This window comes from Plectropomus leopardus, chromosome 4 (genome assembly GCF_026936395.1).
Source record: "Plectropomus leopardus strain MGB_pleo_1.0 chromosome 4, ASM2693639v1, whole genome shotgun sequence".
Taxonomy (NCBI): domain Eukaryota; kingdom Metazoa; phylum Chordata; class Actinopteri; order Perciformes; family Serranidae; genus Plectropomus; species Plectropomus leopardus.
The window spans coordinates 35859967-35930781 of NC_142179.1; the positions used below are offsets into that span (position 1 = coordinate 35859967).

At 38.9% G+C, this 70815-nt stretch overlaps 6 protein-coding genes and 1 long non-coding RNA gene across 10 annotated transcripts; 4 read left to right on the forward strand and 3 right to left on the reverse strand.

Annotated features, from left to right (window-relative positions):
• Positions 1 to 534: 534 nt before the first annotated feature.
• dhfr (dihydrofolate reductase) lies at positions 535 to 6268 on the forward strand. Its single transcript, XM_042488808.2, has 6 exons — positions 535 to 720; positions 826 to 875; positions 2068 to 2173; positions 2960 to 3083; positions 4344 to 4459; positions 6160 to 6268. Exons 1-6 carry the CDS (start codon positions 629 to 631, stop codon positions 6239 to 6241), a joined length of 570 nt encoding a protein of 189 aa, XP_042344742.1. The 5' UTR covers positions 535 to 628; the 3' UTR covers positions 6242 to 6268.
• A 1417-nt stretch (positions 6269 to 7685) lies between these two features.
• ankrd34bb (ankyrin repeat domain 34Bb) lies at positions 7686 to 16406 on the forward strand. Of its 4 annotated transcripts, none has more exons than XM_042488946.2 (3): positions 7686 to 7868; positions 13991 to 14281; positions 14402 to 16406. In XM_042488946.2, exons 2-3 carry the CDS (start codon positions 14079 to 14081, stop codon positions 15891 to 15893), a joined length of 1695 nt encoding a protein of 564 aa, XP_042344880.1. In that variant the 5' UTR covers positions 7686 to 7868; positions 13991 to 14078; the 3' UTR covers positions 15894 to 16406. The 4 variants fall into 4 exon arrangements, with proteins under 4 accessions (XP_042344880.1, XP_087933325.1, XP_087933324.1 ...); XM_088077199.1 differs by having other exon boundaries at positions 13991 to 14060; XM_088077198.1 differs by lacking the exon at positions 7686 to 7868 and adding an exon at positions 13168 to 13495 and having other exon boundaries at positions 13991 to 14060.
• A 2470-nt stretch (positions 16407 to 18876) lies between these two features.
• fam151b (family with sequence similarity 151 member B) lies at positions 18877 to 25553 on the reverse strand. Its single transcript, XM_042488664.2, has 5 exons — positions 25060 to 25553; positions 21736 to 21895; positions 21440 to 21657; positions 20299 to 20434; positions 18877 to 19569 (listed from the first exon to the last, which is right to left on the reverse strand). The coding sequence occupies exons 1-5, from the start codon at positions 25178 to 25180 to the stop codon at positions 19428 to 19430; spliced, it is 777 nt and encodes a 258-aa protein (XP_042344598.1). The 5' UTR covers positions 25181 to 25553; the 3' UTR covers positions 18877 to 19427.
• Positions 25554 to 26693: 1140 nt separating this feature from the next.
• On the reverse strand, positions 26694 to 28903 carry LOC121966808 (perforin-1-like). Its single transcript, XM_088077200.1, has 2 exons — positions 28795 to 28903; positions 26694 to 27354 (listed from the first exon to the last, which is right to left on the reverse strand). The coding sequence occupies exon 2, from the start codon at positions 27338 to 27340 to the stop codon at positions 26951 to 26953; it is 390 nt and encodes a 129-aa protein (XP_087933326.1). The 5' UTR covers positions 27341 to 27354; positions 28795 to 28903; the 3' UTR covers positions 26694 to 26950.
• A 130-nt stretch (positions 28904 to 29033) lies between these two features.
• LOC148189824 (uncharacterized) lies at positions 29034 to 32780 on the reverse strand. Its single transcript, XR_015776503.1, has 3 exons — positions 32695 to 32780; positions 31295 to 31491; positions 29034 to 31203 (listed from the first exon to the last, which is right to left on the reverse strand). It is a non-coding gene; the product is annotated as an uncharacterized LOC148189824 (long non-coding RNA).
• Positions 32781 to 35306: 2526 nt separating this feature from the next.
• On the forward strand, positions 35307 to 49858 carry hmgcra (3-hydroxy-3-methylglutaryl-CoA reductase a). Its single transcript, XM_042488801.2, has 20 exons — positions 35307 to 35460; positions 37405 to 37581; positions 39045 to 39156; positions 39277 to 39364; positions 39448 to 39532; positions 39623 to 39728; positions 40428 to 40534; positions 40623 to 40742; positions 40823 to 40983; positions 41795 to 42048; positions 42128 to 42294; positions 43602 to 43796; positions 43940 to 44098; positions 44231 to 44388; positions 44493 to 44598; positions 44690 to 44860; positions 45425 to 45565; positions 45666 to 45824; positions 45935 to 46089; positions 48109 to 49858. The coding sequence occupies exons 2-20, from the start codon at positions 37417 to 37419 to the stop codon at positions 48161 to 48163; spliced, it is 2664 nt and encodes an 887-aa protein (XP_042344735.1). The 5' UTR covers positions 35307 to 35460; positions 37405 to 37416; the 3' UTR covers positions 48164 to 49858.
• A 3814-nt stretch (positions 49859 to 53672) lies between these two features.
• Positions 53673 to 63916, forward strand: fxn (frataxin). The gene is made up of 6 exons (XM_042488486.2): positions 53673 to 53859; positions 54023 to 54103; positions 55067 to 55158; positions 56410 to 56530; positions 63129 to 63226; positions 63527 to 63916. The coding sequence occupies exons 1-6, from the start codon at positions 53752 to 53754 to the stop codon at positions 63663 to 63665; spliced, it is 639 nt and encodes a 212-aa protein (XP_042344420.1). The 5' UTR covers positions 53673 to 53751; the 3' UTR covers positions 63666 to 63916.
• Positions 63917 to 70815: the final 6899 nt, after the last annotated feature.

Sequence of the window (70815 nt, forward strand, 5' to 3'; positions counted from 1 at the left end):
GAAATCTGAGCAATTTTGGATTAAATTATTTTTTTAAATATATGGGAAGAGGGCAAGGAGCAACTTAACAAGAAATTGCCAAAATTTTGAAAGAAATTGGTAAAAAAAAAAAAAAAGAAAAAGAAATAATAATAATAATGATAAATAAAAATAAAGAAAGAAATAAAGAGAAAATTACCTGACCTCAAGGAAGTTTTTTCTTTTTTGTGTAATTTTAAAAACATGAGAGTTATAAATAAAGTTTTCTATACATTTTTCTTTAAAAAATAAAAAATAAAATAAAATCTAACAATACTCCCCAGAATAATTCTTTCCCTCTCACCGTTTACTAATTTCTTGCCGATTTTACAAGAAATCAAATGAATATTCTCAGGTTTCAGAGATTGAAACGCCCGTGAAAGGCGTCTGAATGCAGCACAAGAAAACTGATGTTTATCTGGATGTTCAAGAGTTACATCGACATTGGTGAAGTTAGAGTTCATTCCGCTAGATGGCGGTAATGTAACGACCTGAATGTCAGCGGCCCTAAAACCAGAAGAAGAAGAAGAGCGCGTCATTTTGGCTGCTTTTCTAACCTCTGCAGGCGGGAAGCTGCGGTACCGACATCACAACGTAGTGTTCACTCACAATGTCCCGCATTCTGAACAGTATCGTGGCGGTGTGTCCTGACCTGGGCATCGGGCACAAAGGAAACCTGCCCTGGCACCCCGTCAGACTCAGGTAAGTCCCCGTCATGGTCGCTGGACACAACGAAGAGCACGAGACCGAGGCTCGCGCGCAGTGCTAATCTATAAACGTGTTTGAATTGTTTTTCTTCTTTTGTAGTAATGAATTCAAACATTTCCGAAAGATGACATCCACGCCGTCTGAGGAAGGTAACGAAAGTGCATGTTGTTTTGGGGTTAAGTAAAGTGGAAAAACAGGAACTTGGCAAGAAACGTCCAGTTAACTGTAAAAATTTAATAAAGGGTGACAAGAGGATGATCTGAAGATGAGTTGGGGGGGGGATTATAAGATATTATTTTAAAAAAACAAGGCAAAAAATGTCCAGAAAACTGTATGTGTGGTTCTCTTTTATATATATATTATACATTTAGAATTATGTTACAAATAAAATTCTTTGCTCTTTTGGAGGTTAATATTATCATTATTGTTAGTTATTTATTGTTATTGTAACTTTTGGGATAGTTGTCAATTTGCTGGTCATGTTCTCCCCATTTTTTCTTTAATTTAATTTAATTTAAATTATTTTTTAAAGAAATTTGCCAAATTGTTCAGGTTGCAAAGAGTTAATGTTAGTTACAGTGTAACTCCAGATCTGTGATGCTCCTCCTCACCCTGAGACAGATCTTTGCACTCAGTGCTCATTCAGGAGGAAGTGTTCACACTATAAACACCAGCACACACACTGATCTTTGGCCTTGAAAACTCAGTAACAGATTTGGAACAGGGGCCAGCTGGGCCTGTAGGCAGAGGGCTCCACACCATGTACCCATGTCTTTAATTTACTTCATACGTGCAAGGCCTTGAAACAGGCTTTGTTTTGGTAAGCACATGAGGGGAAGGCCATGCTCTGGTAGATCGCAGCCTGAGACCCACACTTGTATTTATTTGTGACAGCCCACCACAATTAAAACAATTGCAGCCAAAAAATAGATGTTCTATTGCCTATTCATTAGGAGCGCTCTTGGAATATATGAGGGGAGGATGACAGGGATGAAGCCAATTTTTGACAGCTCTCTTCATCCATGAACACATTTTCCAGTCTTATGCAGATGTTTAGAGGAGTTTCTCCCTCTGCAACGAGGATTTCTATGGTAATCAGAGCGAATAGGTTCTTCTTCATGTCACTTCATGCTTTTTGAACTGTGGACATTATAAAACAAGCAGCATGAAACTGGTGAGAAAATGTATTCAGGGTTCACTAAAATGAAAGGATCTTTATCTTCATTTATTGGGTGATTAATTCTCAAAAGTTTGAAAATCCATTTAAGCACAGCCTGTAAGAGAACTGAGTTTTAATTCCTAATAAATAAATTAATGAATTCCAACCTGGCTGTCGTGCAGGGAAGCAGAACGTGGTGATCATGGGCAGGAAGACATGGTTTTCCATCCCAGAGAAGAACAGACCGCTGAACAACAGGATCAACATCGTCCTCAGCAGGGAGCTCAAGTACGTATCACACACCGTCACTGTGGCGAAGCACACAATGATGCAGTCATTTTCCAAAATGTGACAATGCCTTAAAATGTTCTAAAATTTGCACTTAACCCAGTCGAAATGTAATTAAACCCAATAAATGTATTACATTTACCAGTAGTCTTGAAATGTCCTGAATGATATTGTAAGGTTTTTAACAGCAATGTAAACCTTTCAGGTGGGTCATACATTCTTTCCAACACTGATGATGTAATAATTTTAACAGATAATGTAAAAAATAATTATTAGTCAGAAATATAAATCCAGCAAGTAAACAAAATTTATAACACTGTCAGTTTCATGTTAGCGCACTGAAAACACATTTGACACTGGTTTAATTTTTGGAAATGTGAACTTATCACACAAACCTGCATTTAACTAAAATCCTATCAATGGGAAATAAATCCACTCACATTCATGCAAATCAGTTGTTGTGTAAGGACTGTCCATAAGTCCAGTGTGGCTCTTAGATTGGACATCATCAGAAGATAAAAAATAGCTGCAAAAAATGGCTAACTTCAAGTGGGTGATGACGGCAAAATAGAGCCATTTGGGTTCTCACTTTTTTGTGATAAAACAAATGAAATATCTTTGTTGATTGGGTCGAAGTGACCCTTTAAATCACTAAGTAACGTGATAGTATGACATCATACAGCTCAGCTACCTAAACACAGGGCCAAAGGTGCTAAAGTGAAATGTTACTCTGCATGAACTGTTGTTAACTTAAGTGACCTGATATATGTGCTCCTTTTCCTACAGAGCGCCCCCTGCAGGGGCACACTACCTAGCACCAGACTTCAGCTCGGCTCTCAGGCTGGTGGACACAGAGCTGGCAGAACAGGCTGACCAGGTCTGGGTTATAGGAGGCAGCTCTCTATACAAGGTAGGAACGATTGAACTTCATGTCATACAGCAGCACCTTTAATGCACAGAATGTTGCACTAAGTGCTTCACAATTCAGCAGCAAAAACAAAAACACAAGTTTGAAACCATGAGTCATGAAAGTCATGAGATAAAAAAGTTAAATTAGACCATAAAGATTAAAGCAGACAGCCGCTCAGTATGGGCTGTATCAGAAAGATATGTTTTTAGTTGTCATTTAAAACTGTCCAGTGAGTCAGCGGATCTAATACTTAAAGGCAGAAAGCTCATATTTTTGGGGGCTTAGTAGCTAACAGAAGCAAATTCCCCAAAAGGTCGATTACAATTATTTCGAGTCTCGGTGGGAAAACTGCTAAAGAAATGGACTATCTTTAACCCTAAAGGACTGTTTGTCACATTGTCTGCACTTTTCATTCTTCATTCATTGATCATTTTGGCTGTGTTCATGCATATAGCATACATTTTGGCAAAAGTGTGTATTTTTGTTTAATCTTGGAATTTCCTGATCAGCTCCTACAATAAGTCTAAAAGCACTGTGGAAACTAAATTGTTACATTCAGACTGTTAAGTGCAAAAAACTTAAACCAATTCAAGCTGAAATGTTCAATCCCACAGCCATCAGAGGATATAAACATGCATTGTGTTATTTCTGGGTGTCCTTCTAGGCTTTTGACTTGGAATTTGTCATTTTTTACAATTTTACACCTGATGTCCACTAGGAGCACTGTCACAGTCAGTGTTGCTGCAAATCATTGACATATTCCAGACTGTGATAGTAAAGCAAATCTAATTTGCATGTAGTATATGGAAAATAATTCATTTTTTTATTTGTTTGGTTTTTTTTTTTATCTAAAAACATAGTGGCATCATGACAAAACCTGGCATTTAAAGGGTTAAAATTCTGAAAATTACTAAATATTTGATTTTTATGAATAGGACTGATGTTGGTTCATAAAATAAACTCATTGAAAGTAGAAAATCATATAAATGTCTAATGTTTTATTTAGCTTAATTTTGAAAAGTGTTCTGATCAACAAGGGAAATGATGGCTAAATAATTATCCAGGGTTGAATTTTACTGTCAGACTGGTTGCAGATTTCAGTGTTGGTCATGGTGAACCACTGCAGTATTTGTTGGTATCAAACACTCTTGCACACGCGCGCGTGCACACACACACACACACACACACACACACACACACACACACACACAGAGCCCTCTTCTTTCTGTAATTATGTTCTGTTTGCTTTGGGCTACCCAGGAAATGATGGAGAGCCCGGGGACCAGGAGACTGTTCGTCACACAGATCCTGAAGCAGTTTGAGTGTGACACGTACCTCCCTGAAATCAGTCCGGACAAATATCGTCTGCTGCCAGAGTAAGATCAGCACACATGTTGAGGAAAATTCAGGTTTACTACAACTTGAGACTTAATAGGTAGTTCTGGTTGTCCTTTCTTTCAGTTATAACCGTGTAGTCACCAAGGAGATGTAGGAGAAAGTAAACATCAGATGGGTAAAGAAACTCAAATGGTCAGATGATGAAATAGGATTGAAACAAACCAACAGTTCATCCCAGAAGTCTTTGTCTGGCCAAAGACTTCTAAGCTGAGAGAGATGGAGCAGGAACTCCTTACTACATTGTATAAAACTGAGCTGCCTAATAACCGGGGCTACAATAATGTGTAGGGTGGCCTAGAGTGCTGTGTGAAGACCGTTTCCAACTTTGTACAGCACATTTCGCACAGCAGGGCAATTTAAAGTGCTTTACAAAGCAATAGAATATAAAAAACTTAATAAAAGATAGAGATTCACAATAAAGATTAAAGAGATAAGATATAAAGGTAAAATCAATTGCTAAATGATTAAAAAATAATAATACTAATCACCATCAAAAATAGTAAAAGTGCAGACAAGAGGTACAAAGATAGTAGCATGATTTAAAATGATGTAAAATATAAGTTTTCAGTCATTACCAGGTGGAGTAGGCAGTGTAAAAATGGAACCATTTAATCTTTTGTTTGAAAGTGTTGAGAGTCGGGGCTGTCTAACATCATCTGGGAGGTTATTCAGGTCTGTGCTGCATGATAACAAAACGCTGCTGCACCATGTTTTACAGTGTATGTGAATGATCAGCTGACGGGAAGAAAACAGACCCGAGCTGTTAAGCCTGGCATTGCATTTCCAGTGAGACAGTCTATAAACATAACCTTATATGGTGCATGCAAAACTAAGCCATCAAAATCATTATTATTGTCAGGTTCACATATTTATAAGTTCCATTTTCTGCTTGAAAAGTTGCAAAACAATCCATTGTGGCTCACAAGAATGCCCGTACACTTGAAATAATAAAATGGCTAATTGGCCAATATGTTGTAGTTTAAGTTATTATTATTATTTTGTTATTATAGGGCAAGTTATCTTTGTTAAAAATATGTTAGAGTTTAATGTTCAGTTTAATGTGTATTTTCAGGCATTTAAAAAAAAAAAGTTTAGTTAAATTACAAAATATGTAATTGGTTGCTAATATTTGCACAGTTGTGACTCGACTGTGACGGTCGCCAAACCAGTTAACTGTGTGACATTGTGGTGTACTAATATCCTGTAAAATGATAAATTCATGTACAAAAACCTGGTTCTGAATATGATGTGTAAACTCCCTCTGTGGTGCCCGTTTTTAGCACGAGGTAATTGGTATGCATTGCTCCTTGGTTGTGAACCAGCTCGATCAAAATGAAAGCAAGATTTTAAATGTTGCTGATAATCCTTCATTTAATAAGAAACCCGGAGAAAATTAGAGCCATGCTGCAGTAGACTGAAATTGTTCCTTAAAGTTGATTCAAGTAGAAAACACTGTTTGCTCATCAGATTTTCAAAGGTAAATCTAAATGTATTTAAAAATCATTAAACCAAATGTTGTTTTTATTAACGTCCCTTTAGGTGTGTCTGTGTAATACAACTGTTGGCTGCTGAAATTGGGAACTTCTGACTTTTGAGTGGTGCAGACTGCTGTCAGACCTTAAACATCTGTGTGTAAAGCAGATGAAACACACAGTGAGGCTTGTTTCTCCTCCCGCAGGTTTCCAGGAGTGCCGCAGGAGCTGCAGGAGGAGAACGGGATCCAGTACAGATTTGAGGTCTATGAGAGCATCCAGCAGTGAAGAGAAATAAAACCACAACAATGTAAATTCTGGACTTTTAGCAGTTTATTTTGGAGTTAAATACAGGTGGGTGAGGGTTTATCATTAACATGATCATATACTGTACTCTGTCTGCATTTTACAGCAAAACCAGCTGAGTAGGTCAGCCTCTGTAAGTAAATCACCAGAAAATAAATAATAATAACAAAAAAGTGAAAAACACACACACAAATGATGCTGCTGAGAAAAACATTTATTTTTATATTATATTATATTTTGTTCTGCAACAAAATTTTCAATCTAAAATTATTATAATCATAAATATAGTTAGGATTAGGATAGTCAGGATATTGTTAACAATCCCTCTCCCCTCCCTCTTTTTTAAAACTTATTTTTAGGTTATTTTATTTTTCAAATATCTTTCAATTTGAGAGACATTTCTTGCCCAGTTGGTCATTGCCTTTCCTGCCCAATTTTTTCAAAAGAAATTGGTGTGATTTCTTCAAAAACATGTAGAGAAGGTCACAAGCAACTTAACAAGACATGGCCCAAACATTAGTAAAAAATGACAAGAAAATCATCTAAAAATAACAAGCCAACAAATAAAACCCCAAAAATGACTGAGAAAAGGTGCTGAAAAAGTATTGTTTTAAATATATTTTATTGTTGTTTGTTCTGCAACACAATTTCAAATATGAAATCATTATAATTATATACAATATAATAAATATTGTATTCAGGACATTTTCCCCCATTTTAAGGTATTTTTTTAAATAATCTCTTTTTTTCACCTTTGTTTAATTATTGCAATTTAAACTACATTTCTTGACTTTTCGGTCATTACCTTTTTCCCCACGTTTCGAAAGAAACCAACTTGCTCAGGTTTCAAAGGGTCAAATAGTTATGAAAGGCGTCTGAATGCAGCACAGGAAAACTGACAACAATCCAGCTTTCAAAGTTTAAAACCTCTTCTCGATAAAAGTAAACAGGAAATTACAGTCTGGGATAGTGAGAGGTGAAGAACAGTCAATTTGAACACTTCACACTGACTGTTATGACACAGACATCATCAGACTGAAATTTCCACACAGTGGAGAAGGACATCATGCCTTTTAAAAAACCATGTCCTCATTACCTGATGCAGAAGTGAGCTAAACTAAATCTTTATTAATCAACCTTAAATTGAAGTCATCCACTGAGCCTGTTTGGTAAGTTGTCCATGAAGTCAGTGAAGCTCTCTGTTGTGCAATCGTCGCCAAAATAAAATCCATCCGCTCGCAGCCTTGAACTTTCCGGTGACGTGGTCGGAACTATTGTTGTTTCACACATCAACAGTCTGAATACCTGAAGGTGAAAAGAAATGAGTCTTACCTGCGCAAGTACTTTCACCAAAGACCAATGTGTGCACTGTGGCTGCTCACAATGGGATGCGCTGTGATTGGCTGTGTGCTTCCTGCTCCTCAGCTGCCATAGGCTCGCCTTTCACTCATCAGACATATATGAGTCTTCACTGCCTGCTCTCATCAGTCAATCCCTCTGCACGGATGGATGCTGGTTCCTCCTCAGCGTGGACGGTGAGGGTGTCCTGTCAGCTGGAGGGGACCTGCACTTTGACCAGCTGCGTCAATAAAGAATGAGACACATTCAGGTGAGTTTATACACATTTACACTTTGTTGCTGTAGTGCGTGTATGGTAAATGTCCCTAATATTCCTCATAATGCCAAGGTAAGAATTGTTATTTAATAATGACAGTAAGAATATTAAGCTTTAACCCTTTGAAACCTGGAGCGACATCACTTTTCACAAGTTCTCAAACCTTTGAACCATGAGCAAATTAGCGTGATTTCTTTAAAAACAAAAATGGGGGAAAAAGACAATGAGCAACCTGGTAAGAAATATTCCACAAACTGCCAAAAAAAGTTGATTTCTAAAATGATTTTCAAATAAGCTAGGTGGAAAAAGAAAAAAAGCAAGGGAAAAACTTTATTATTGTTACAGAATTATTATAATTTTAAGCACTTTTTTTCTTGTTCATTTCCTTATTTTTCTTTTTTTTTATTTATTTGTTTTTTATCACTAATTTTCAGGTACATTTCTACTGCTTTTTACTAGTTTCTTGCTAATTTTGGGATCATTTCTTTGCTTGCTGCTTTCTTCCCATGTTTTTGTGAGATATCAAACAAATTTATGTATAAATTTATTTATAAGTTTCAGATGGTTAAAGAAAGCATCAGACTTAAATGGGGATAATATGATGAAATTTTTAAGTGTTATTCGTTACAGTGTATTTTCTGCATGACATTTACGTTATTATGCTGTGAAGTTAGAGTTTATGTGAATCAGGAGTTAGTGTTTATTTTTTTTATTCAGTTTTTTGAGACAACATAGCATGTATATGACAGATGATGTCAGAATACAGTCTGCTTTATCTAACAGCCGTAAACTGACATTGATCATTTATGTTGGAATTTGGGCAGCAGAAGATGAAAGACGATGTCCTTGTAGAGTTATTTCTGTTCTGTTCTGAGAAACATTCATTCCCTTTGAGTCATACTCTGCTTCTGAGAGGAACTGACAGCAGATTCTACCTGTGACCACTTGACTGCATCCATAAGTAGCTCTCAACACGTTGATGAATACACGTATGTTAGGCAGATTGTCATAACAATGATAACATCTCAAACTCTAGTGGGGAAGCACAGAGTGAAAAAGCATGATAAAGTGTTAAGGAATGACATTTTCTCTGCTGCCTCCATCATTAGCTATTCTGTCTGTGTTGCTGCTGGTTGAAGGCCAGGCCTGACCCCTCACAGACGCACAGACGGGGGTTTGAATGTCACTGCAGAAAGGGCTGCGAACACAGGTTCAAATCTCCTGCTCCTCACACACACTTTATAGTCCTCCCACATGAACCAGGACAGCAGTGTACAGATTATTAACAATGAAGGAGCCAAGTTGTCAGAAATAAGTGTTGACATTGTACATGTCTGCAAACAACATATAGATTGCATGTATAGATTTTATATGCACCATATTAATGTTTCCAAAGTGACCTAGTAGCTGTTATCCTGACTGTTGTCAGGAGGTGGAGGAGACGGAGGATGGTGTGTCACCGAGGCGAGGCGCCTGCCAAGCTGTGGACCACTGTTCAACACCAACGAACACTGTTCAACACCAACGAACAAAACCAGATGTTTTTAGCGAATTACTGTTGGGTTCCCAAAGGCTTTTCAGGCACCAAATATGATTGTTTTTTGGGGGGGACCCAGTTGTGTTTCTCTTGCGACATTTTTGTTCCAAAACTTGGGTGCTTTTAAGGGACCTATTGCTGTGTTCTTGCAGCATTTCAGTTCCTAAACGTGGGTGCTTTTTAGGGACATGTTGCTGTTTTTTCTAGGGACATCTTAGTTCCAAAATGTGAGTTAGGGGAATGAAAAGTTTTGTTGTTTTTTTTTTTTTTTACAATTTTGTATTTCTCAGTAATTAGTGCAATAACTAAATCAAAACTGGCTAAATAAATTAGTAAAAAGACTCAGCTTTGTAGAAAAAAAGAATTGTTATAAATCTCTGAGGCCCCTCTCACCCCTTGAAAGGCACAAAATGTTTTAGTTTGCCCCTGCACCAGGATTAATCTCCACATGCATCACAAGCCCAGCGAGTGATTTCTGATGCTGCTGGAGCACCAATATACACTGTCCTGTCTTTCCTCAAGAAATTGGAATCAAGGTCCCAAAAAATGCTTTTTTTTCTACAAATTTATGCTGTGCAACTTCAGGGTCAAAGCCCAGCTGCGGGAATATGGAGCATGTGCAGATCACCTAGGTTGAGGCATATACATGAAAAATTCTGAGAAATTCTTCTTGCTGCGATTGGTGTGGAATAACATGTTTGCATATTAAAAGTCCTGTTTTGGTTGCACAAACTTGACTTTTTCTAACATTATGTAAACATACTGAGTGTCCCCTCCTCTTTGCGATAAGGTCAGCTCATATGCTAAATCACTGTAGAAACACTGATATGATATGTATAAAATGCACAAATGTAATTTATTCATGGTTTGCAGGAAAGTAAAACATTTTTTTCTGGTGACTGGGCTCTGCTCTCACAATTTTGTTTTTAGCTGCAGCCTTTGAATCTTAGATTAGAACATAACTCAGAATCAGAACAGCAGCACTTATAAAATGTTTGAATACTCGTCTTCACCATAGCTTCAGTGCCTGTATTGCAGCCTAATGCCTACATCTTAACTTACAGCACAAAATTTGGAGTGGCATCACAGGGTACGCATTATACCCTGAATAATCTTACCTTGCCATCTTCCAGGGCTGGCATGACATCAGCGACAGCACATGTTTTTTATGTAAAATGGGCTTTTGTGAATGAAAGTGGAGCTAGAACCATTCATGGTCACTGGACTGTGAAGATGACATCTGTCTTTTTTCCTTCGAGAGACTGTGAGTGTGTGCGTGAGCAACAGACGTAGGTGTGCAGAGGGTGACGCCAAAGCCCCTGTTCTGAATTATTTGGTATAATGCTCCTGACCTGAGGGTGATCAGCTTCACTAAAATTAAATTATTCCTCTTTCTTTTCCCCATGTTTACACTCAAAGAGGGCACTGACAGTATTTCGACAATATCTTTATTGAATAAGTTGGTCTTTTGTTAGGCTAGTCCAGTCAACTAGTACATTACCATGGTATCATCGTTTTATATGATGTTCTTTTCTGTATTTACGTACATGCTTTACATCCTGCTTACACACACACCTACACAGTGAAACTATGTCATGTTTCGCAGATAAGACTACAAGACGTGATCAGTCGTGGATGTAAGACACACAAGGCCACACACACAATAGGCTGCAGACATGAATACAGGCAGTCCAGGAGAGTATAACAAACACATTGTGTTCTTAAGTCTGAGGCTGGAAGGATGAAGTTATGTCCTTTAAATGTTTGACTTCTGTCATTACACATCTGCTCTGCTCAGCTGTGTGTGTTTGTGTGTGTGTGTGTGTGTGTTTGTGTGTGTGTGTGTGTGTGTGTGTGTGTGTGTGTGTGTGTGTGTGTGTGTGAGTGAGTGAGTGAGTGCATCTGCATCATCTTAACCCTTTGAAACCAGGAGCAACATCACTTTTCTTGTGCTTCTTTCAGATGCCTTGCACAAGTATTTAAACCTTTGAACCCTGCTAAATTTGTGTGATTTCTTTCAAAAACATTTGAAAAAAAAAGCAATGAGCAATTTAAATACTCACAGATTTTGAAAATTATTTTTTAAAATGTCTAGGTAAAAAAGAAAAAAGCTAGGGGAAAATTGGATTTATAATTATCGTAATGATGTATTAATTATTATAATTCTTAAGATCTTTTTCCAGGTCCTTTCTTTGTTTTTTGTTTGTTTCTACCAACGTCCTTATTTTCTTGCTAATTTTTGGATCATCTTTTCCTCCGTTGACAATTTGCTCAAGTTTCAAAGGGTTGGGGTAACTAACTAGGGTAATATTTGTCAACCTGGATCCAATTTTCCCATGTTTTTGTGCCAGAGTGACGAATGGAAAATAAGTATTTTAAAACTGGTCTGATACTGAGTGAGACTGCTAAAGCTGGCAGGTGTGAAACAGGTTGCAACATAACCACTTTTGGCATTTGTGCACCGTCAATTTACATCCACTAAGAGAGCTTATTTTTTGCCACTGACAGGCTCAGATTGTTGCTATACGTGCCTGACAACATTATGAAAAGGACCATTAGAGAGATAGACCTTATTGTTAAGGATCCTTTTTGTACAACCAGAAATAGCCCCAGAATTACCATCACCAAACCCACCAAACTCCTTTTAAATTAACTATAATTTTATCATCATAAAAGACATTAAGAGTCAACAGAAGCCAACTAAAACTCACAAACGACGTCTTGGTTTGTCCTTCCACTGTTTTAGCAATCATTAGCTCTGGTTTTGTAGACCTTAACCCTTAATTCACTCAGTTAGATGTGACGATATGCTGGCTCTGTACACACTAAATTTATTTAAATTGAGTCTAGTGAGTTTAGCAATTTCTCGGCTGTTTCTGGTTGAACTATAATTATCTTACCCTTTCAGAATATTATGTATTTTACATCCTGTGACTTGAACTACAGGCCTGCCAACCATGCCATCGCCACTGTTGACACAAAACGTATAAAGCTGATCAATATGCCCGCTCCTCTATTTGTCTCCCAAACTCACACTTAGATCCAATCAAATGGTAAAAATAGGCAGTGCTGACTGATAATAATCAAGATTATGTTTCTGCACAGCCTATTTCTCTCCTAAAATGTTTTAAAAAATGTACTTTAATGCCTTGTCTCACTGTAATGGCGAGAGTTTGTGAACAGGAAGTGGGCGCCATACAGCTTCCTGCACTGTGAAAATGAAGGCTGAGGAAATGCAGATCAATCTGAAAAACTGAGCAGTGCTGATCAAATATAAACCAAGATTCTGTTACTGAGTTGTATATTTCTCTCCTCAAATGAACAAAAGCCAATGCCACAGTCCTTCTATTCTGTTTTCTCTGGTCATGTAGCACCAATTTCAAAAAGTATTTGTGCCTTTCTTTGCAGAGACGGCCTAATTTTATTTGAGGACCCTGTTTTTATTGGTGAAATCCTTTAGAATAAGAATTTGATCCTGTCAGGGGCAAAAGATGAGCATTTTAGTGAAAATGCACAATGGCCCCAAGTAGTTATATTGCAGCCTGTTTCACAGCTGCCGGCAGAGGCGGTCTTGCTTAATACTGGACCAGTTTTAAAAAAATGCAGTTCCCATTAGTCCCATTTGCACAAAAACATGAGAAAAACGATGGCCAAGTCGAAAATTACAGAAGTTACCCTTTAATCAGAAGTGTGATCATCACTCCAAGAGTTTAAGGCATTATAAGGCTTCTTATAGAGGTTCCACTGACATGTAGATGCTAACTAAACTTCTGCCCCTTTGCTGATTGCAAAATTATGTTACAACATAGAAATGTCATAACAACATAGTCTCTCGCAAGCATGAAATAACAATTATCAGAATGTGGGTCTCAAGGCCCATTTGTTCATTTGTATGCTGTGTTGTGTAAAGGTGTATATTTTACATCACACTGGCTGTTTTTCAAAACATGTCATAGATTTTTTTAAATGTATTTGTCCTTCCTCCCAGGCAGTCATCAGTCTGCATTCTATTCAGCATGCTATGAACTTTCGGAGACATTAACAATACATCTGTGTTGTGAGAGTGCTACAGTCACCTACTTTGGTAATTAAATGTTGCTATGGATACCATTCATCCATTTTTCTAATCTGTTTACCCTGTTCAGGGTCAAGAGTAGGCTGAAGCCTATACCAGCATGCACTGGATAAGAGATGAAGTACACCCTGGAGAGGTTGCCAAACCTCTCAGGACTAACATACATAGACAGACAAACCATTCACACTCACATTCACACTAAAGGGCTGTTTAGAGTCCTATAGTGAGCACATGTACTGTTACATATACAGTATGTTTCACTAAGAGGTGTATGTTGAAGTGTCTTCTCGACGTCTTCACTATGAAAACTCAACAACCTGCCACCTGGAGCTTTCTTTAATCTGAACTTGTAATAACATGCACAGTATAGGTTCTAGGTTCTGTCTTTTTTTTTTTTTTTTTAGTGTTTTTTACAAAGTAGAACATTGTGCATGCATGCAACCAACAGCTGCCCATTTGACTGACTACCCATGTAACTTTAGTGTTCCTCCTCCTCTATTGCAGGGACTGGACTGTGCGAACCTTTGGACAAATGTAAAAATTCTTCACTGGAGACACTGAAGGCAGATAAGAGGTATCCAAGACTATCACAATGGGCGAGTCAACAGAGGTTCGGACAGATGGCAATTCTCTGCTGAAGGCTGTGTATTTGTGTCGTCTGCGTCTGACTCGGCTGCTCTTGGAAGGAGGGGCCTACATAAATGAGAGTAATGAACAGGGGGAGACACCACTTATGGTGGCTTGCAAGACACGACATACAGATTCACAGAGTGTACCCAAACACAAGATGGTTCGGTATGTTCTGTCAGGATACATGTATTGATTCTTTAACGCATGTGGTTTGTTGAAAATTACTTGCTTAAGGACTCTTGAGGACTTTTCTGGTGTAGTAAAAATAATCTTTATTCCCAATAGGTATCTTCTGGGAAATGGTGCTGATCCAAACATCCAAGATAAGACTGGGAAAACCGCTCTGATGCATGCATGTCTTGAACAAGCTGGAGCTGAAATTCTGTCTCTCTTGCTGAGTCATGGAGCTGATCCAACTCTGGAAGATCGTGCAGGCCTATCAGCATTGGTTTATGCAGTCAATTCAGGTAACAGAAGTGTCCTTGGGGTCCTCCTGGATGCCTGCAAAGCAAAGGGTAAGGAGGTTATCATCATCACGACCAACAAACTGCCGTCTGGCCATCAGATGACAAAGCAATATCTCAATGTCCCTCCGCCTCCAGACCTCGAGGAGCGCATGCATTACACCCCAGCATCTTGTTACTTGTCTCCATATTATGAGATGCCACTACGAACTCCTTCACAGGGCTTCACAGCAAGTGCTTCTTCCCAACCCAGTAGCCCCCATCTTGGCTTAAGGGAAGCCCAGTGTTTAGGGTCAGGGCCTGGCCTCGTCACATCTCGACCAGGCTCTCCGATTCAACATCCTAGTCCTTTGCATATTCCTGGTGTGGATAAGCGGCTTAATCTCCAAAGGATACACTCAGAGCAGTGGTCCAAAAGTCCCTCCCTGCTGCTCCAGCAGAGCCAGACGTCGTCTCTGACAGAAGAGCCAGCAGAAATTCTACCCGAGGAGGAGTTGTCCTTCAGAGTCAATGGCCTAGGATTCCACGGAAGACCTCCTGCCCTTTCACGCCACCATAGCATGGATGTCAAAGATGCATCAGGGCTTCTGAAAGCACTGGAGAACATGTCAGGAAATGAGAAAAGGGGAGGAGGTGGAAAAAGAGGCTTCGGTAGGAAGATGTCATATGACAGCGCTGCAAGTTCGCTGCATTTTACTTCACACCCAAACTTGCATCAAGACAGTTTCCCCTTTCCCCACGAATCCAGCCGTGTGGATGAAGACTGTCTCAGACAATTGAATGTTTCCAGTCTGCAAAACGTGGTCCGTCGGCGAAACATTGGCATTGACCACTACAGTTCTGACTCTCAGTTACCGCAGTTTGGCAGCCGAGACAATAGCTCCAAGAACTGGGGTGGAGCTGGAGTGGGACCTGAAAAGCACAAGCTGGTCAACAGCAGATCCTCCACTCTGTCAGGATCCAGGGAGTCCTTGGAGAGTACTGTCCAGAGACGAAGTGCTGCCGGGCTGGAGCGAAGAGGCTCAGGGGCCCTTCTTCTGGATCACATCGCCCACACTCGCCCTGGATACCTCCCTCCTTTGAATCCCCATGCTCCTATACCAGATATTGGCGTCAGCTCTAGCTCTTCCTACCCATTGAGTGGAAGCAGCAAGACACTGAATGGTGTTCTCACAGGATCAAAGCCAATTCTACCCTGTGCTCCTGTTTTTCCTAGGGATCTAAAAGCCAAGAAAATGCTGTGGAGACGCCACTCGATGCAGAGTGAGCAGATAAAACAGCTTGCCAACTTCGAAGAAACTTTTGGCCACTAGGATAAAATATTGCATGTATCTAGAGAAAAATGCATGTGCTCTTATCAGTATCACACAGTTCTGTGCTATACCTATGATGCCATCGCTGATGCCAGTTCATGTGCCCTTGTAAAACTTACTGGTAATACATTTCAGGAATTCTGAGCCTGTGTCGATGTACTGTGTTAGACTTCTCATGTCAGAATTTGATATTGTCACACCAGCCATAAGGGTGGCTTGAGCTCTGTGTAATGAAACATACAAAAGAGTCAAACTTAAGTTACATGGGAAACTTTTCATCAATATTACCTAACAAAAATTTTAAAATATGTCTGGCATTTTTCCAGAAATGCTACATGGTCTGACCTAAACATTCTTAACACCAGGTCTTACTTGTTTCCAGAGATTTTAACATCATCTCGTTTCCTGTGTCAGCGGATGGAGTTGTCCTAAACTTTGAGCATCAGTCTTTTAGCTGCGCATGCGCGACGCATGGAAAATGAGAGAAAAATAAAAAATTAAGAACAATGTAAATTTGACTTATTTTGTTTTTGTTTCCTTGTTTATTTGATTTTTACTTTAAAGCAGATAATGAGTAAATGCACAACTTTTTTTCAGTATTTGGTTTCTACAGAAAAACAAACAAAATTCGTACTTATTTCTGAGTTTTCCAGATGGAATTGAATGAACTGATGATACACAGTCATCTCTCTTGTCATCTTTGAACATGATGTCATATCTAAGAAAGCACAGTGCAGTGTGAAATACAGATCAAGAAACGCCAGCTTGATGTGTGGGAATTAAATTTTGAGCATTTTAACAGTGACTGTGTGTGCTAAATATGCATTAAAATGATTTCATTAGCTAATTTTCATCATGCTAGAATGACGATTTATTAAAGATGATCATATATATTCTTTACGAAAACAAAAATCATATATCCATGGAGTGTACTGTATACTGTTGGAATAAAACTGCACACTGAAGGAAAAAAAGCCCCCCAGCATTTAGAGTTTTGTCCAGTTTGTCTTGTCCCCTCTGTGTTACCAGAGAAAAACATTTTACTGCCAATTTGTAAAACTGCATCCTTAAAAATCTAAAGCATTTTCAGAGTTGCCATTGGTTACACTTAAGTGTTATATTTAACCTTCAGTGTTTGTCTACTCAAACTATGTACCAAATGTTTAAGCGACTAACAGGATGTGTAACTTACAATCAACTGAAAATCACTGTTGGTTTTGAGCTAAGATGAGCCAAGGCAGTGTGTATGTGTGTAAATGGCAGAATGTTCAAAGGCACCTGTTTGGCTTTTAACCCTTTGAAACCTGGAACAACATCACTTTTCTTGTGCTGCCTTCAGACACCTTTAATATGCATTTCAAGCTTTGAAACTTAAGCAAACTGGTTTGATTTCTATTAAAATCATTGCTAAAAAGGAGGAGCTCACAAGAAAATGACCTTAAACTTTAACACATATAGACAGAAAGAGAAAATGAGACATTATTTTAAGTTAATAATACAAAAAAGGGGGGTTCCAGGAAACGATTATTATTATTATATTATTATTTAATATTAAATTTTTTATCTTTATTTTTTGTTTTTTGCCCTTTTTCTTTTTTTTATTTTTGTTTGTTTTTGCAACATTTCAAGTCTTTTTTTTTAACCTGTAATTATAACTTGTTTCTATGTTTTTGATAGAAATCAAGCCATTTTGCTCAGGTTTCAAAGTTTAACTAAAAATCCCAAAATAAAATCATCCACTGACTTCAAAGCAAAATGTAACAAGTAAACAAGAGCCTTCATATAAATGTAGTGGAGTCAAAGAAATTAGTTTCCTAAAATAATAATACTCAAGTAAAGTACAAATACTCAAAAATTGTACTTAAGTACAGAACTGAAGTAAATGTACTTTGTTACTGTTCACCAGTGGCATGTGCTCATTTAAAAAAAAATAATTTCCCCTCAATATTTTCATTATACTTTTTAACCTTCAACACACATATAGACGAATCAAACAATGAAACTGTACAGGAAACACACTGGCCACGCAAACTGAATGTCTCACCTACATTCATAATACATAAAATACAACATGTATTACAGTTACAGTTTACAGTGATGCAGTTTTAAGCAGGCTCAGAAAACAAAGCATATAAAAAAGGAAATAACTTGAAATAAATGAAAATAAAATGAAATAAATAAATGACGTTACATTATACAAATCATTCTTCCCTGGTACCCAAAAGTATTTTGACAGTTTTCAAGGCTGTAATCCACCATTCCCTTTAGCACCAAATCCAGAAGTCTTTTACCAGTATATCTAAAAAAAAAAGCTGTTCACATTTCAAAAAGCACTGGCAGTCAGAATCCATTCAACACACGATTGAATGGGGTGGAAACACTGACAGTCAGCCAGAGCCAGATAGAGAGAAGGGTCATAGGTCAGTTCACCTGTTTTGAAATAATGGATCCACAAAGACCTGAAGGTAGAGGAGGAGGACGGAGGAGAGGAGGTCGCATGAGATTTATGTAACTCATGCTGCTCATGTCCGTGTCAGTGGGACGTCAGAGGGAAGCTGGGCAAAGAGTGCAGCTGAATGTGAGCTGCTATAATCCGGACCTTCAGAGAGGAGAACAGGTACGTCATTCAACCCTCAGGGAGTGTTTGACACATTTTACACGCTTTTCATTCTTCATTTTTTGTTCATTTTAGCTGTGTTCATGCATATGGCAAACATTTTGACAAGAATGTATTTTTGTTTAATCTTGGAATTTGCAGTTTAGCTCCAACAATCTGTGTAAACAAAACTGTTACATTCAGACTTTTGAGTGAAAAAAAAATGCTCAATTGAATTCCATTCAAACTTCAATTTTTGATCCCACAGCCATCCAAGCATAAAGACATGCATTGTATTAGGTAGGCAAGGTAGATTTAAAACTTTTTAATGCCACTTGGAATTAAGTTTAAGACCAATTCTGAATAACCAAAATTAAACACAGACAATTTATTATTTTGCCAAAAAATATTTATTGTAACATATAACATGACTTTTTTTATAATCTACGTTGAATGTTAGGAAAAACAACACATTTCTGAAATGGAACACATGGAAGGAAATAAAACATTATGTTATCATAAAGGTTTATATTTTTACCAGACATGGGAAATATTGTATATATATTGTGTTCCTCAGTCCACATGTGAGATTCCATTGCTTGGATTCCTATTATGACAAGTTTAAGAAAAGGAGTTTATTATATTATTTAAGGATTTTTTTTTTTTTAAAGTCCCTAATTATTTTGAGATTTTACGACACAATGTCAGAAAACACATCTGAGCATATTTAAGACTCTTGAGAAAATAATATAAGTCAATTTCTTACCATTTACGGTCTTTTTTTTTTTAGATTAATGAATTCAATGGCTTTTAGGACTTTTTAAGGATCTGCAGGGACCCTGTAGTCCATGGCAGACCACAGGAAAGCTTTGGCTGAGTCCAGGTCACTCTCTTTTCATTGTGCCCGCTGTCAGTCAGTCAGTGTGTGCTGGCAGACGTCACAATGTCATACTGAGCTCTTTCCTTTGAGAGTCCGGCAGGTCATAGTAGATCCGACTGATGTCAAACTCTTTTCTGTAGGGCAGCAGGTCCTGAAGTGTGAACTCATCCTTCTGTCCAGTCCACACTGTAAGAGTGTACCTGTGGACCCCACAGCAAAGCAGAAACATTCAATCAACAGCTCAAAGGTGTTTACATACCACGTCTTTGCAAAAAACGATTGATTTATTTACTTATTCAGGAAGCCATCTACCTCTGACAGCTTGTGGCAGGAGCAGCGACAGCTACCACTGACTGAGAAAAGACTGACACTCGCAGAATTGTGTTCACGTCACTTGTTCTCTGCTTTAACCCTTTGAAACCTGGATCGACATCAGTTTTCTTGTGCTCCATTCAGATGCCTTTCACAAGCATTCAAACCTCTGCCTTTCACTCCATGTTTTTGAAAGATCTGCTCATGTGTCACTCAGCAATTTAGTAAGAAATGTGTCACAAAATGCAAAAATTTGTAAAAGGTATAAAAAGGGGAAGAGGGAGAATTATTAGAAAATAATTGTTTGAAAGTAGGGGTAAATTCCAGAAAAAAATAAAGCTCTAAAAATAATTATTGTAAGAATGTTTTATTATTATTTTTTTTTTTTTACAGGTAATTTTGTTGTTTGTATTCCTTTCTATTTTTGGTATTTTTCAGGTAATTTTCTTGTGTCTTTAATTTAAAGAGGGTTTGAAAGAGTTAATCCATGTGAAAAGTGACATATGGTACCTTAACACAGCGTCCTAACAGGATGGGTCATGTGCCGACACACAGATAACGACACACAGATAAAGTCATGCTGATGTGACTGGCTGGCGTCTGTGTGATATAATCACCTGTCTGACTGCTGCAGCAACCACGAGAGCTGAGAGAAGGACTGGGCCAGGAGAGCTGCACGCACTGGGAAGGTGACCGGATGTTTAAGGTCTCTACATGTGTCCTCCATCGCATGCACCATGTCCCAGCTGTAACCTGAAAAGTATTCAAATCAAACAAATCAATATGAAGTTTCCCCCTAACAGGAAATGAGCTGTTTTTTTTCTGCGTGTCTGCAACAGCTGTGTCTGAAAGCATGTTTTCATATTGTCCGTCCATCTGTCTGTCCCATTCTTGTGAACGTGATATCTCAGGAATGCCTTGAGGGATTTTTAAAAAGATTTGGCATGAACATCCTCTTGGATTTAAGGATGAACTGATTAGATTTGGGTGGTCAAAGTTCAAAAGACAAGGTCACTGTGACTGTGCATCCATCTGATTCTCATCGACATGATATCTCTAAAACACCTTCAGGGAATTTATTCAAATGGGGCACAAACGTCCACTTGGACTTAAAAATGAACTGATGATAATTTTATAGTCATAGCTCAAAAGTTCAAAAGTCCAAGCAACCTTGTCTGTCTCATTCTTGTGAATATATGATCTCATTGCCTTGAGGGAATTTCCTAAAATTTGGCACTAGCTTCCACTTCAACTTAACCATGAACTGATTAGAATTTGATGATCGAAGGTAAAGGTCACTTTGACCTTGAGTCCATTTCATTTACACTGAAGTGATATCTCAAGAACATCTTCAGGGAATTCCTTAAAAATTTGGCACTACTGTCCAGTTGGACTCAAGGATGAACTGATTCGATTTTGGTATTTAAAGCCAACTTCAGTGTTGCAACCGAAGAGGTGGCAATTCTAGCTCTAATTTCATGAATTCATAACCTCTTCTCTCTTAAAAAAAAAAAATATTTGATAGGACCTATATGTGCTTTTCTAAGCACTTAAAGATGCTTTACGTGAAATGCAAAAAGAAAAATATAAGACAAAGAATACAAAATGTTGAAAGATGTTTACATGAGAAAGAAGTACAAATACACATACAAGAACAGTACTCTGTACTCTCTAATACTCTGACTGGGGTGTTCTTCTATAATGAACTGAATTTAGGCCTCCACATAAACACAGCAAGTGTTACTGATGTGTCTTCACCTGCGTTGTCTGTCCCCGCAGTCCATCCTGTGGTCCAGCCCAGAGACAGCACAGTGTGAGTGGGGAGAGCTGTCACCGCAGAGAGGAAGGCCTGGGGCTCCAGAGGTCTGGCCTGCCCCCCAGGACCACAGAGGATATCTGCATTGATCCACACAGGACGGCTGGGCTCGGCCAGCACCTCGTCCAGCAGAGCGACGGATGGAGACACCGCCTCCAGGCTGTGTGGAGCGTACACCACAGAGTTAGCATCACACACCACCACACATCACAAAGAAGGAAGATCAGAAGTGTCTCGCCTTTTAAAGTCCAGTTTTATTCCCTTGTTGTACGCCTTCACTCCCTCCAGCCACTCCCTCAGTGTGATGTCACTGTCAGTGTCAGGGGGATGAGCCATGATTGGCTCTTTGGGGTCACCACCTCGTATTATTATGTCGGCCTCAATCATATGAGTGGGACCTAAGGGTGAAAAAAATAAATGGTCAGTAGGCGGGTTTCCATCACAGATATGCACAATACTCGAGTGATATTTTGAAAATGTCCATAAAACACAATTGAGAGATGAATGCGTTTCAACTGAGTGATGTTCTGTGACTTTTCTTTCTTGGTTGTTTTAGCTCACTGTGACTGTAATGCTGTATATTTGGGATAACATCATTTTGTGAGAATTAAATAAAACTACCAAAGCATCTGAGATTTAATAAGCCATATATCTGTATTTGAGTGAGTGCTCATAACTCTGATAGACATCCACACTCTGACTAGCCTACTTAATCTGCAGATTACTTTCTTCATTCAGCTTTGTTTGATCAATAAAATACAAAAATGTTCAGATTTCCAGAGCCCAAGGTGATGTCTTATAATGTCTTTTTTTGTCAGACCAATCAAAAACCCAACGATTTAAGATCAAATTGGATAACTCAATAATGATCAATCAGTTTTCAAAACAGTCCATTACTAGATGAATTGAGTAGTTTCATCTCAGTTCCACACAGCTGCAGTGTAATGGGCCCTGCTGGAAGGTGCAAGGTAGATTTATTGGTCATTTTACATTTTGACAGTATTTTTCTCAACCCACATTTCTAAGAAGTGCACTTTTTCTCGACTGTAGTCCATAGTGAACTTTAAGTTGCTGTCAAAACTGTTCAGCAGTGTTAGCTGTTAACGGTGTTATTTCCTAACACTTTGCATGCAAGTTTTTCTGATAGACCAACACAACCCACTCAAACGCTTCTAACCCTCCTTCCTAATGGAAATTACTGATGCGGCACCTCCCTCAAAAATTACCCACTTTAGTCATCCACACATAGGCAAACGGTTTCCTATTAACAGTGTGATTACCTGCTCTCAGCTCATGGTGTTTACATGCTGCACTGCCCTTGTGGTTTATCGTATGTTGGTAAAACCACCAGGAAACTGAAACAATGCATCACTGAGCACAAGAGTACAATACGCAGAAACGACCATGATTATTCTGTCGCTGTGCACTTTCATGAACAGAAACATGACATTTCCTCTTTACGCTTCTGTGGTATTGAGAGGGTTAAAAAACCACCATGTGGTGGTGACCATGAGCTATTACTTAAGACACGGGAACCTTTTAGGATCGTTACCTTACAGACATTGTCTCCAAAAGGCCTTAATGCTGAACTGTTACTTAATGTAATGTTGTGATGAGGAATAGTCAGTACTTCTGAGTGTTCCTGATCAATAGTTGGATTTACTTCAGCCCATTGGTGATTATTAGATATTTTATATTGCTCTCTATTATCACTAGATATACTCACAGAAGATCTATTTTTTGATTATTAGATGTATTTACATAAATCTACTTTTGATTATTATATAATCTGAAATAGGCCTATTTCTTGATTAAGATGTCTTTAGTATATAGGTCTATTTGAGTCCCCTTTGATTACTTGATGTACAGATGTTGTTTCTACTGTCCAGGTATTTAAGCTTTTTCAAATGTCATTTTCTTATCATGCAGATTTTTTTGTATTTGATGCTATATTCGAGTATCTGTTTATTATGTATGGTTATTTTTTCTTTCGATGTCTAAATTACAAAGTGTGATAACTATCTGTTGATCTACTTATTTATCCACTAATGATTTTTGTTTTTATTTACCCAGGTAACGAAGCCTTGTGTGGATGATTTATATGGTACTTTTATTATCATCATCCCCTCCCCGCTTTTTGTTGGATGATGTTCACATGGTCTTCAGTGCCCCCAATAATTTTATCTATTTATATTATATAAAACAAAAGTGATACTCATTGATTTGTTGATTATTTGATTGATAAAATTTATTTATAGATTACTTATGTGACACTGGTTATCTACTTGATTAATGTATTCACTTGTCATTAGTGTGACACTGACTGATAGATCATCCTGACCTCACACTACTGAGGTCATGCAGTCCTGATTAACTGAATGAAAACAACCTGTGGGACTGTGATTTTTCTACTCCTTGACTGGCTGCCTACAAGGAAGTGTCTCCTATATATTTGCTTGTATTGACTGTGTCTGACTGTTTACCTGATGAAGGTCCATTGGACTGAAACTTTGTACTGAGTATTTAATAAAATTGTTTTTTTGAAAGTACAGGACAGTGTGCGGAACCCAACTTCTTTTACCTTTGAAAACAAAATTAAAATTTGTCCTTAAATCCTGCTACATCTTGGGGAAATATACACCATGTAGTTGTTAAACCTGAGTGTCAGAGGCTTAAGCCCTGAATTTCCATAAATAGACCCTGATATATATATATATATATATCAATAAGATTAGGTCTAAAAAAATAATATACCATTCTGTACTTAATATTTATTTCTAACAGCTACCCTCCAGGTGTCATGTGCCCTTGTACCTTTCTCAAAGACAGCACTGAAGATGCGTGAAAAGTACTGACAATGTTGGCCTAATGCCATAGTATTTTTTCTGTTTCTGTTTAGTTTTGTTTTTTTTGACAAAGGGGGTGAGATAGGTTTATTTTAGTATTAATGCGATGGCTATTTATTTATTTACTGTCTTTTCTTTTTTGGATACTGTCCTTGTGTAAATGATTTAAATATGATTGTTGTGTTGTTTTCATTTGAGTGAAACTGCTATTAAGTGTTCAAAAAACTACTACAACTACATATACTTTTCTCATCAAAATCTTTAATTAATCTAGAAAGTAAAAAAATGTTTTTTAGTTTTGAAAGTTAAAAAAATGTTTAAAGGTAACTGAGATAGTATATAAGTGTATTTGTTTTTTTGTTTTTTTTTAATATATATAGAGGAGGGACCCTGAGGTCTGGGTTAAGACTCCAATGTCCTAAAATCATAGAAAGCCCCTGCAAGCAGTTTATTTGTGAGCACAAGAGTTGGTTTGACACAGGTTTTAAGGCGTTTTTTGTTCTTCAGTAACACATGTAGTTTCACCACAGAAACAGCATTTTTTTCCGTGTGCCAGACAAATAATTACCACTAATACCACAGGTACTATTATACTATAATAGTATAATAATACAGTATAATACTGTTATCATACTAAAATATTAGAATTTTTCGGGTAATGGCACAAATGTTTGCCACGAGAGCTCGCTGTGGCGTCATAAAGATCTTTACCGCACCTGAGAGAGCGTCAGTCAGCCGGCTCGCGCTGTTCGCTGCGTGCGACCATCTGACCTCGGCAGCGTCTCTCATCCGTATGTCCCCCCGACACAAGAAATACTCCAGAGTTTGGTCAGACATACTCCTGCTGAAAGGCAAGTCCCTGTCAAATGTTCACCGCCACATTCGCGCCACTTTACGACTCACTGGGCTTTTAGCTCGGTTAGTCAACCGGAACACGGCCGAGCAGCTCGAGCTCGAGAGGGCGAGAGTAACCGCTAGCTTGACTGCTATGATAACGCAGAGCGTGTTTTGGCTGTTTTACCCTTTAAACCTCAAATGGCGCAAACTGTAAGACTTCCATGAAAGCTGGGGTGGGCAGAAATCTAGAAAAGGCTAAAAAAAAAAAGGCAGAGTTTGACACAGATCCCTCCGCGTGCAGCTCTCCCAGAGCCCCTTATTTCAGTGTTTATTATTGTAGTGCACTAAACTCTCCTCTCTGTCCGAAGCTCCTCCCACCGGATTACCACGGGCACGCGCACACTTCATACTGATATTTTTTCTCATACAGTGATTTATTTTCTTATTTCATTGTGTATGGATAGACATTTGAGACAGAAATATTTTAATTTTAACATCCACTCAATGATCTACTTTCTATTGAAATTTAAAAACCACTGAATGAATAGCCCTGAAATATTTTACCCTAAAAACCATGTGTCTTAAGTTATTTGCTCTTATTTCACTCTTTTAAAATTATAATATGACATTTTCACAGTTTGCAATTAATTTTTCATTTGAAACTTGAATTTTTTTATCTGAATTTGTGAAAATTAGAAAACAATATATTCAATTCCAGCTTTACAAGTTGCAAATTAAGAAATGGCACGTTTTGATTTCAGAGGTGAATTCAGAACAAATAAAACTTAAATACATAATTTCAAAGTTTTAAATCATAATTATATAATTTAAATTAAATTAAATTCTATTTCAGTATATTAGAGCAGCCTAAGTATATTTCATATACTTTTATATACTTATTTCTACTTGCCATAATTCTCTATGAATGCTAAGAGCAACTGGAATGAAGTATAATTTCACCCTGGGGATGAATAAAGTCTTTCTGATCTCTGATGTGATATGGATCACGGATAACCACACTCAAATCAACCCAGCTTCAGGAAACTGTGAAAAAACTAAAAAAAAAAAATAACATTACAAATTTGGATTGAGGCTAATGTCGGAGAATTTTTGATGCATTTTATCAGGGATGATAATAGTTATTCAATGATCAATTAGTTGGTCATTAAGAATTTAATCAAACATGTGAAATTTAACTGATTCATCAATAGGCATCGATTGGCATTTTTTTTAAATAAGCAAAATAAGAATAGGTTTAATGTTGTTTTTTTCCAAATAATGAATAATTGATCGTTAAATCTGCCAGTTATTGAATAAGGAAAGTGCTTGCAATTTGTAACTCTACTTTTCATTATACATGTAACATCCTAAATTACACATTGAGAAAGATTTTGATCATTTGGGTTCCCAGAAGCCAATGCAAATGGATAAAATCTTTACAATTATTGTCCATTATTATTACATTCAATGACATTTGTTAATAAAAATAAAAAAAACATATATAGGAACGTGCTTGTTGCAGGGAAGATTTATTTCTATTTGACAAAAAGGGCAGTAGCACTGTTGTAAGTGATAAAGCTTAATAAAGAGATTGAATTTTCTTTGGGCCGAGTGAATAAATTTGCATTCATTCTGGGTTAATGTGAATATGATCTGCCTGTTAAAAAATGTGAATAATGGACCTCTTCAAACCACGCATCAAGATTTAACCTGCTGTGATCACTACAAGGAGCCTGTGAAGGTCAAAGGTCACATGCATCCATGAATTCTTCAACTGAGGGTGTAGGAGTAATGGAGGATCCCGCCTTTCTCCAGGTAGCAGTCATACTCGTGGGTCCCCGGCTTGAGCTGTCTCTGACAAACCCCCACCAGGTCATCGAAGAGATAGTCACTGTCATGAACCTCCAGCCTCAGCACGTCGTTCTCCTTGGCCATGAAGTGAGTGAACTCCTCCTCCCACCAGGGGTTTGGGTTGTTGTTGCGAACAGATGTTTCACCCAGAGACGTGCTGCTACAGAACACCTTGACATAACCGTCGGTGATTCCCAGGATGTTGGCGGGCAGGTCGCTGGCCCGCAGGTTAAACAGTCTCAGCTGGGCTTCAGCCACCGTCAGAACGCACAGGAGGAGCCACAGGAGGAGGGGACGACTGGAGGCCATGGCTTCACTGGAGGCTGTGGAGGAGGAACAGCAGCATTTTAATTTGTGGATGTAGATTTAGGGGTCGTTTACACGACAACAATTCTTGCATGAGACTTTAAACTTTTGTTGCATTTTGGCATTTCATTCACATGACAACTGCATTTTGGGGGGCCTGAGATTGCAAACTTTTGAAACCGGGTTTCAGATTGTGATCTTTTGAAAAGAAAAAAAAAACCAACTTTGCATGTAGTTTATTGAATATGTATATATATATATATATATATATATATATATATATATATATATATATATATATCATCTAAAAACATAGTGGCATCATCACAAAAACCTCACATTTAAAGTGTTAAAATTCTTAATATTAATGAATATTCCTCATATGGATAGGACATATAGTACATTATATTAAAATCACAACTGCAAAGACACTACACAGAGGATAGTGCAACATGTTGAACTGTCCTCCTGATTCCTTGAAAAAAGCTGCTCAGACAAACCTTACAGCACCTGTAATAACTCACTGAGTCCTCAGCTGTCAGGGAGAAGTTTATCTTCTTCAAATAAAGAGTGTGAACATTTAGTGTGATAACAGCTGGCTTTGTTTGGACTCTTACTCCTTATCTAACTCTGTGTTATCTCTTATCAGTGTGGACACTTCCTTCAGCCTGTGACCTATTTGTTTCAGACCCACTGTCCATTTAAAAAAATGCAATGCAATGAGAGAAACAATGGCGAATATAGGGTAAAAATAGGGGATACATGTAGTTTATTGCCATTAAATATTAATGAATTCATTTTATAAAAAATATGGGATGACCTGATGGTGATCATAATATTGTTATTAACCCTTAGGGCCTGACTGATATTGGGCCCTAAGGGTTAACCAACACCAATATCATAAATATCAAATATCCATTAATTTTATTTATTTTTTGTTTATTTTTTAGAATTTTAACCCTTTAAATGCCAGGTTTTTGTCACGATGGCACACACACACACACACACACACAAACACACACACACACACACAAACACACACACACTACGTGCAAAGTAGATTATTATTATTTTGAATTATTATCACAGCCTGGGATATGTCAATGATTAGCAGCAACAATAGCACATTTTTTGCACTTAACAGTATGGATGCAACAATTTAGTTTCCAAAGTGTATTTTAGACTTAGTGTAGGAGCGGAGCTGAAAATTCCAAGATTAAATAAAAATACACAATCTTGCCAGATTTATGCCATATGCATGAACACAGCCAAAATTATACAAAAAAATGAAGAATGAAAAGCACGTAAAATGCACCAAACTAAGGGTTAAAATAGCTCGATCGGGGGGGATGAAGAGCAGAGATGCTTCTTGACAAACACACAGAAGAAAACTAAGGATAAATTTAAAGAAATGAAAGTGGAAAATACAAACACTAAAGTTGGATATGAAATCTTACCTGTGGCACTGATGGCTTGTCTCTCACCATGATGTGTGCTGTTCCAGATGTTTTAAAGGAGAGCAAACGTCATCAGCTTCCTCTCACCCTCCCACAGCGCACTCACAACACAACCTGCTGCACTCTCAGCATTAAGCAACACAATAGAACTAGAATGTAGGTGTTGGGATGTGTTGGGTTGTTTGGCCTGTTGGTTTCCCTATCCAACAGTTTCTGGTCTCTATGCCGGATTATTGTCTAAATAAAATGGAGCTGTGATATTAATTACACCTGTGTTGTTCCCGTTTTGACATATTATTGTCAGCAATCTGTTGTGTAGATCGTCCGGCAATCTTCTCCTCCACCTTGGCGAAGTGTCCTTGGGCAAGATACACAACTCCAAATTGCTTGTGATGGCTATTTCATCGATTATGTATGAAAAGTAGCAGGTGGCACCTTGTTCGGTAGCCTTGAGTCAACCACCAGTGTATGAATGTATGCGTGAATGGGTTAATGTGACTTTAATGTGAAAGTGCTTTGAGTGTTCAAACAACTAGAATCGTGCAGTGCACAATATACAAGTGCAGGTTCATTTAATTTATGGCTGCATGATATGAAAAAAAAATCTTATTCCAATTATTTTGACAGATACTGCAAAATGAGGTGCAAGAATTATAATGCATTTGCATTTTTTTTCTCATAAAGGCCTTTAATTAACTATTTGAAACCTTGACACCAAAGTTAGATTTCCTGAAAAAAGGGGGGCAAAAAGGCATAGAGGGACTTGGCAAGAAATGTCCTGCAGAGTGCAAGAAATTCGTAGATTTAGATTGAAATAGAAATAGAAATTGGACATGTTAATTAATCTATATTTATAATTACCATAAATATATACAAACCCCAATTCCAATAAAGTTGGGACGTTGTGTAAAACGTAAATAAAAACAGAATACAATGATTTGCAAATCCTTGTCAACCTATATTCAATTGAATACACTACAAAGACAAGATATTTAATGTTCAAACTGATAAACTTTATTGTTTTTTTGCAAATATTCACTCATTTTGAATTTGATGCCTGCAACGCGTTCCAAAAAAGCTGGGACAGGGGCATGTTTACCACTGTGTTACATCACCTTTCCTTTTAACACACTCAATAAGAATTTGGGAACTGAGCACACTAATTGTTGAAGCTATGTAGGTGGCGTTTTTTCCCAGTCTTGCTTGATGTATGACTTCAGTTGCTCAACAGTCCGAGATCTCCGTTGTTGTATTTTGTGCTTCATGATGCGCCACACATTTGATGGGAGACAGGTCTGGACTGCAGGCAGGCCAGTCTAGTACCTACACTCTTTTACTACGGAGCCCGATGTTGTAACACGTGCAGAATGTGGCTTGGCATTGTCTTGCTGAAATAAGCAGGGACGTCCCTGAAAAAGATGTACAAGCACATATGTTGCTCCAAAACCTGTATGTACCTTTCAGCATTAATGGTGCTTTCACAGATGTGCAAGTTACCTTGCACTGATAACAATCTGGATGGGCCTTTTCCTCTTTGGCCCAGAGGGCAAGATGTCCCTGATCTCCAAAGACAATTTGAAATGTGGACTTGTCAGACCACAGCACACTTTTCCATTTTGCGTCAGTCCAGCTCAGATGAGCTCGGGCCCAGAGAAGCCGGCGGCCTTTTTGGGTGTTGTTGATATATGGCTTGTGCTTTGCATGGTAGACTTTTAACTTGCACATGTAGGTGTTGTGACCGGGTTGTTCCAGTTTCAGAGGGTTAACTAAACTAACTGTAACTACAAACCTACAAACAGAGTTGTTGTTAAGGTGTGCTGATATTAAAATCATGTGGTTTAAATTGTAAAATAAGTTGGTGTATTTAAAAAAAAACGACTCCTCCCCTCAAAGATTTGGTTGTTGTCTTTCCACAAATAACTTGTTGGGTTTGATGTTGAGATGTTGCATCATCCTCACTGAAAGCAAGTGTGAAAATTTGCGTCCGTTACAGCTGGACTTGTTTGGACTGTCTTTCCCTCCAGTTTTCCCTCCAGAAATGAGTTTATATAATGAGTGCATCAATAAGACATGGCATTCCCCAAAACGACTTTGAGATTAAATCAGTCACTGAGGTTGATGAGAAACAAAGCACTGAAAGAGTAACTAAATTTGAATTTGTTTTATTAGGTAAATGAATAGGCATGTGAAGGACACGGGGCCGATTTTCTTATTCAGGTCCTTCAAGCTGTGCGGCTGCAGCAGTGACTGAGCCTCCATGCTGCCCTGTGAAGCAGCTAATAGAGTCCAACTTGGCCAGAGAGACGCAGTTTGACAGCTTTATTGATTGTCCACCTGGACACAATAAAAATGTCTTCACGGTGGAAAAGAATTGTCTGAGTCCTTTCTTCTACTTGGGTTCACTGTCCCCTGCAAATTCAAAGTATGATCAGTGCTTTAAAAGTAACTGGAGGGTGTAAAGATGTGACAGATCAGACCAGTGGAGTTGAATATGTCCTACCAGGTTTGTGCAGGGAGCCGATCTTGTTGGCGCCTTGGTTCTCTCCGCAGATGGGAGCTTTAAAATGAACGGACGGGCTGCCGACCCTGTCAGAGCTGGACTCTGACTCGATGCCACTATCCGTACTGTCCCTGGCCAGGTCCTTTCCACCCTCAGCCTTCAGAGGGTTGGTGGTCTTGTTTTCCACAGACTGGGGGCTACATAAACACAAACACACAGAGTCAGCGTTGGTCCATATTAAAATCAAAAGAGGGCAGAGTCTAAATATCACCCACTCACATTTTAAAGCAGTAAGACCCAGCACAGACTAAACCAGAGTGACTGAGAGCTTTTGGGGTTGCAAAAAGTTGCAAGAAAATTACCTGAATTAGCCTGGAAAAAAGGACAAACATTTTATTAAAATTAAAAAATAAATAATAGTATTTTCTCTGTAATTTAATTTTAAATAAGGGAGTATAAGCAGAAACATATTCTTGATATTTTTTAAGTCATCTGATTATATTCTAAAACTTCCTCTCTCTCTCGCTCTCTCTCTCTGTCTATTTAAGCTACATTTTAGGTCATTTTGTCTTCTTGCCATCATTTTGTGCAAATTGTGGGATATTTAATGCCAAATTGCTGATTGCCTTTTTCTCCCACATTTTTAAAAGAAACCACTGTTCAAAGGTTTAAAAACCTGTGAAAAGTATCTGAACACTGTACAAGAAAACTGATGCCCAACCAGGTTTTAAAGGATTAACTTTAAAAAAAAAGTGTACTTTTACTTCTGTATTTTAGCAGTTTGTAATAGCAGTTTGATAAAATAATATCCAAATCTAGAATGATATCTCAAATCATAATCACAATATTGTTATATCTCAAAGCCCTACTAGTAACTGTAAGGACATTTATAATAAAATAACGTGGAGTAAAAACTGTGTCTTCCTCTGAATTGTAGTAGCATGGAAGTATAATGTAGCATAAAATAGAAATACTCAAGTACAAGTATGTCATATTTTTACTTCATCCTGCAGTAAGTGTCTTCAGTTTTGTTTTTGGGCCACTTGGGGGCAGCAGAAACACATTGTTTTTGATATGGCAAACTAGTCACTATATTTGCACATCCAGCAGTTATGGAGGAACATTATCAAGTCAAGTCATGTTTATGTTCAGTTGATGAATCTGAATCCAATATTTACTCTCTGTTAGCTCCCCTGAGGAAAATATATGGCTCCCTGCTAGCTAAATGCTCCCCTATATTTACCAGTTTGACTCTTACTGTGCACGTCTGCAGTTTGGTGTTGAGCAGGTAGCGTATAAAACTGCCTGCTGCGGCCAAAAGCACACTCAGTCAGCGGTGAGAGTGAACCATAACAGTAAAGTTGTGCTCTTTTACTTAGTAGCCAGAAGAGTGATATTACCTGTTGGAGCACCTGTGGTTTGTGGCTTTGTCCCTCTGCATGGTTTTGGCTGGCAGAACTGAGACTTCCAGCAACACCCTTCTGATACGTCTACAGGAGGATTCACATGAATGAGAGTTTCCACATGTGAGCAAAAATGCATGCACTTAACGAATATTGTTGTTCAGTTAGAAAAAAGCACAGCCAAGAGTCTGCTCGAAGTTGGGAGTACATGTTTCAAACTGATGCCACAACAATATGTCCTTAATACCTGCCAAAACAAACAAACAAACAAACAAACAAACAAACAAACAAACAAACAAAAATCTAAATCATTACCACCTTTGACAAGCCGTGGGCTTTGCAGGCTACCAAAGTATATGCTCACTTTAGTGATTATACTCAAATTGCACTCTTTTTATGACTGGTTTCTGAAGACATGTATGCCAAGAATAATCCTTAATCCTTGTTAGCAATATTTACTTGTTTGTACATCCAGCTGTTATGAAGCAACTTTTTCATTAATTTGGAGTCATGTTTATGTGCAGTTGATGAATCTAAACCTAATGTTCACTCCTTTAGCTCCACTGAGGGAAATATGTGGCTCCCTAGCAGATAAATGCTCACGAGTTTGACACCAACTGTGTGCGTCTGCTGTTTGGTGCTGAGCAGGTAGCGTACAGAACTGCCTGTTGTGGCTGAAAGTTATGTTTTGTGAGCAGTGAGAGTGAACCATAACAGTTAAGTCGTGGGCTAGACAGCTAAACAATGAGCTGAAACTGATGATAGATGTCTGTGAAGTTTAGGGGAGTTGTTTTAGAGCTTTTTTTTCTCCGTTATCTGAGGGGTTAATGTCCAGAGTAAATGTCTTATCTGATGGTCGTCCCACTTTATGGTCTCCTTAGCTGGGAGAATTGGGACTTCTGGCAACACCCTTCTGGTACATCTACAGGAGGGTTCACATGAATGACAGGTTCTACAGGTTAGCAAAGAGGCATGCACTTGAGGAATGTCGTTGTTCAGATACAATAAGCAGAGCCAGAAGTCTGTTCAGAGTCCAGAGCAAATGTTTAAACTGATGGGACATATGTGACATATTATATGTCCTTTATACCCCACTCATCACCCCACAATCTCACATTTTTAGGTGGTCCACCAGCAAACCCATTTTAGGAGAAAGGCCCCTGAATTATACAAGGACATATGTACAAAAGGAAAGACAAAACTGAGAAAAAAAGTATATTGTAATAGTCAGATGCTTCAAGTAACATAATATTGGCATAATATTGCAGTCTGACGAAAAATTATGCCACAACATGCATAAGGTCATTATTAGGGGATAGCAATAAGGAAAGTGCAATGTTAGCTTGTTAGAAAGCACCTATACCTATTTCATTCATGCTTGTCTTTTCACTATCCTATCCTTAGACATAACTATTCCTCACATTTTATTAACTGAGGACAATAAGCAGTTACAGCTAATGAATGAATGTATGTTACAAATCAACAAAAGGTAGACACAAACAAAACAAAGACTATTTACTAAGATCTAGTGTTTAGTCACTGAGTAATTGCTGACTGCATAAACTTCACACAGGTCTACATTTCAAGACCTGAGCATATTTTGAACATGCAACTTCAACTATTTAACTTTTTAAATTCTCAAGTTGTTGTTACTAATATTGACAGGTTGTTGTTTTGTAAAATGCAACAAATTCAATATCCTACATACATCTATTGGCTACATGTAGTCAAAGGTAACTACATTTAGCTAACTGGTGCCACTGAATAAGGACTTGGAAGACAGCCCATCTCAGTAATTTATGAAAGGTTTTAGGTTTATAATTTTCAGAAACGTTGTTGTAAGCCGTTGCCAGTCATGGAGCTCTTAGAATCATCCGAAATTGTCTTCCCCATATAGTGCCACTGGTTTAAAGAAGTGCATTTAGCCTGATGTTTCATTTGTAAATTATTTTTATCATCCATCTTTTTCTCGCCAATTAAAACTTCAAATAACAAATTACTTTGTGCTCTAGTCTATTTATTCGTAGATCATTAAATTAATCTACAAATAAATGTATTAATGACTATTGTAATTGTTCAGTTAGTTATTCATTAATAAAATGCTTTGTAGGCTACTTTTTCCGTGACACAGTCGGTCCTCTATATCAAGTGACCCGTAGTTTCCAGCTCAGAAAACTGGTTTTCAGTCATACAAAAGCAGAAAGCACATCTACATGCTCTGATTTATCTCCGCTCCATACCTCTAATTATTCATAACATATCCATACTATTCCATTTCGTGAAACATTTTGCAGCCTGCCCTTTATTGTGAAGTTTGATGCATTTCCGTGTAAAAGTGTCACATTAATCTGATTTGAAAAGCTCCGAGTAATTGCAATGTAGTTTCTTTTAATAAAGTCAGTTTTTTAAACTATGAATCTATGAGGCACCTATACCTCCCACAGGAGCAGCCCACTCCCACCGCATCACCTCCTCAGTGAGAGTAGTGGCGAGATTGGACGTCCTCGCTCTGGCCATGCCCCAATTACTGCCGTCGCCTAGGAAACGGGGCGTGGATATTGCCCTCGTGAAGCAGGTGACCGACGTGATTGGCTGAAGTGTCGGATGATGTAGTAGCGTGCCATCGTTCCATCGGTCCCAGAGAGGTACAGAGGAGCCACTCGGTGTGTCGCTGAGACCGGCTTTCTGTGCTTCACATCAGGAGGCTGGCCCCGAGTCACCATCACACCACTCTCTCAATAATCATACTCCTACCGGCTCAAGGTAAGTTTATGTCATGTCTTAAATTTAATATCGCTTTTATGTCATGTCAGTAAATAAAAGCCTGTAGGCAACACTGAAGGGACGCCTAAAGTAGACTGTCAGCGTAGGATAAAGCCGTTACAAAGCCGCTCCGCGAACGAGTCCAGCGGACACTGATAATAGATAGACCGGCTGTGACCCGCTCCAGACACCGCCGAGCAGTGTTCGGTAAACGTCTTTTCTTAGTAATATATTTAAATGAACGGCGGGCTGTTTAACTATGATGGCGTTATGAGGCATTCATTGGTGATACTAACATTTGGCGTTATAATGGAGTTCCTCTTTACAATATAACCTACGTAACTGACGTAGTTAAAAATGTAACCTATATCTAAAGAAGCCTAACTAACAAATTCAGATACGAAGCTACAGAAGAAAAACTCTTGTTAATTAAGTCTACATTCAAGAAATGTACCAATTAAGAGTTCCACATTTAAATTCTCTGGTGAAAATTTTTCTTTTATCAAATTGGTTTAGATTTAGCTTCTAGTTATTTTATTCAAAGGCCTAACGTTACTCATGTTTGAAATTATTTCCTGCTATAGCTAGATGTCTGTTTTGGCTTGCTACTTCTGACCCAAAGGGACACAGAAAACTCAAGAGTGACCTTTTTTATTTCAATATATACATAATTAAAAGGACAAAATGTAGGTATAAATGAATCACAGGAACAAATCAAATCAAGTGTTAAGCTGAGTGGCGCCTTCTTCTTGCATGGAGAATACGTAGAGCCTGACTTGGTACTCACTTTAGCCGACAGGCATATTTATTTGAACAAAAACCGACAGGCTTCATCATCAACATTTCCCGGCTAACGCAGACGGCACTCTGCTCTCTGCACTCTCGTATAGACGCACCAGTGATACGCTCTACGTGATGACGTCACATGTAAACATGCCGTAAGACCTTAAACAAAACAGTAACATGACAGGTGTCCTAACACACTGAGTAAGGGCGTCAACAAATATTAATAATGATATTTAACATCAAGTCTTATGTAACATTCAGACAGTGCTGGACCTAGCATACACTGCACCCCAGGCAAGCTTCTCCTGATAATAATAATAATTATTAATAATTATATAATTATTACTATTAACCTATAGTAGGGTTTCTTTTGAGTGTGGAGTGAGTCGCCACTCTAGTGTGCTATTCAGGTTTTGGGTGTAATCTGTAATGTAAATGATGCAGTTAAAATATGTTTAAAATAACACATTTAAATGAAAGCCCACATACAGTGCAACTTGGCGAATAATCAACAATAACACTTAACCAAAAAAAAACTATTAAAAGAATACTGTATGTGCAAATGTACCATGTTCATCTTTTTTTTTCTTCTTTCTGCACTCCACCCCCGGTGGCTTTTGCTTTGCTTTTCATTTTCTCTTACTGCAATGCTTTCCACATAGCCTGCATTCCTCTCCACTATTTCTGTTATGTCCACTTTTTTGAGAGCCAGCAGAATGGCGCCTTTCAAGCTTTTAGGATCTATACCTTTTAAATGGATTATTATTATTAATATGAATGTATTAACATGAATTGCAGCTAATTTTAACTACACATAGTTGGGTGGTTTAAACAATAATGTCATATTTTACAAGATGATTGTATATTTTGTTTGAGAGTGCTTAATCTGTAAAGCAGGTGATAACCGCAGCTGTCAGATGAATGAAGTACATTTTTTCCTTTGAGCTTGAATTTTGGAGCTGAAGTGTGAAATAGGATAATCTGGAAACAGTCAAGTAAATAATAAACATCATGCCCTTTATTAATGTTCATGTCCATATGTTTCTCATGATCACTGACATGAACTGCTCCCACTGTGGATGCGTTTGTTTCTTTCCCTCATCTGTGCAGTGCACAGCTCCTCCCCGCTTACATTACTCTCCTTGTGTCATTTGGTAGCTCCGTTGCACCATGCTGACCCGTCTGTTCCGATTGCACGGCCTCCTGGTGGCCTCCCACCCCTGGGAGGTGATCGTTGGCACAGTCACCCTCACCATCTGTATGATGTCCATGAACATGTTCACCGGCAATGACCAGATCTGTGGCTGGAACTTCGACTGCCCCAAAACAGAGGAAGTGAGTAAACGAATGAGATGAGTGAGAATATGTCAGTTATCCATAGTGGATCCACCACATATTATAAAGTAGGCTATCAACCTCATTCGAAACAGCCTCAGGACAGTAAGTGAATACTTTAAGTTGCCACACAGCTCTGCATAGTGTGCTTAGCTCAATTAAAAATTAATTTGCATTGTCATGACCAGTAGTTATGGATCTTATAATGCAATTTTAGCAGCGTTCCAGCTGTAAGTCAGTTGACTACTTTGCTTCAGACCTAAAAATTTCAACAACAACTGGATGGACTGCCATGAAACATGGAACAGACATTCACATGTCCACTTTTCTTTGGCAATCCCTGAATTCTCATCTGGCACCTTACATGGTGGTATAAAGAGAACTGGATACAGCATTGGAAGCATTATGGAGGTTGTTCAGTGGCACATAAAGCCAAAGAAACTTGATTTTTATGATATGAAATGACCCAGATCCTCTGCATTGTTTAGCGCTTTGCTAACTTAAATGGGGATGAAATTATTTAATTGTGCTGCACACTGTCTTAAAAACACCATCAGACTAAATAGATCAAATTATGATAGCGAAGCATCACATGACAGACATGGAAGTCATAATTCCATGTTTGGACAATTTTAATAATTGGTTTCAGTGCTGTTTTTTGGGGCTGGCACCATAACACGTACTGGTGTGTTCCCCGGTTAGCTGGCAAAGACTCCAGAAGTTAGTGCTCCCGACCAAGTAATTTATACATAGGGGCCTACATATTAGGGGTCGACAGATTATCAGTCTGGCCGGTTATCGGGCCAATATTTGGCATTTTGCCGATTATCTGTATCTGCGTTTTATTTTAATGATCACTGATCATCACACTCAACCAGCACCAGAAAAAGCAGTCTGCAATCCATGTAAAGAAAGTGCCAGCATGGGAGGAACTTTTACTTTGTTTAACCTCACGGAGCCGTTTTTATTTATTCATTATTCATTTAAATTTTACTTAACTTTTTTGTAAAAAAAAAAGTTGCAGGGAACTTGCTGTATATGATGTTGAAAGGTTTACTTTGGATTCAACATTTGCTAAAGGCATTTAATTACAGTTTTGTGTTGGAGTTTGTCATATTCCAAATTCTAAATTTTGACAGAAATATTTTCATTATTATTGTAAATGCAAATGGGTTTCAAATATCGGCTTTTGGTCTCATTAAGTAATAATAATAGGTATTAGTGTCAGCCCTAAAAAACAATATATTGATAGACCCCTTCTATATATGCAAAATCTGTACATTTAGCACACAGACATGAGTGGTGTTAATCTGAACATCTAGCACTAAGCAAGAAAGGGAATAAGGAGATTTCCCAAAATGCCCAAGTATTTCTTTCATTACATTGAGGATTATCCCTTATTTTATTATCCATTTCTAATGAGTATCTATGACCATTGATCAGATTTTCTTTTCTCTTTACAGCAAATTCTGAGTAGTGATATCATCATCCTGACCATCACACGCTGCATCGCCATTGTCTATATTTACTTCCAGTTCCAGAACTTGAGACAACTGGGGTCCAAATATATTTTAGGTAAAATATTGACGGGTGCATAAGTAGTTTACAAGATGCCATAGTTGCTCTAGAGGTAGTGCATTTTTTGACCAAACTAGCTAAATAAAGCTCAAATTCAGCTCATCTGCTCTCTTGCAGGCATTGCTGGCCTCTTCACCATCTTCTCCAGCTTCGTATTCAGCACAGTGGTCATTCATTTTCTTGATAAAGAGCTCACAGGCCTCAAGTAAGGACACACTCTGCACAATATTTTTTCTTACCAGTATCTCTATTCAGAACTCAAGCTGATGGTTCTGTCATGTCTTCCAGTGAGGCTTTGCCATTCTTCCTGCTTCTCATCGACCTCTCCAAAGCATGCGCTCTCGCTAAGTTCGCCTTAAGCTCCAGTTCTCAGGTATGATGAAAGATTCACTCATCATACTACGACATAACATAAAAATCCAACAGCTGCCCTGACTTTTATATTGTACTATAATGTTTTCAGGATGAAGTGAGGGACAACATTGCTCGTGGCATGGCAGTACTGGGACCTACCTTCACTCTGGATGCTCTGGTGGAGTGCTTAGTGATCGGAGTGGGAACCATGTCAGGTACTTGCTGCTCTTTGGAGTTTTCCTTGTGTCATTGCATCATGACATTAGTGGGCAGGTTTTCATTACAGATTTGCGCACAATTTAAGCAATATTTTCTAAATGTCAATAAAACTAAATTGCGAGATGACTGCATTTCCACTGAGTGATGTTCTGCGACTTCTTTCACGATAACATTCCAAGAAGCATGGTGATGGATGTTCAAAACATTAGCAGCTTTATTTCTATTGCAGCCACCACACTAGCCGTCATTATTTCCAATCCAAGACCACGTAGGTGGAAGTAGGGGTAAGATGTAGGGAAGAGGCCCTTTCCTCTCCCTCATTTGTTCTAAGTTGCAGATTGATTGGTCTTGGCTGTTTTCGAAAAATGTTGTAACTTTAGGCAGTAATTCTCTGTGTTGAGGTGAAAAAGTTAGGAGTGACAGCAGACTTTATAAGCCAACCTCTAATGTCTGGAACAGCTATGTTTTTACCTCATAAATTATACAAACTCATGTATTGTCCTAGCCTTTACCCTGACACCAAGCAGATTATCTGACCATAGCTGTCAAAATGGTATGTCCATCTAATCAGACAATTAAGCAAGTTATGGCCAGTTTGTCTTTTCTTTCCTTTCTGATTTCAGTAATTCTGGTGATATAGTGACCATTTCTCATGTGAGTCGTAAATGCCTGAGTGTCTATCTTGTGTCTTTCAGGTGTGCGGCAGTTGGAAATCATGTGCTGCTTCGGCTGCATGTCCGTCTTGGCCAACTACTTTGTGTTCATGACTTTCTTCCCTGCGTGCGTCTCACTTGTGCTGGAGGTACGGGTACAGTCTTACATTGTATGTGTGTGTACGTGTGTGCTAATGTCAGTTTGATTGATGGTATTGTGTGTTTTTGCTGGCGTAGCTGTCCCGTGAGAGTCAGGAGGGCCATCCTATCTGGCAGCTGAGCCACTTCTCCAGAGTGATGGAGGAGGAGGAGGACAACAAACCCAATCCTGTGACGCAGAGAGTCAAAATGATCATGGTAAAACCTCACTCGCTTTCTGCGTTTCTTTGCTTTTATTTGAACTCGAGTGTGATTTCTGATCTCTGCTCTGTGGACAGTCTCTGGGCCTGGTGATGGTTCACGCCCACAGCCGCTGGATCGCTGAGCCCCTGTCCTTCAACACCACAGTGGGGATCCCACAGGTGGGCATGGAGCTGGACAACCTCTCTCCCAGGAGGATTGAGCCAGAGACACCACTCTGGCACTTCTACCTCACCAGGTGAGGCTTATGATATGTTTGCTTTTTACTCTATGCCCTTTTATTTGAGCAGCATCACATCATGCATAGAGAATTGGTAAATACACTAATAACTGTTTAATGATCTTATATTTGAACTACTTTATTCCACTGAAACGCTTTGCAAATTTGAAAGGTGCTAAATCACACTCATTTCCTAAGGTTTACATGTAAAATTGATATTTTATATAGAATAGAAATAAAAATGTATTGGCTACATTTAGCTGTCCCTGCTTACCAGCAGTGTCTTCAATACATTATTAAATATTGACTAATGATCGCCAAATATTAACTTCTGCCATGTGTACCATTGCCATGGTAGTTTCAGTGCCAAAATAGTGTCTGTATAAACAGGACAGTTGACAAGAAGGGCATGATGTTTTGATGCCGTGTAATGCGTGCAACTCCATCCGTCAAAATTTTTTTTCAAAATTTAGACAAATTAATAAAAAGTGCAAAGAAAATTACTTGAAAGCTAGTTTTAAAAAGGTGGGGTTTCATAAAATGATTTTTTTTAAAAATAGGGAAAAATATCCAGAAAACTATATTTATAATTATTCTAATATGATGAATTAAAATTTTGGTTACAGAGAAAAATTTATACACAATTAATTTTTGAAATTTTCTGCACTTTTTGAGTCATTTTCTCTGTTAATATGTGCATTTTTACGATTCAAGCCACTTTTCCACAGACTTCAAGACAAGGGGCCAAAAAAAACCCAACTAAAATGCCAACCATTTTGGCATTGTTTCTGAAATGGAAACTAACAATTGTTCTCCATGCCCCCTGCAGGATGATAACCATGGACATCGAGCAGGTCATCTGTCTGGCCTTGGCCCTGCTGCTGGCCATCAAGTACATCTTCTTTGAGCAGGTCGAGATGGAGTCTACTCTGTCACTGAAGAACCCCATCACTATGTCTGCCCCCACCGTGACCCCACGACGGTCTGCTGAGACCTGCTGCAGGAAGGAGCTGTGCACACCCCGCCCTCTCGCCCCTGCCCAGAGCGTGGCTGCCCCGCCACCTGCCAACCAGACTGAGAAAGGTGTGTCTGCGTGGTGATGATGCTGTATCAGACGAACTTGTGTAGCACAGTGGTATACAACTCCACCTTGTTTCCCCAGAGGAGGTTATCCGGCCCCTTTCTGCCCCGCCCGCTGATCCCCAGCCAAAGAGCTTCTTTGTGGTGGGGGAGGAAGACGAGAGGCTCAAGTCTGAAACTGAACAGCCTAGCCTTCCTCAGAAGCCCAGAGACCTGGACGAATGTGTGGCCATCCTCAATAACCCAGAGGTAAAAACAAAAATTACATACAAACCCATAAAACCTCCCTTTCATAGCTCATAACTCCTCCTCTCAGGTTTATGAGTACTGACATCACCTCGTCCGAGCTCCCACAGGTGTCTGTTTCCATCATGGAGCCATGTCGCAGTAATAAGCCTGCAGGCTTTGAGTCAGTTGTGTGATTTAACTGCAGTGTAATGAGCTTAGTCACTCTGCTCTCTCTTCGAGGCTGAACCAATTAGAGCATGACGCCAGTAGAAAAGACACTTGCACTGATTCCTCTGGCTCTGTGTGGGCTCACATCTACTTAACGCTCCAATTTCTCAGACAGGAAGTATTGCTGCACATCACAGGCAGGTCGTGGTTCCATTGCTGCATGAATCTCCCACACAGTGCTAGACACTATGCATTGGAAAAGATTTCACATGGACAAATAATGAACTGTGCACAAGAGACTCGTGGTTATGGCAACACAAGATATAAACATTGATAGCATCCTCCTTAGCTGAGCTTTAAGGTTAGTTAGCTCACTAGTGCTAGGTGAGCTAGCAGTAGATACACGGTGATATGGTAGGCAGGTTTAGTTTGGTAGAATGAAAATAGTTCCTACAAACTGCTTACTTACCATGGATGGGTTACTGAACAGCCCTACCATGCACAGGACCCCCTGGCTTCACCTGTGTCACCAAATTTAACACCTACCGACCGGCAAGACTTAAAATAACTTCAAAGTACACAAAAGACTTCAAAATGACACAAAACAACTATGAAAAGAGCACAAAGAGATGCAAAGGAAAAAGAAGCAATTAAGCACAGAGACACAAAATGACCAAAAACTGCATAAAATTACCCCAAAGACACATTGCTGTCGGGTTTTTCAAATGCATGTTTTTGGCACTTTGAGCACCACAAGCTGCCATCTAGTTCCATTGTAATGGAGAGAAGGCAGACATCTCAACACACAAAATGTCCAACACACTGCATCTCACACCAAAACTATATAGACTGATATAGATAGAAAAATATATTTCTGATTTTGGGGTGAACTGACCCTTTAAGTTAATGCTAAGCTATATACACAGCTATCAAAGCAGGATGATCACTTTCAGTCTGCAGTCAGTCAGGAGGAAGATGTCACCTGCAGTGAGTCAAGATAACAGCGACAGTCATGATTGGCTCCCCCAGCAAGTAGCTATAAACATGTCTGTTGAAAACACTAGTTAAATGGAAGTTATAATCTGTTCTATCTATGTATTTATGTATCTATATATGTACCTCTCTCTCTCTAAGTCACTGCTTGGTTTTGTCTCTTGTAGCTGGGGGCTCGTTTCCTGAGTGATGCTGAGGTGATGCGGCTCGTCAACTCCAAACACATCCCTGCATACAAACTGGAGGCCATGATGGAGAGACCAGAGAGAGGAGTGGCCATAAGGAGACAGATGATATCTGCCAAACTTCCCTCTCCCTCTGCCCTGTCCACCCTGCCTTACACCGACTACGACTACTCCAAGGTGAACACACACACACACACACACACACACACACACACACACACACACACACACACACACAAACTGAGAACAAACTGCCGTCCTCTCTATGACCCTCTGCTTCCTCTTTTACATGCTCATCAGAATTTGTCTCTATTTTCCAGGTGATGGGCACCTGCTGTGAGAATGTGATTGGCTACATGCCCGTACCAGTAGGTGTGGCTGGACCACTGCATCTGGATGGGAAGCAGTTCCAGGTTCCCATGGCGACCACAGAGGGCTGCTTGGTTGCCAGCACCAACCGCGGTTGTCGAGCAATCGCTGTGAGTGTCAGTTATGTGTGATAGGATCCTAAAGGACAAGTACTAGAGTGGACAAAATATTTGAAACAGTCAATAATGAACAACTGCGAACAAACTTGTGTTAACATGTCTCTGTCTCTGATTGTGCTGTAGCTTGGAGGCGGAGCCAGCTGCCGTATCCTGGCTGACAGCATGACTCGAGGACCCGTGGTAAGGCTGCCCACTGCCTGCCAGGCTGCTGAGGTCAAGGCCTGGCTAGAAAGTGCCGACGGTTTCCAGGCCATCAAAGAGGCCTTCGACAACACTAGCAGGTAAAACTCCAAACCTGAGATGGGAAGACCTTGAATTTTAAGCACGGGATCAGTTTCTGTTGTGTGTCTACATGTGTGAAAGAGGCTATGGTTTCTGTGGGCAGGTTTGCTCGGCTCCAGAAGCTGCTGGTTGGTCTTGCTGGAAGAAATCTCTACATCCGCTTCCATTCCAAGACTGGAGACGCCATGGGGATGAATATGATTTCTAAGGTAACTGTTTTATAATGGCTGTGTACATGTAGAGACTAACGTCCTGGCGTCCTCCAGGGCCTTGTCTAAAGGATATTTGGTATGCCTGCAGGGTACAGAGCAGGCTCTGAGCAGGCTGCAGCAGGACTTCCCAGAGCTGCAGGTGGTGGCTGTCAGTGGAAACTACTGCACCGACAAGAAACCAGCCGCCATCAACTGGATCGAAGGCCGGGGCAAGTCTGCTGTGTGTGAGGCCACCATCCCCGCTAAAGTGGTCAGAGAGGTATGAGAGCCAGCGCTGAGACTGCAGCTTACTGCTGTCGAACTTATTTTCATTTACTGGCATTAACCCTTTGAAACCTGAACAAATGAGATTATGTTCTTTCAAAGGCATGGGAGGAAGAGAGGCAGGCCAAAAAATTTGCAAAAAAAATTACCAAAAGAAAATAAGCAACTTAAAAGAAGTAGTAGAAGAAGTAATAAACAAAAACAAACATGAAATGATCTTAAGAATTTCCAGACATTTTTCCTTAGTTTTTTGATCATATCAAATAATTCCCACAAAGTTTAATGAACGAACAGATTAAATCATTTGCGGACAGCCAAGTCTGTGATTCAACCCTTTAAAATGTGTTAGCAGTTTACACTTGATTTTTGATGTGATTTTAGGTAACTTGACTTTGTATTGTGTGAGCAACTGAAAGAGAAAGAGTATTTAAGTTAAGTATTTGGTCTGTCTAATCACATTTCATATGAGTTCTTTTAGCCTGTGGTGTAAGTTAAATCATCCATCTTATGTTAACCTTATATCAGCAACTCATGTGGACTCCTTGTTGCTGTGCTGCAGGTGTTGAAAACGACGACAGAAGCTCTGGTGGAGGTGAACATCAGTAAGAACCTGGTGGGCTCGGCCATGGCAGGCAGCATCGGTGGATTCAATGCACACGCAGCCAACCTGGTGGCTGCCATCTACATCGCCTGTGGACAGGTAAAGGAGCTCTGTGCAACTATTGTGCGTGGGTTTATTTCAGTGTGTCCTTGTGTTGTGTTAATGTATGTTGCTGTGTGTGTATGTGTGTCCCCTCCAGGATCCCGCCCAGTCAGTAGGCAGCAGTAACTGCATCACCCTGATGGAGGCGTCAGGACCGACAGGAGAGGACTTATACATCAGCTGCACCATGCCCTCTATAGAGCTCGGCACTGTGGGAGGAGGCACCAACCTGCCCCCTCAGCAAGCCTGCCTCCAGGTACACACACACAGACACACACACATATATTTCAGGTGACTGCAGGCAAATGAAAAATAACTGCTGTGAGAATTCATGTAATGAACGCTCATTCTGCTGTGTGTGTGCAGATGCTGGGTGTGCAGGGAGCCAGTCAGGATTGTCCAGGGGAGAATGCGCGGCAGCTGGCCAGGGTTGTGTGTGCCACCGTGCTGGCGGGAGAGCTCTCACTGATGGCAGCTCTGGCTGCCGGCCACCTGGTCAAGAGTCACATGACACACAACAGGTGAGAGAAAGCAACCCTCTTTTACAGCTTTACAGCAGGGTTCATTTTAGTCTGTCAGATTCACTGACACAGCTTCATATACTTTGAAACCTGGACAACACATTTCTTGTACTGCGGTCAAACGTAATGAACCTCAAAATCTGAGCAAATTGGCTTGCTTTTATTTGAAAACATGGGAAAAAAGAAAATGAGTAACTTGGCAAGAACTGTTCTGCAAATTGCAAGAAATTAGTAGATTTTGAAGTAATTTTAAAGAAGTTAGGGAAAATGTAACTATATTTATAATGGTCATAATTATAACTTTAAAACTATTTTACAGAATTAATATTATTTTTCATCACTTTTTTAATTTAATTTCCTTTTTTGTGTCTTTTTTTTACTTTTTCTTTTGTTTCTTTTTTTCTATTTTCAGGTAGTTTCCTTGTACTTTTTAGGTTTTTTGTTATTCATTGCTCTTTACCTAAGTTAAAAAAAACCCCAAAAAAACATCAAGCCAATTTCCTGAGGTCTCAAAGGGTTAAATTTACATGCACCAAATATTTTTTCCCCTTACTATTTGGTATATATGTCCTTCTTACTTTGTCATCACTTTTGCTGACTCTGACCAAAAGAAATTCAGCATCAACCACTGCAACATTTTCGTTTTTTGTAACGGTTAAAATATAAGGGAAAATGTGTATCAGAGTTTCAAAATGAATGAAGACACCTATGAGCAATGAAACTAATTCATATTAAATATGGTCATATGCAGCGTTGGGGTCTATACTCAAAAAAGTAATGTAGTACTGTACTCAATTACTCCCAGTAGAAAGTAATTTCTTTCACTATTTGTAACATGACTTTTGCTTCACTCTGCAACATTATTGGATATGCACTGCCATTTAGCTAATTGCCAGATAACAAGATCATTTTAAACCCTTCATATGTCGATGAATCAGCACAAAACAAGGCTCAGGAGAATCAAGACGACGCTGCAGGAGACTATACTGCTGCCTTCACATGCTCCTCGGAAATATCGCACTTCCCAGTTGTGCAGTTGTAATTATGATATGCACGCATTCAAGTGCTCTGGTCAGAAAAAATCAACAAACATGGATGCTAGAAGTGAAAATATTGTTTTTTCGTGGCTGATGTTTTACCAAAAACACGTAGCACAGAGCTCCTTTGTGCTTAAGTGGCAGAAGGACGCACATAGAATGTGCATCAGGTATGTAGCTGATGTTTTAATTCGCTTATAAACTTAAATAATATTATAATTAGCTAATATTTGCTTAGCTAGCTTCAGGTCCTGTACTTATCAATATTGTAACAATAATGTTGGCTAGCTAAGTTACCGTTGTTACCAGTCTTAGTATACTGGCCTGGTATGTTTTATAGTTCAAAGTTTGCTTACTTGTGACAGCTAATGGATGCATATACTAAAATATGCAACTACTAAAGTAAATGATAGCTACCAGGAAAAAAATAACCAAATATAGAATTTTTTTAACATCAGTTGTTGAGACAGTTTTCATGCTTCCGCCATTTTTGCTGCCTGCAAACGTTACAACTCTGCAACTCGGGTATTATCGAAATTTCCCAATTGCCCACTCATAATTACGACTTTGGAGGACTGTTAATGTGCTTGTAACTCGTAAATACGATATTTCCGAAGAGCACTTGAATGTAGCACAAGTGCCTCAAAAACAAAACTACACCAATATATAAAACATTATAAAAGAGGTTATGCACTGCCAGGTAGAATTATTATTTGCATCGAAATAATAAATTAATAGGCTCAAATTTTAAAAAACAATAAAAGAGACTGGACTTTCCAACACTATTAGATGATGACTAACTTTTTTAAAAAAAAGGAAGACGCCAACTGCATTTAGCAGGCAAAACACAAACAAACAAACTCTCCCTCATTAAAACGGCAGCTTTATAGTAGATTGGTCACATCACACTGGCCTCACTTATTTAAAACAACAGCATTGTTTTTGAAGGAGCACATATATATAAATACATTTTACTCCGCAGATCCAAGGTGAACCTACAGGAGACTCCAGGAACGTGTACAAACAAAGCCTCCTGAGAGCCACAGAGCAGCCTGGCCTCCTGCGGTGAGCCCGGGTTACTGAATGGAGCACTGAACCCAGGAACATATGGACAATATGAAAGGGACTCATCATTCACCGAGACCTCAGACGTCTTTCAAGTGCTTTCAAAGAGACACTGAAGTGTCTTCTAACCAATCTCTATGCTGGATATGGAACGCTAATCAGACTTTTATTTGGGAGTATATTTGTTTAATGTATCTGTCTGTGTTTATGGGTCAGCTAAGAGCACTTCATTACTGACTGTTTTTTATTTTAAGAATGCTGTCAGACCTTTGGGACATTTTTGGTATCAAATGAAATATTTCTGCTGTCCTGTTGCCAAATGGAGGACTGTGAACACGGACACAATGAATGTTGAATGTGTGTGGCAACTTAAAAGCTATGCTGCTCACTACAGCTCTGTTTCATCTGATGTCCTCACTAGGGCACTTTGTGGCGCGACCAAGGACACACACTGTCAGTTATGTACTGCGAGGCAGATTGGAGTCCTGGTTCAGCCACAAGACAAAAAGATGAAACATGACTGACATCAGGAATGAATAAATGAATATATGAATGACTGATAATCTGGACATAAGAGGCACTTAAAAAACTTAGGGCCATATCTGCAAAAGGACTGAGTTGCTTTTGTGGCTGCTAAACCTGTGCAAATAAAGGAAAAGATCTGCGCAATCCGCACAGCACGCGCAAAGGCTGAAATGCACGCAAACTGCAGACAGCGTCCTGGCTTTACCTGTTCCTTTTGCATGCCTGCAAATGATGGAATATTGAAAATTTTCAGCACAAAATTGCCCCTTTTCTAGGCAAATAAGCCTCATTGCAGTTACCTTCTATTTCACAAACACCAACACTAATTGCAGCAGGCAGTTACAGTGGAACCATTTAATGCTACTGAGACATGTTAATTAAACAGACGCAGTTTCTCTCGTTTCAAAGCTGGTCTCTGCAAGACTTTGTGCTTTCTGCAGTTTTCAGTATGTATCAATGTGGGTTCCGAAATATGGAGAAAAGCTTGACACACTGGGAAAAGATCCGTGTACTCAATTAAATGCTAAAGGAAGGCAAAATGTGCTCAGCTGCCATATCATTGGTGTAAATTCTTTTGTGGACAGGGTGCTAAAAATGGGGCAAATCACCAGTTCTAATTCTTCGCAAATCATGGTGCTGTTAGTGGGTGCAAATCATTATTTGTGGATCCGGCCCATAGACTGCAAGCCTCACTGAAAGGCTAAGCTCAACTTGAGGATAAATAAAGAAGTCTTCAGGTGCCAGTACTGCTGATGTGATCATGCAACAAATCATTAGTCCATTTCTGTTTGGAATACGCTGTATCATTACCATAAAGGAACAGAACCAATGGCCTCACTCACCTCTTCATTTCTAGCACCAAAGAAAATGACTATGAGGGACAGTGTTTACTACAGAAATGTGTGTGTGTTACTGCAACACACACACAGTCACAGCAGAGTTATGGTGTCAGTGTGCAGGGATGCAGTTTGAGTCTGCATTGTAAAGTGCAACAGCGTGCACTGCTGCTGCTTCAGGTGTAATGTACTGCAGACGTGCTGCGGATTAAATAAATTCAATGGCAGAGAGTCTTCCTGTTGCACCAGGAGATTGCAGATATTTTGGATATATTTTGTAATAAATACAAGCAGACTTTACAATGACAGATTGTACTGTTTTCATTAATGCTTTGCCATGATGCACGAGTTGGAATATGTGATATTTGCAATTAAAATATAAAGTTTTTCATCTAAAAAGATGAATTTCAGTATACTTATTTTTTCAGTCTTCCTAAGTGTTCAGAATTTCAAAAAAAGATTCAGGTAGTTTAAATATAAATTTAAAGAAATACACAAATAGACAATCCTAGTGCTGATTGTCTATTATCACTAGTATGTGAATATTTATTTGGGGCAGCTGTGGCTCAGAGGTATAGCGGGTTGTCCTCTAATCGGAAGGTCAGTGGTTCAATCCCCAACTCTTCCAGGCAACATGCCAAAGTATCCTTGGGCAAGATACTGAACCCAAAATTGCTCCTGATGCTGCGTCATCAGGGTGTGAGTGCATGTGGCACCTTGTACGGTAGCCTCAGCCACCAGTGTGTGAATGTGTGTGTGAATGGGTGAATGTGACACGTAGTGTGGAAGCGCTTTGAGTGGTCGAAAAAACTAGAAAAGTGCTATACAAGTGCAGTCCATGTACCGTTTAAATGATAATATGAATAATGTGCTGAGTGTGTAAAATGTGTAATATATAACACAAAATATAAAACTAGTATGCAAGTTTTAAAAAAATATAAATATGTGTGCAATGAACAACAGAGATATACATAAGTAAGAATAACAATAGGAATATATACACTATGTGTCACATGTTAAATATAGCCTACATTCAGAGTTGGGGGACTATTGCACATTCAAATAACTGCACAGAGAAAAAGAATTTAAAAGAAAAAAAATCCTAAATATATTTTTGCACACAAACACAAACTACAGACTCATATATACACAATGAGAAAGTGAGACATGGGGGCATAATTGGTGTGTGTGTATGGTTTATTTTTGGTCCATGTCATGGTTAATGTTGCTCTGCTCACAGTTCATTCTCTGCTGCTTCATCTTGTTCGTGTTTGTAGTTTCACAACTTCTGTTAGTTTTGCTTAATCAAACTCTTCCTTTATAATTGGTATTATATTGTGTGTTTTAATTAATCCACAACAAATGACAAACTGTTCGCATTTACATTGATCAAACTTGTGTGTGGGTGTGACTTTTAGAATCAGTCTGTCTGACAAACTTGTCCTGCTCTGAGCTCTCCAGTTGACCTCATGAGGAGTTCTTCAGCACAGATCAATGTCATCAATGAGTGACGGCTGCAGGTCAGTGAAAGTTTCATTCCTAATCAGATTACATGGCTTTACCTGTCTCCCCTGCTCCCCACATCATCCTGTCCAATGGATCTCCTCAGCAGAGATCCTCCACTGATCTGTCAGTGCTCGGCCCTCACCAGAGAAGCTACCAGCCAATCAGGGCAGAGCCCAGCACATCTCACCAGCTGAGAGAGGACTGATTGGCTAACCCCCTGGTAGGACGGCTGCTGAGTCATGAATAATTTAAACTGTGAGCAGGTCTGCCATTTGGATGTGAGAACACACACTTATCTAGTCTCCTCTTTAACCCTTTGAAAACTGGGCAAATTGGCTTGATGGGAAGAAAGCAACCAGCAATAAAGGAAGAAATAACCCCAAACTTAGAAAGAAATTAGAAAAGTAAAATTACCTGAAAATCTGCCAAAACTAAACTCAACTAAACTAAATGTAATGTAACAAAACAAAACAAACAAAAAAGAAAAAGTTATAATAAAAAATAAAAAAAATAATTGGATAAAAATGGATATTTGCTTCATTTAAACCTTTGGAACCTGAAAAAAAATGTTTGACTTCTTTTAAAAATGTGGAAAAAAGGAAATGGCGAAAAATTGGCAAGAAATTAAAAAATAAATAGGACAAAGTGACAAGAAGATGACTTGAAAAAAACTGTGGGGAGACAGACAATTTTCTTGTAATGTTTTTTTAACTAATTTCTCACAAATTTGGGGGGCCATTTAATTGCTCCTTTCCTTCTTAGCGTGCTTTTGAAAGAAATCAACCCAATTTTCTTAGGTTTCAAAGGGTTAAAAATCAACAAAAAACAGAATACATGTTGTTTGTGAGGAACTGGATAGGCGGAGAAACAGTGAAATGAGCAGCTCTTAGTAATCAGCAGGAGGGGACTGACACAATAAGTATTTTTTAAAACACTTTTTTATAGAGATTTTTCAGTTTATCAAACAAGACATTAACATAAACTATAATCTCAAAGAACAAATGTGAACAGAAATGTAAAGAGACATGGAAGGAAGAAAAAAAAACAAACAAATGTGTGCACTGTATTTTATTTTTGCACAGATAGGAAAGATCACTTGTGGAGGTGTGAGTTCAAAGTTCCAGGCCAGGTAAATTATTCACATAGTTTATCAGTGTGTCCCAGGTTTTGTAAAAGTTCTGAATGGGGCTGTTGAGGGTGCATCTCTTTTTTTTATCTTGATGTTCTGCATCACATCTTTGATCCATCGGCCGTGTGATGGAGGGATTATATCCTTCCACATAAATGGATTCAGCATCTGGCTGATGCCATAATGGGAGACAGAAGGGGTCTTCCACAAACAGATGTCACTGCAAAAATGTGTGTGTGTGTGTGTGTGTGTGTGTGTGTGAGTGTGTGTTATCAATCAATCAATCAATCAATCAACTTTATTTCAGACTGAGTTCACGAACACGTACAGAGATCTGTTCCAATGTTTCCAAAAAGAAGAGTATCTTGTGTCACTTTGTGTTAGATCTGTCAAAGCCATAACGATTACATTTTTCGAATCAGTTAATCGACACATAAAGCTGTACATAAAATTCCTCAGCACTGCATGAAAGGTTGGTACATTACGAGTCACAAACATGTGACTTGCACTTGTCCATCTTGGAAGCTTCATTAAAATTCTGATTGCATCCTTAAAGGCCACATTAAGCCATTTAATTTTTGCTTTACCATAACTGCAACACAGGTGGGCTGTGTAGAACGGAGTACAGTAGGCTCTAAAAAGGGCTGTTTTTTTCTGTACACATATGAAATTTGCATGCCAGCATATTAGCTTGTGCATACAATTTGTAGCACTGGTGCTGTACATCATCATCATCACAAAGATCATTCATTGTAATGTGACCCAAATACCTCATTTTTTTCACCACTTTTATCTCTTGGTATGCCATAAAAAATGAGGGAAAATTTAGTTTCCGATCCTGATGATTGATTTTAACAGTCATAACTATGCTCTTTTTGGGGTTAAAATTAAAGTCATACTGCATACTATAGCTCGAGCAGATTCTGAGCAGTTGCTGTAAGCCAGCACTATAAGGAGACAGAACTACGACATCATCAGCATACATCAGATGGTTAATAATAGTATTCCCCACCATACGTGTGTGTATGTTTGTGTGTGTGTGTGTGAGGGCAAACATTTGCCTGGTTTGCCTCTCTCTTGATGGTGCCCCCCTATAATATAATATAATATAATATAATATAATATAATATAATATAATATAATATAATATAATATAATATAATATAATATAATATAATATAATATAATATAATATAATATAATATAATATAATATAATATAATATAATATAATATAACATACAATATAACAATTATATTTTATTTTATATTCATGTTACATAACTTTAAATAAAAATAAATTTGTTTTTTAAAAATATAGCATTCTGTAAAATTTTGGGATATTTTTAGAATTTTTATTTAATTTAATTAATTTTTATTTCTATTTCTGTACAGTCTATGGTGTTAACCATAGGGCACACACTCCCCTCCAGTAGGTGGCCGTGTGGACATTGAACATTAGTTTGTAGCTAATCAACAAACACGAAGAAGATGAAGAAGAAGAGGCGGAAAGAGACGAAGAAGACGAAGAAGCAGACCCACAGCACAGCGGTGAAACCTGGAACATGCTCTCCTTCACTAAAACACCGTGTCTTTCTTGGCAGATATGTCACTTGGCGAAAACACAGCAGAGCACGAGGACACCGCACAAACTCAGGACTCTGTTTATTCCGGTACATAAACAGCGCGAGCGCCGGCACGCGCTGTCGTGTTGATGTTATGTAGCTAACGTTAGCTAACAGCTGTAACTCAGAGGAGTTAGCTAGTTGTTGCATCATACTCTGATCATACTGTAGCCTCACTAACTCTCATATTAACCATATTTTAATGTTCCAGCTCAGGAGCGTTTCTCACCTGACTGGGGCTCGTGCGCTGACCACGCACACACTGTATCCCATCAGTCACCCTCCAAACAGAGTAAGTCTCAATGCCAGACTCCATTCATGAATTAGACAAATTATTTTATTTATTCGTTTTTTCCAGTTACACCATACATGGCTCAAGCATATTTACAAATTCAGTCATGTAACAAACAGGAAATATGACACTGCAAACAAAACACAAGAAAAACCATCAAGGACAAACAATAAACAACTATTAACATATATACATAGAGGTATGACCAAAATATCAAACAAACATGTTGAACGAATTACAAATGTCCAGTGTTTTCTCAGCTTTGCCAGCTTAACGTTTGTGTCATATTTGGATGTAATGCTCTATTTCTATTTTGAATGCTTTTATTCAAAATATAACATTTCTCACATTAAAAAAACCCTTTTTTTTCTAACAGTCAAGTCCATTTTTATCATACAAAAGTATGATGTGTCTTCATGTCTAGTTGACCTCTTGAACTAGTCAGTTTTTTCAATAAGAAATGTTCTATTTCCATCCAAAATAATTGAATGTAGAGACACTCCTAAGATAAATGACAAATAGTTTCGATGGCATAATTCCAAAAGACAATTTTTATCCATATCTCTGAATTTAGCCATTACCTGGTTAAATTAAATTTATAATTTTTAAACAAACGTATTTGATTTTGTTGTTGGCACAATATTAGGTATTAAAATTCCAAACGGACTCCCATTTGATGTTTTCATATTTTGAATTTGAGTTGTGGTTCCTTGGCAAAGTCTTTGATGACTATTAGTAAATTTTTTGATTTTAAGGATTTCTACAAAATAAATACCTCATGTGACACGTTTCATGCTGTCTTCAACTAAAATCCACCACACATAGTTTACAATAAAACGACATAGAGTTCAATGGAATAGTCACATATGTTATCCCTTTAATAGGGAAAGAAGCCGAGTGAACTTCAAAGTGCCATGGAGATGAATTCTGATGTTATATCTGACCTCAGTGTTTCTGTGTCAGTGGTTAGAGAACAAAGCTGATGGCAAGAAATGGAGGAAAAACATCCATTTGACGTCACCGAGGCTGGAGAACACCACCCCTGTGCAGATAAGGTAACCACCCCCCAACTGTTACTTTCTCTTTTAAGCATCACCAGTTCGGTGTTAATAATAATGATAATAATAAAAGTAATAATAATAGCAAATGTATTTATATAGCACCTTTAAAGCAAGTTGCTTTAACAGACGAAACAAAGGCAGGAACTCGTAATTTCAAGTTCTTAATTATTATTATTCTTTTGAAAATATAAGAATAAAAGCAATAAAAATAATATAAGAAGTAAATTAAGAAGACAGCATCACAATAGTGGGAATAAAACAAAGATAAGAAGAAAACAGATGAATAAGAGAGAGTAAATAAGTAAAATATATTTTTTTATAAGTAAATAAATAAAGGTGACATCACATAAAAGCAAGTCTGCAAAAGTGAGTTTTAAGAAGTAATTTGATTCTGCGAGCCTTTTCTCCTCAGGCAGGTTGTTCCAAAGCTGAGGTTGAATGTTTAACCCTTTGAGCATTTTGGCTTAATCTCTTTCATAAACATGAGGAAGGCAGTGAGCAGCTACACAGGAAATTACCCAAAATTAGCAAGGATTTTTTTTTAAAAAGAAAGACCCCCCCCCCCGAAAATTAGCACACAAATAGGAAAAGAAAAATGGTATTAAAAAAAAACAACAACCAAAAAACAATTTACGATCTTCGGGCTGTTATTTGGGGTTAGCGGGAATGGGGAGGATTGTGAATGGATTTCTTGCTTTGTTCCATGTGATCTGTATGTTTAGTGATGTTTTGCACCCATTGTGAATATGCAGTGAGTGTGTATATTGTCCAAAAAAATAAAAATAATCTTGATTTTAAAAAATTGGCTTGAAAAAAATACTAAAATGTTAGTAAGTTTATGTTGTTGTAATGTTATTATGTTAATTTTGCTTTTTCTGCACAGTGTCTTTCAGTACCTGAAAAGCCTTTTATAAAAAAAAGGTATTATTATTATTATAAAAATGTCTATGAAATTCATTTTAGTAATATTATATACTATAACATCATTTTTTTCTCCTTTTTGGTCTCTTTTTTTTTTTTTTATACCAATTTTTAGTTTATTTTCTCATCTCATCTCTTTTCTTAATTTTTTGCAGTTTGTAGGTCAGGTTGCCTCTTGCCTTCTTAGCCAAGTTTTCAGAAGAAATCAAACCAATTTGTTCACGTTTCAAAGGTTTTAACGCATGAACGTACCACATGAAACTAATTTCTAGCCAGGTTTCAAAGGGTTAAACTAATATGTCACTTTATTCCACTGTCTGAAAGTGAGCTGTCTGAAGCGGAGTATGAGAAAATGGCAGACGAGACGTTGGATGCTCTGTCCGATTATTTTGAAGACCTGACAGATGAAGCTTTCACAGGAGCCGACTACGACGTTGTCTTCTCTGTAAGTCTGTAACTTTGTTTCCTCCTTACTGCTGAACACGAAACTAGTTTGATCACAAGAAATTCCACACAACACCTATAAGAAGGAGTTCCACAAACAACAGGAGGAGCGCTGTCTCACGATGATTGTCCTGCTGGATTTATTAATGTTGTGCAATTTACGTTTGTTAGTTTTGTGGGGAAAATACGCTGCTTCTAAGAAGCAGACATAAAAATAACTCAAATGTAATTGAAGTGGCAGGATAGACTAAAGTCACTTAACAGAAATCTAATTGTAGATAAGGAGTAGTAGCAGCACATAAATATCCAGAGAGCTGCACTGAATCGTTTATCTAGAGTTTAATGTGATAATGCAAATGTAGCCCTGTAACTGAAAACAGAGTTTTAGAAAGATAGTAGAGCATCAGTTATTACTGAGAATATTAGATTATGTAACAGTGAACAATAACATGGTGAAGTTTTGTGGTCTGTGTTCACTAAACTGACATTCTTGTTTTTGTAAGACCTTTATTGAAGCCTTATGAATTAGTCACTATGTTTACATGTTGGGAAAAGTGGAATTATTGAGTTAGTCCAACTAAAACTGGACTTTAAAATACATTTTTAAACATGGAAAACCGACTGAAATTGGACTAAATCAAATTTCCAGAAATCAGACTAACACACCCAGATAATTGGACTGGAAGTCGAGCTATTCCGTCATGGAAACACTTCAGTTGGACTTGTCACCGGCCTCCTTCTGTTTGGTATTCATTCAGTGATACACTGCTGACAAGTGGGGCCGCAGCAGAACATACTTTAGCCACCTAAAAAAATCAATATTAGTTTACGTGTTCACTATATTTAAATCTTGTTTTCTCCTTACCTGCCACATAAGCTGATGGAGGCAGCGGTAGATCAGCAGCTCCACCATTCAGTCGAGGAAAATGACTGTTTTTCCCAATGGAGTCTGGTGTTTTTGATATACCAGTTTGTAATTTCCGCCTGTAAGAGCTGTCTGACAGCAGCGTTTGCTCAGCGACATCTGATTATATGCACGTGATGCAACAGTTCTCTACCCCAAAGTTATTTTAAATAAACGGTTATGATTGTGATTCCTTCTATATCACAGACTGTATAAATAAAATGGGTCTATAACATCTGAGCACTGACTGAGACGATGAGATGTACACACAGCCTCCACCTGCTGCACTCTGAGCTGCTGGAGCTAACTGCATGTGGCTCAGATATTACAGTGTATATGTATTGGATTGTGATTGCCTGGAGGCTGTGCATTATTTGCAGATAACGTCACACCTCTGACACAGTGTCCTAGACTGTGCTCTAAATAAAGCTTCACAGTTTGTTCAGAATCACAAACTCACATTTAATGTGCCAGCGTCAACCTCTAATGATACAATATCAGAAACTTCTCAAAGTGCTGCACCCACAGATCACCACTCATTATTCAAGAAGCGATGTGTGCGACGGGCCCGACATTAACCCTTGCCTGGAGCAGGAAAACTCTATGTTCAGGCGAGTGGAATGCCTCATGCAGTTGTTAAAAATAAACATGATGTCCGGTGTAACATTATATGACAATAAAGCGCATACTGTATCACTGAAGCAGAGCTTTTCCTGCTGAGCAGCATGCGCGAGTCTGTCTCACTGCAAAGCACTGAACAGGACTGATACTGGACTCTAGAAACGTTAACTCTGGGGTCACTAGTGTCGTATACCACATCATGTCACTATTAGCCGCTTTCACACAGACATCGCACTATAGGGCGGCAACAAAGTCTCCTCTTTTCACTGCTGCACTTTTACACAGAACCAACCAACGGTGGTATCCTGCGATCAAAGGAGGCATGACGGGCGTGACATTAAACACATGAGCATCCGCCTTTAGCATGACATAAAACATACGTGGCAGCAGCTCTTTCTAAACAATAACAGGCATAACGTCAGTCACAGTCATTTACCGCCTCTGTTACATGGCGGCTGATCTGGTCCTCTGCTCAGAGGGTAAGGAGCTCCTCAATCTCATTGTTTTCTCAGTTTGCAGACATTTATGAATGCTGTTCTTTAAATTAACTGGTAGGCTAACAGCTGCTTTTTAAATGTCCCGCAGTGGCTCGCATACATAAACACTTCATCAAAATGTCCCACCTGTGCTGCCCCCGGTCACACCTTTCCGGCTTTACGTTTTGCACATAGCTCGTTCCTGCGCTGTTACTACCTCCATTCCTGGCTCAGAGGCGAGACCACTCTGTCCCCTATTTGCACAATGGAACGTTATATACAGAATAGCGAGGGGGCAGAACAGCGTGATATTCCCGCATTGAACAGGCACTGTAAGTGTGGCTTTTATCTCTGAAACTCTGCATACTAAAGATTTATCTTGTTCTGTCCAAAAGCTAATGTTAGCTGTCGAGCCGCTCCAACAAGGGTTCCAGTGTGATTGTATCGCATTCATAAGCTCTTAAACTGCAAAATCTTTTTGGACACTTTCATCACCATAGTGATGAAAATGACACTGAGTAAAAAATAGGAAATTTAAAAGTGTTACTCATTGGGTCAAAAGCTGTGCTTGTTTGCCCTCGCTGTCCAATCACAGTGGGGAAGGGGCGGGACAAATGCAACAGAGACCAACCTGCAAGGAGGACAAATACAACCGAAGAGCAACTGCTGTTTTCAGCTGGCAAAAGAAATGCTTTGGTGAAAACATGGCCTCATTAACCCTTTGAAACCCTTTTCTTGTGCTGCTCTCAGTAGTCTTCCACAAGTTTTTAAACCTCTGAGCATATTGATGCCATTTCTATCAAAACATTGGAGAAAAAGGCAATGAGCAACTTGATAGGAGAAGTTCCAAGAATTACAAGAAATTAATAGAAAATTATCTTAAAAAAAAAAAATAGGGAAAAAGAAAAAAAGCCAAAAAATAAAAACAACCCCAAAACAACCCAAAAACCAAAAATTATATTACAGAATTATATATTTTTCAAGTACTTTTCACTCATTGTTTGCCTTGTTTGTTTTTTCTTATTTTCAGGTAATTTTCCTGTACTTTTTACTAATTTCTTTGCAATTTTTGGGTCATTTCTCCCCTCATTGCTCAGTGCCTTCCCACATTTTTGAAAGAAATCAAGCCATTTTGCTCAGGATTCAAAGGGTTAAACTAACACCAGTGATTATCAGACCAATGAGAATTTGGTCGGACACAATCTTAAATCCAACACTGAATGTCTTTGGTGATTATTTATTCATTTTTCTGTACTGAAAACGTTAATTGTTGTTGTGAACTTAGCTGTCCACTAGCCCTCAATGATACCTTTGAGTCTGTCGACCGATCAGAGACTGTGTTCCTGACTTGATAACCAATCAGAGACTCTGAGTCTCTGAGTATGTCTCCCTGTCACCAGTAGCTGTCTTTGCCCTGTCTTGGTTATCCCAATGGTACTGTACATTTTACCACCTGTTAGTAATTCCTAATATTTAGAGTTAATGTTAGAGCATCCTCTAGTGGACAGAGCCTGTAACAACCACATGCCGATAGTGATATTGTGTAGGTAGATATTAACCCATTGAAACCTAAGTAAATGTGTTTGATTTCTTTCAAACACAGTATAAGAGGGCAACGAGTGAAATAACAAGAAATGGCCCCAAAATTAGCAAGAAAGTAGTAAAAAGCTAGAAGAATGACTGAAAAAGCCCTGTCTCTGCCGTTATTGTTTCACGGGGAGACTCCAGCAGAGTGTGTAGTGCAGGCTGTGCACGGTCCGCTACCCCTCTGTGCTCCATAAAGCTGTTTTAGACATGGCTTGTTGTCTGACTGCTGGGCTCCGCTGCCTTATTGATTTCTTGCCCAGTAGAATCGACACACTTAGTGCCTGTTGTTCTTGTTGGCAGACAGCTCGAGTTTATCTGGCTGGAAGCTTAAAAACAGTAAATCCTGGACTACCACAGAAACACTGAGAGGGAGGAGGATACATTTTCAGGACAAAGGGACAAGAAGAGAGGATCAGGCAGCAGGAGGTTATTGAGAAATCAACTTCAGCTTCATTGCTGGGAACTGTAGAGGTGCCTGTCAGACACAGCTATATATCAGAGTGCACACAGACTTTACTTCAGCAGTCAGACTGTTATACCACGTGACCTAAACACCAGACTGTTCACCAAACAGTGTCTGGAAAAAGACATCCATCAGGCAGAGCTGCATGCTGGACCTGAACTTTAACTAAAACTCCAGAAATACTTTATAGTCAACTGCCTTTTTTTTTTTTGACAGACGTCATTACTCTACTGGACAGTCGTCAGAGTCGTTTCCTGTTGCCTCCCGTGTAGAACTAGTTTAATACGGAAGACAGTGCATTATCCAGCAATGGTGGCATGGACTTCGTTACCATGTGTTTTGATTTCTGAAAGTAAGACAATATGTTTTCCCAAAATGTTCGGATTGTATTTATTTACCCAAGAAACAGTGTACAACACTATATAATACATACTTTTGATGGACTTGAAGATATGAAATGGATTTAGATTTTTATTCTTTTTTGTGATTAAATGGATAAGTTTCCAAGTACTTTATTTTCTCAACTACTGAAGAGATAAATCATTATAATAATAAAAAAGACTAAAAAGACACAAAAAATGACCTCAAAGAATCATGAAATTTAAAAAAAGACAGAAAACAATGACAGAGACATAAAATAACTACAAATGGGCACAAAATGACAAAAAGGACAGAAAACGACCACAAAGAGATGAAAAATAACCACAGATAGACACAAAATGACAAAAAGGACAGATAACGACCTCAAAGAGATGTAAAACAACAAAAAATAGACACAAAATTACAAAAAGGACAGACAATGACCATAAATTATTATTATAAAGATGATTATAAAGAATTACAAAATGTTAAAAAAAAGACAAAAACAACCTCAAAGAGACACAAAATAACTACAAATAGACACAAAATGACAAAAAAGATAGAAAATGACCACAACGAGACATGAAGTAATTATAAGGACACACAAAATGTTTAAAAAAAGACACAAAACGACCACAAAGACACACAAAATAACATCAAAGAGAAACAGTGTGATACAAAAAAAGACCTTAGAGAGACACAGATCCTCAAAAAAGAGGCAGAACCAGCAGAATGCCCGTGTCCTGCTCCTGTGGAGAGGTGGTTGGGCTGTCTGCATAGCTGTGCTCAGGGGCCTGTTGTCTCATAATCTGTTCATGATTATACGTGTTTAACATCAGCACGCTGGCAATGTCATAATGAGCATGTTAGCATGCTGGTGTTTGCATTTAGCTCAGAGCATCACTGTGTCTTTAGGTAGTCTATGGTGCAGACTCACGGGCCTGTTAGCATGACCTGATGCTCCTGATTCATTCAATTCTTACTGGAAATGAGTCCTTCAGGCTTCCTGCAAGTGGACACATCAGTATTATGACGTGTCTCCACAAGCTTATGCTATTTTGGAGTGTGTCATCTCCTGTTGAGATTGACATATCACCGGGGGGTCAGCAATGATGGACTCCATGTGTGTTTGTGTGTGTCAGCCTGCTTTATTGATGCTCCGCACTGTCACACCCCGGCTCCGTAACAGCTGCTGCTTTTTTTGGAAGCTGTCCAATAAATATTATCAGAGAAAGATGGTGCAACACGCATAAGCACCAATCATTTATATTTTTGTGAGGTGGGAAAGGTGTATCTTGTGTCCGGGTCCCATTGTGATCACACTGCACTGTCCTTTCTCTGTGTGTGTGTGTGTGTGTGTGTGTGTGTGTGTGTGTGTGTGTGTGTGTGTGTGTGTGTGTGTGTGTGTGTGTGTGTGTGTGTGTGTGTGTGTGTGTGTGTGTGTGTGTGTGTGTGTGTGTGTGTGTGTGTGTAATCATTTTGGTTGGACAGCGGCTGTCTCTGCCGGCTCTGACTGATTGGCCAGTGTTCCAATCTTGGCAGATGACCCCTTTTTCAACTGGCTGCAGTGACATATGGGGCCATAAACAACACACACACACACACACACACACACACACACACACACACACACACACACACACACACACACACACACACACACACACAGCAGTGGTTCACACTGCATTTAGAGGTGCTGGAGTAAATCTTTATGAAATTATCAAGAAGAAGCACTGAGCTCCTGCTAACTTCATAAATGTCATGTTTATTAGGAGTAACAAACATGTTTACATGTATTTTTAGTCGTCTTACTGAATAATTTGACTTTTTCTGTCATCATGTTGACGTACTGTCTGATCTTTAGATCTGTTGGTGGGTGTATTTTTTAACTTGTTTACCACTGTGTCCTGTCTGTATGCTAAGCTATGCTAAGCACGTCCTGTCTCCATCTCTGCTGAGCACACAGACACACTCTGAAAGAAAGAAGCATTTCCCCAGAATGTTTCACAATTTGAATTCTATCAAATGACCTTAACACTGGGGTGAAGATGAAACAAGAGCTTTTCTTTACTTGGATTTATTTATTTTTCCTCCATTTAGGCTTCAGGATGAAATGGTTTAATAAATTGGATTTGTCATGAGAAATGTGTTAACGTGTGTGTGTGTTGTGTCTTTGGTTTGTGCACAGAGTGGTGTGTTGACAGTGAAGGTTGGCAGGGAGCACGGCACCTACGTCATCAACAAACAGACACCAAACAGACAGATCTGGCTGTCGTCTCCCACCAGGTAAGACTGGAGACACTCCACACCCTGATGGGCTTAACCCCTTGAAACCTAAGCAAGGCAATGAACAACTTAGAAATTATGCCAAAAAGAAATATTTTTTTTCAGCAATTACTTCTTTCTTTTTTTTTCTTTTGTTGCTTATTTTTATTTTCTTGTAACTTTTTTAATATTTTTTTTCATAATTTTTGGACCATAACTTGTGAAGTTGCTTATTGCCTTCAACCTGTTTTTTTGTTGAAGAAATGAAACCAACGTGACTCTTGTTAGTGTTAACTAATATCTTTGCTTCTATTTTTGCAGTGGACCAAAGCGCTACAGCTGGACGGGTGAACGCTGGGTGTACACTCACGACGGTGTGAGCCTCCACCAGCTGCTCTCCAAAGAGTTTTCCATCATCTTCAATAGAAACATGGACCTATCTGACCTGCCCTATTCCTGAGCTCCCACACCTCCTCATGACCCGCAGCATCACCATGGCAACACATGACACAACTACTAGATCCTGTATGAGCCAAATACAGTATATATTTACCGCTGCACAATAACCCTTCAACATTACCTTTAGGAGAGCAGTTGTATATAATGAGCGACGTATACGTGTGAGGTGTCCTGTTTTTCATCTCTATGTTCTATAAAAATGTATTGCACATTTATATTTCATGTTGATTTTATTAAAATGTTCCAGCCTCATTCAGTCGCCATAGAAATTCCTCAGTGAACTCTTATAGGTTATATTCATATATTAATACATTTATTATTGTGTTTTTTCTTTCGTTATTTGTGAAGCCCTCACCACAGCCTGAGGACACTTTATCTCACTTTTAAATGTGATGTTTCTGCTGACTGTTCAGTGAGTTTGAAGTACTCAAAGTGTTCTCACTGAGCCATTAACTGCAACATCTTGACTACAAACCGCTGCTTCTTGACTCAAAGTCAAATTCTTCACACTACAGTTGTGTTTGTTGAGGGGCCTGGTCTTTGTCCGTAACCTGTTTAAAAAGAAAAATTCACCCCAAAGTCAAAAAAACAACATGTTTTTCCTAAAACATAGTTCTCTCAGCCCTGCTCTGAGTTGTTGCCACCGTGATCACTCTGCTCTGGGGCACATTCAATCTCGAAATGGTGTGCACCGCTTTGCTACGGTTTCCAGGTTGGACCTTGTGTTTGCTCTGTGTCAAAGCTGTTCCCAATCAGCAGTTGTTAATATGTGACAGAAATGTACAGCTTTGTCATTATTAATTACATATTTTGACTTCGTCCTGGAACAAGGTCATCTAAAGCCTTGTTTATTGAAGAAACTTATAATATTGTTTTTATGGTATCATGGTCTGATGATTTTAGGGAATGGTTAAAAATCAGGAAGAGTTGAATCCCGTGTCCCCATGTTCTCTACAACCAAAGGACCATCAATACAGCGCAAACTAACAAGGCAAGACCAGACTGTTTCTCTTCCTGATTTCTGCAGTGAGTTTGATTCCTTTGTTTTTTGGGGATGCATTGCTTCTTTTATTTTTGCATTTTGAAAAGGTGGACTTTGAATGTTTCTGTTCTAAAGTGGATTACTTAAACCAAGACAGAGTGATCTGAGTTGGAGAACAAGGACAACTGTTTAGGTAGACATTCCTCCAGTTACATTTTCATGCCTCTGCTCTGGTGATAGCCGAGGTCAGAGGCGTTATGTTTTCAGGTTGTATGTCCATACGCACACACACACACACGTATAGACGTCCTGTCTGTTCTAGTGAAAGCGATATCTCAAGAACACCTTAAGGGAACTTCATCAAATGTAGCACAAACATTCACTTGAACTCAACAATGAACTGATTAGATTTTGGTGATTGTAGGTCAAAGGTCAAGGTCTCTGTGACCTTGTCTGTATCAATGCTGTGAGCATAATATCTCAAGAAAACCTTGAGGGATTTTATTTTTCATTATTAATGCTTATTGGTTCCAAATATTTATCAGTTTAATTTTTTATTAATTATTTGTGTTGGCCCTGAAAAACAAATATCGGTTGACCCCTACTCAAAATGCCCAGGCTTTGCCTGTTGCTATACAGCAGCTATGAGAGATTGATATCAGGTAGTGTAAGAGAATATGCAGGACAGAAATGAAACGCTCTGAATTAAAATGACATATTCCTTTATCCTACTTACCACACTGTACACTGTGTGTTTTTTACAAGCGGGTTTCTCCTGACATGACATTATGTACTCAGTTTCCCAGGGATCCCTCATGCTGTTCGGAGCGAATCCAAACTATGTTGATGTTCTGGTGACGGATAAATCACGTCGGAGAAGCTTATGATGCAACCATGACACAATCCCACACTGCCCATCATACAATGCCAGTCGCCATCATCCTCACCACAAACATGATTAGGATCATGCCTCAGATAACACGCTCACTCATGATGTTTGTGTGTGTGTGTCTGTGTGTTCCTGTTGCACATAAGTTTATTCCAGTGTTGTCAGTAATCTGTCAGGGAGCTCTGGTCCAACAGGATCTGTGCTCATCCAGGGAATCTGCTGTTTGATCCTCCAGTGTACCTAATGTTCACACTGTCCAGCACAATACGCATTCACAGAGAGCCATCCAACTGAGGGGAAATACTAATCCATTTTGTCAAACCTGTGTGGGTAAATGAATGCAGGATTTGTCTGATATTTTCTGTAATGCCATTTAAAGGCCTATCCCTCAGCGGATTATACAATCACTATAAACCTCAAAGGGATGAAAATAAATCAACAGAGAAATCATCCACAGACCTCACATTAAAAAGACTCTTGATCAAAGATGCAGCTGTAGATTATACACAGTTACACATAACCTAAACCCCTGCAAGAACCACATACGAGCAGAGCAGTGCAGCTGATTTTGCACAGACATTGTTAGGTTGGTTTCCATTACAGATTTGTGCAAAACTTGTTGAAATGTCGAGGTGATAGTCCATGATTCCACAGAGGAATTGTGGATTCAAAACTTCCGGATGATCTGCTCAACTTTTGAAGAGTTATGCAATGGAATAACACCTCTTGTGGGGACTCTTTGACCCTTTGTTGTACATCATGTGACCTCTAAAAGCCCAAAAAGTTTCCATTGCAGTGTTGCAAAATATGGATTTTTTTCAAATGGGCTGAAATAGCACCTCACACAAGTGTAAAAACTTTATGAAAAAAAAGAGATGTCAAAAATGGGAGTTTTCTCATAATTGTGTTTCCATAAGGCATATTTTACATATTATTTGGCAATCTGAGGGTTAATGGACACCTGCCTAATAACAATTGATAGAGGATCCTTCATCCATTCATGGCAGTTCATATATTCTGCAGTCTGCACAGTTTTGGCCTTGGTTTATTCAGGCCTATTAGACTAGTGCATTGTTGCACTCTGTGTGTGTGTGTGTGTGTGTGTGTGTGTGTGTGTGTGTGTGTGTGTGTGTGTGTGTGTGTGTGACAGCTAGGACTCTGACTGATCTCAGACCAGGAGCTCCGGTGCTTTCTGTAAATTTCCTCCAGCCTTTTGTCTTTTGTCTGTATGATCATAGGAAAGGAGCCATAAACATTTGGGATGAGCTGAAATATTTATGTTCAAATGTGCAGATGCAATTTGTCCTCTTGTCCAAGGTGTATTCTCCACTGTTCAGGTCCAATAAAGGATTTCGGGGGATATTTTGGCAGAAATATTCATAATTATGTTTTCATTAGTATATACAGAAACAAAGAATCGTGGTTCTGTTACCTTAAAATAGGTTGTTTATATCTATGTACAGAAAGGTCCCTTAGAAACCCTGAAAACATGCAGTTTCGCCCAGATGGACCTACTTTTCCAAGATGTTGCAGTCCACACATGAGCGAGCTCGGTTAGATTTTGGAGGAAGTTTTTTCCCTGGGGGTTTGTGTAGCGGCATATCACTGTCAGTAATCGCGAGCAGAATATCCCTCCTCGCCCAGGTGAAAATTATATCCGCGCGCACAGAATTAAACTCGCGCGAGTAATAGTCCCGAATAATAGGTTAATAATTGGCTGCAGTATTGCTCTCGCGAGAGAAGATATTCTGCGCGCACTAGTTCTGTGCGCACGGTATTCATTTTTGCTCGCGCGCGAGCTTGATTCTGTGGATCTCATTTTTGCATGGCCGAGGAGGGATATTCTGCTCGCGATTATCGGCAATGATATGACGCCATAAAAGTGTCGCTTTTGGATTAAACTGTGTGGCTGACCTCACAGTCGACTCAATGTTATGGAGATAAACAAAAAATGATGTCTACATTTGTTATGAGGTAAGGCAACTTAGTGTTAGCCAAATTTGCTGCATAGTGAAAAGTACATATAACCTCATACATTATGTCGCCAACATTGTGTATAACTTAACCTTGCTGCAAACTTTGCGAGGTAACGTTAGTTTATGTTAGCTAATAGCTTCTACCGTCAGCTTCAGCTTTGTATCGTTAGCTCATCATGTTATCTGTTGTCAAATATGGAGTTCATGTCCCCAAAAGTTCTGTAAAGCATCTTTTTGTTTTTGACACTGAAAGCCGCCATTGTTAGTTTGGGCAGCGCCCCTGTAAGAGGCGTAACAATTGGTCAATCAACATCCATTTGAGTTTTTATGTGATGTCACCACCAATTAGAAATGTCCTTAAAATTCTAGAATGCGCTAAAATGCCAGAAATGTCCTTAAATCTGAGAAATGTCCTAAAATCCCAGAAATGTCCTAACTACTAGAAACATGCAAAAATCCCAGAAATGTCCTAACATCCTTGAAACATCCCCAAATCCTAGTAACATCCTAGAACCTCAGAAATGTCCTAAAATCCTAGAAATGTCCTTAAATCTGAGAAATGTCCTAAAATTCGAGAAATGTTCTAAAATCCTACAAATGTTCCAACATCCTAGAAGAAACGTCTCTGAATCCTAGAAACGTGTGGGGCTGCTGCAACTGTTCCCCTGGTCTTCTGTCATTTTGCAAAAGTGTCCCCCAAGCAAAGCCAGCTGAGTATGCCAGCATTAGTGACAACAGAGTGAGAATTTTTCGGGATGATGCCTGTTTGGCGTTAGTGGGGAAGGCAGAGAATTTGGGGGGGCATTGCCCCCCCATGCCCATGCTTACAACTGGCCTAGCCACCAATGGGCTTAACAATGTCATGCTACTTTTTGCCCTGCCCAGGGCGTTGTTTTTAACATTTGAGCAAATGACCCATGTTGTTGTTTTCTGGTGAGGACAGACAATGAAAACTGTTGACAGTGATGCCTAAATCCGAGCTAGCCAATATTCATTTCATAAACAGCATAATGACTTCTAAAAATGTACATTTTATACTGTGGGTGGCTCTACTGTAAAGAAAGCCTGCTTACTACAAACAAGATTTATCCTCTAAATATTCTCGATAATGTAACGTCAATCCAGCCAATACTTTTGGTTGAGGAGAAATTTGTTTTCTCTTGTTCTGAAAAATCCTATGTAGTGAAACATTACAGTGTGTGAGCACTGATCAAAGTTTCACCAAACTCAAAAAAAAAGATTAAAAAAAGGAAAAATGAAAAGGGGATGGGGGTGGATGTGGCGGATTACCACTTTAAGCACCCAGAGGCTTAGTGCCACTATTATCCTCCTGTGGTCGGATTTTCTGTTTGAATTATGTAACAGTAATGCTTCAACACAAATCACTACACGGCTGTTTTGTCTTTTGGCTTTTTTCCACTTCTGCTCTATCTCCTCTGCGCAGCGCTCAGCTCCAGACGCCGTGCTCCACTCCTCAGCGCCGCCGCCACCAGAAACACCTACTGACAGGAAGGGTGGACCCACTGGAGGCAATCAGTGGTGTTGTCATGGCAACAGATTGACTGACTGGCGCTGCTACGATGCTCAAGCACTGATGAGCAATAACATGAAGTATAAGAAGTTCATTACCATCATGCAGGCCGCTCTCGGAGTCGCCCCCCTCAACAAGAGAGAGCTGATCCCACCGCCACGCAAACTCTGGAAACCTGCACGGTGAGTTCTTGTCGTTGTTTGTGTGCGTGTTTTTGTCATTGACCATGTGTATGAGTGCATTGGAACAGGCCAGAGTAAGGTGGTCAAGAAATCAATGTAAAGTCAAAGAGAATCTACTTATGTTAATGATGCCTCAGATCCCTGCAGACCTCCGAATCAAACGCAGGCATTAATGTTTAACAGCCACTCCAACACTTCAGTCACTTACATGTTTCTGCTTATGCAAGCTCCATGCATGTTTACTGGCTCACAGAGCTGCATACATGTATCTTTAATGCATTTATGAGGAGAATTCTCACTGGTTATGGAATATCATGGGATATCTAATTTCAAAGATTAGGGAATTAGAGAAGAGCCTTACGATATTTAATGATTTGATTAATTTTCAGCACAGCTTTATTATTATTATTGAAAATTTAGTGAGCGATCATAAACACAACGTGCACTATATGAGTAATACGTAATTGCAGTACCTTCCTTTACCCTGTTCTAAAATCACTTTGTGCTTTTGTGGTGGAGTCCCAAATAAATTTTCGGTTAATCTAATGACCAGAAACTGATTCACACAATGAGCCAGGGGCTTTCAGGGTCCCTGAAGGTTGGGAGGTCTGGGGCAGTTACCTTGTAGGTAATCTAGCCTCACCAACACATTTTTATCCCAAATCATCACATATCATCACTTTGTCACTGGACTATCACTTCTACATGCTACGCTCTATGTATCCTCCTGTGTCTGCTGTTGACATTTTGGGATGCCGCTAACAACACCGAGTTGTCACAAAAAATTATGTGGGAAGCAATAAAACCACATGGCAGTAAATGCCAGGATGTCAACAAAAGCTGGTGGTTAGGTTTAAACAAAAGAAGCACCTGGTTAAGTTCAGGAAACAATAGTAAGTGGCAGCCAATGCCAGGAAATCAACAAAATTACATGGTTAGTCTTGGGAAACGAAAGCAAATGGCAGTGAATGCCAGAACGCCAAACAAACGCATACGGTTAGATTTAGGCAACAATATGTGGCAGCCAACGCTAGGACACCAACAAAAGCACATGGTTAGGTGTAAGGAAATGAGAGCAAGTGGCAGCTAATGCCAGGATATAAACAGAAGCACGTGGTTAGGCTTAGGCAACAAAAGCAACACGCACTAACCCTTACATTGGTGGAGTAAACACAGCAAAAAGTGAAGTTCAGTAACAATTTAACAAGAACAGGAGGATGCATTCAGAGTTTTTCAGAGGAAAATACATTTTTGCTGTTCTTATCACTAAATTTGGCAAAAGCTTGATTTATCAACTAGCTTCGTTGGTGATGAAGATGATGTTCCCTGGTACAAATCCAATGTTTATTGTTGTTTGGCTACTGATTGCACTAATGGAGGAGCAGATATGAGAGGCTTCAATGCACATCAGTCTTCATAATGTATTAGGCAGTTCAGATGCCTGGTGCTGAATGAGAAATGGCAAAATATTGTCAGGATTTAATATTTTAATAATTGTATTTTTAGATCTCCTGTTACTATCTAATGTAATAACGTACAGTATTTGTGTAGTAGAAGCTAGTGCTGATGTCAGGATTGGCTGAAAGAGTTT

Excerpts from the sequence above, each read along its gene's own strand:
- dhfr (XM_042488808.2), top strand. The coding sequence starts at position 629 with ATGTCCCGCATTCTGAACAGTATCGTGGCGGTGTGTCCTGACCTGGGC. Across the intron at positions 876-2,067 it reads ATCCACGCCGTCTGAGGAAG|GGAAGCAGAACGTGGTGATC; the intron begins GTAACGAAAGTG and ends GCTGTCGTGCAG. Across the intron at positions 3,084-4,343 it reads GAGGCAGCTCTCTATACAAG|GAAATGATGGAGAGCCCGGG; the intron begins GTAGGAACGATT and ends TGGGCTACCCAG.
- ankrd34bb (XM_042488946.2), top strand. The coding sequence starts at position 14,079 with ATGGGCGAGTCAACAGAGGTTCGGACAGATGGCAATTCTCTGCTGAAG. Across the intron at positions 14,282-14,401 it reads CCCAAACACAAGATGGTTCG|GTATCTTCTGGGAAATGGTG; the intron begins GTATGTTCTGTC and ends TATTCCCAATAG.
- fam151b (XM_042488664.2), bottom strand. The coding sequence starts at position 25,180 with ATGTCTGACCAAACTCTGGAGTATTTCTTGTGTCGGGGGGACATACGG. Across the intron at positions 21,896-25,059 it reads GCTGACTGACGCTCTCTCAG|GTCCCACTCATATGATTGAG; the intron begins GTGCGGTAAAGA and ends TTTCACCCTTAG. Across the intron at positions 20,435-21,439 it reads TGCGGGGACAGACAACGCAG|GTTACAGCTGGGACATGGTG; the intron begins GTGAAGACACAT and ends AATACTTTTCAG.
- LOC121966808 (XM_088077200.1), bottom strand. The coding sequence starts at position 27,340 with ATGGCCTCCAGTCGTCCCCTCCTCCTGTGGCTCCTCCTGTGCGTTCTG.
- hmgcra (XM_042488801.2), top strand. The coding sequence starts at position 37,417 with ATGCTGACCCGTCTGTTCCGATTGCACGGCCTCCTGGTGGCCTCCCAC. Across the intron at positions 40,535-40,622 it reads GCGTCTCACTTGTGCTGGAG|CTGTCCCGTGAGAGTCAGGA; the intron begins GTACGGGTACAG and ends TTGCTGGCGTAG. Across the intron at positions 42,049-42,127 it reads TGCCAACCAGACTGAGAAAG|AGGAGGTTATCCGGCCCCTT; the intron begins GTGTGTCTGCGT and ends TTGTTTCCCCAG.
- fxn (XM_042488486.2), top strand. The coding sequence starts at position 53,752 with ATGCTCTCCTTCACTAAAACACCGTGTCTTTCTTGGCAGATATGTCAC. Across the intron at positions 53,860-54,022 it reads TCAGGACTCTGTTTATTCCG|CTCAGGAGCGTTTCTCACCT; the intron begins GTACATAAACAG and ends TTAATGTTCCAG. Across the intron at positions 56,531-63,128 it reads ACTACGACGTTGTCTTCTCT|AGTGGTGTGTTGACAGTGAA; the intron begins GTAAGTCTGTAA and ends GTTTGTGCACAG.